Source organism: Strongylocentrotus purpuratus, unplaced genomic scaffold (genome assembly GCF_000002235.5).
Source record: "Strongylocentrotus purpuratus isolate Spur 01 unplaced genomic scaffold, Spur_5.0 spur5_scaffold_8, whole genome shotgun sequence".
Lineage (NCBI taxonomy): Eukaryota > Metazoa > Echinodermata > Echinoidea > Camarodonta > Strongylocentrotidae > Strongylocentrotus > Strongylocentrotus purpuratus.
This window is the reverse complement of record NW_022145614.1, coordinates 19,974,082-20,032,307: the sequence shown is the minus strand read 5'-3', so window position 1 is coordinate 20,032,307 and position 58,226 is coordinate 19,974,082. Positions and strand designations below refer to the sequence as shown.

Below are 58,226 nucleotides of genomic sequence, written 5' to 3'. Positions count from 1 at the left end.
TCTGTCGTGATTTGTCATGACAACAGTCTGAAATTCACTGAGGCAGAAAGTTATTCAGGACAAGTTACTGTTTTTTGTGATCCAGTGACTGCCCTAACCCCCATGCATGTATATGATGTAAATCGTAAAATTCTTTGTACCTAACGGGATATTATATCCCTCTCTCTCGCTCACTCGTCTCTCTTTTTCTCCATCTTCTTCTCCTCTATCATTCTATCGATTCCCTTTCTCTCTGAGTGTCTCTCTAATTTCCTCTGACACTTTTACCCCTATATTTGTTTGTTTTATCAGGCATTTTATTTTTGTTGTTATCTTCTAATTATTTCTTTTAATTTCTGTATCCTGTAATTTCTGTTGTCCTAAATCTTCTTCTCCCTCGAAACATTGACATCTTTCCCTCTATTCATTATTGTCTTCTCTTTTTCCCTTTATTCTACCACTTTTTTAACGTAATTACTTCATTTGATGAATCTTGATTGTAAACTCAATTAAATAACATGAATCATATAGGGAATATTCATCATACTTCATAGCTAGCCCTTTAAGTACACCATGAGTATCAACAAAAAACAAGGTCTAAAGTTAATATAGTTAATGTTATTTGGATTTAGTGATAACTCAAGCCTTGGTTAAACAACATTCCCTCACTTGTTCCCCTGCCTTACCCTTATTCTTACTGGGGTATTAAAGTAAAAACAAACAGTAACCGTAAAACCTCAAAAAAATCCGTTAAAAAGACATTCCTTTTAAGATTGCACAAACCTGAAAGCATAGGCTGCGTATTTTTTTAAGGAATCGAAAAACATTCCCGTCTGCCATAATTCGCTGAATGTACGTCATCTGTCACTGAACCGGAAGATGGAATTTTGTTTTAATAACAAGAATTCCTCGCAATTTATCTCAAAAATTCCATTTCTCTCCCCGGTGAATACCCAACGGGGACAGCCCATCCGAGTCACAAAGACGACGGGCAAATATTATAACGTAATCCCTTCCCCTGTTTTATGTTTAATATGATTTCATGTGTGTGTGTTTTTCCTTTCTCTTCGAACGTTGTCTCGTACCGTCTAAGCGAGGACATTCATTTCGCCTGATATCTGAACTAACAAGAGGAGGGGAAATTATGTCAAAATGGGTTTTGAGGCAAAGGGATTTTAACATTGTAAGATCCAGGGTTCAAAATGTGGTTTAAATGCCGTTAGAGATTTAGAAACAGATCAAGGCTAAGCATGGAATGTCAATTTTCAGCTTCAACATTCCAATGCTTTCAACATCGTCGTATAATAAATATGTTTCAAGGAACTGGAAATTTACCACAATTCAAATCATTCAATAACTCAATTCCTACTGACTCATCTAATGTTGTACTGTAAACTACCTTATTTGAAGTATTTTACAAACAAAATACTTTTACGTCATCACTTCTTTACATTGGTCGTGTACAATCTTGCTTTCCTTCTTTCACTTTGCTCTTTTCCCAAAACGTATACGCGAACCCCGACCCTGTTATGTAACCGATAACACATTTTATCGAGCCTGTTCAGCAATTCAATATCTTTTTTCATCACCTTAAATATTGTCTATCTCCTTATCCTTTTAACGCCTGTAACCGCGGCAGCCTAAATTATATGATAATTGAAATTTATCGACAGACATTTCTGTCTAGACTCTTAAGCGCTTATCAGGCTGTTCTCCTAAACTAGAAAAAAAAGAAAAATTATCGTAAATACCTCCTTTGCCCGATTAGCGTAAGGTGACATCTTTTATTCAGACATAACAACGGTGTGCTGATGTTTGACAAGATGGATCACATTTTATTTACATACAACAGGGTATTTGTTATAGAGTATCCCACTGGCTGAGAGACTATCACGTGACACTTAATGATTATTGTTGTATGTGCACCAGCATATGCATTTGCATTTCATGTCAAACTCGAAATCTATCTCGCCTCATACTGATACTTTGGTTATCAAAATCGGGAATAATATAACGACGGGTATTACTGTCTTCATAGTCTTTATGTTTTGATGTTGTCTTGACCTGGAGCAATTATTCATCACAAATAGCTGTTTTGTTCCAAATAGCGTACGCTGACATTATTGTTCCAACACATCAAACGTATATTTGTTTATATTTGAAATGATGGATCACAAGTGCCTTCTCGCATAAGCGTTTGCATTCCTTTCCAAAGCCATAATCCAACACATCACTCATTTAGAATCCATTTTGAATACCCCAGCCTTGGCATATACCTTAAAGCAAATTGCCTCCCTATCATTTTTTTATGTCATGCTTTCCGTTCTTTATCCCCAAAGAACGTGTTGTTATGCGTGACTCCTATTTCAAAAACATACTTTGCGATAGTATCATTGCATGATCAAGTATCTAGACAATTGCTGTCAGATAGACAAGGCTCTTTCATACATTAATCATTTTTGACATTTGCTTTAATATGGATTGGTAGCTAGTCTTCATACACGCGAAATCGCTTAGATAAATGAGCAATGCAAAGTATGCAGAACAGACCTTGTATTCGTTGACTTTCTGAATAATCATCTCTTTAAATAAGTAGAAATCCAATAAAGCGCTGCTCTGTCTGCGTCAACTCCAAAAAAAACACATAAATAGTGTATGACTGACAGCAAAGTATTGCCCAACACTATCCAAAACACTATTCCGAATTTCAACATCCCAAAAGACCGATATGAGTTTCAAAATGCATACAATTTTTGACAGTATCTCTCTCTCTCTCTGACGTAAAGAGTTTGCATGCAAGGATCTTTAAGGCGCAAATAATTTTCCGTTTAATATTGAATTGCCTAAAGAAATATCAATCAAATTAATGAGCAATCCTCCAATGAGAAATTTGTGACTGAGATCGGGAGACAATTAGGCTAGAGCTGAAGCTAAATCAACTACATTTTAAATGTATTCATGACCAGAATATGAATTGCGTCTGCAATCATTATGGTGCGTGATTCATCGCAGTGTGTAAAAGGGTGCAATAAAGATAACGGTGTGATTGTTTTAAAAGACCTTTAGCTTCTTGGGTAATCAAGCTTCAAGATTCTATAGAGCATTTTTTCGTGTGAAGATGAAATATTTGAATTTTACAAGTCTATCTGCTTCACAAATATCGTCAATTTGGCCGGTGATTATTGCTATAAAGAGGAATCTCCTTCTATGTTTCGTGTTTGCTTATTTGTTTGTTTGATTTTCATTTTCGGAAGGCCCATAAGTAAAAGCTATTCCGAACTTTCTACGAATGTTCGGAAAGATTTTCGTCTGTTTTTTTTTTTGGGGGGGGGAGAAAGTATTTCACCGTTCATAAAAATTCAAGACTTCTGTTTTTGGCCTACGTGTTATCGGTGTCTGTGATATGGTGTAATATTGAAGCCCAAACAAAATTGAGCTTTAAAATGATCATGAAGTGCCTCAAAAAAGTAAAAATCTTTGACTGACCGGTTTACCATACTCATTTTCCCCGATATACTTTAGTGTAATACAAAAAAAAAACTTTTCAAAACTATTTGGCAAACAGTTTTTTACATTTCTAATTCCAATCATAAATATCTTGATAATTTAGACAGGCGATCGGCTTGTTAAAGTCATGGGATTTGTGACTGACCTAAAGGTTTATAATTATGATTGCAGCATGAGCTAAATCTAGGATTCTGTTTAGAATTTGAGGCAAAGATACCGAATCCCTTTAAGTCAGTGGTTTGATTCAGTGAACCTACACGTAACAAGCATAGCTTTAAAGTAGGTTCACTTTTCATTTCCAGATTTTATGATTTACAGAACATTCTTTTATGTCATTATTTAATATGATTCAATATCATTTACTTCCGTATTGCTTTATGAAGTGTTAATGTTTCGCAAAATGTATTATGCTTTGTTAATCTGCAATGAATACGAATAATAGCAACCAATCCAAAAAATCAATCAATCAAGATGATTTTGTATGACTGCCCAAAATAGATCCATTAGTGTACCGTCCTTAAATCCACACTACCTGACATATGGCTGCCCTGTTTGTTTTAGAAAGCAACAGATGGGTACATGTAAATATGTAATTTTAGGCGACAAAACCAGCTGTGCTCTTTTTATAATTGTTTCTTGGTTTATTTTTTTAAGTTGAACCGAGTGACAGCGATCACCTGGCTTTTTAGTGGTGGTGTAGTCACATGTTTACGCTTTTTACCCCCCCCCCCCACTCCACTCTTATCATGACTCTCACCGCTTGTTGTTTTGTAATGTTTGAAACAGGTGAGTTAGCAAAATACGAAGTCGAGGTGGCTGGTGATGATGCGGTTTCACATGAATTACATCAAGAGCTTGTTTTACTACTTTTTGCTTATTCTCAAAGTTACAGGAAGCACAATCTCTGAGTTTCTGACAAGCAAAAATAGATAGTAATATGTCTGAAATATAATATAATAGGTGCTAATTTACTGTTTTTAAATCTCTCATGAACAAGATAAAGACAGAGAGAAATACAAAGATAGTAATAGTTGATCAGATTTTCAAATTGTTTTTATCTAAATATATGAAAGGGGCAGGACAACACCAACAGTAGACAAGTTCTTATTTTGACTACTTGAGTAAAAAAGGGGCATGGGTCAGTCGTTCCCACCCCCGCCCCCGCCATCTGCTAATGGCTTGATGGGCGTGGCCAAGAAAGAGGGTAAAATCGTCGAGGGGAGGACCCTTTCTCGGCGTGATCTTGAGCTGTAGACGGCCTCTTATCAAATCTTGTTTTGAAAATGTTCTTAGGGAGAATTCATATTTGTAGATTAACTGTTATCCTCTTGTAATCATACTCCGCGGGCAAGCATGAATCATGGTCTTTCGAGCCAAAAAAATACAACACAAATCACGCTTTTCTCGGCAGAATCATGACCATGGTTCATGTTTGTGGGTTTGATGTGTGCCGCCCTCTTCCTTAGGCCATACGAAGAGCTAGAGGCGTCGCATGAGAATCATGTCCAGCGACAAACATCCAGTTCGTTAATTAAGATGGCTTATTATCCTCTTCACCACATTACCAAGAGGTGACGTGGACAGTTTATGGTTCATCATGTTTATCGTGATACTGGTAATCCAGCATTTTGCTCGGTTGACTTGGAGGGCTTGAGTTAGGGTTGGATACAGTGCTTGGTACACAGTTGAAGTCAATATGGACACGTGGAAGAATCGTAAAAGACCATGGATCAGTTGATTCCATATCAAGTGTCTTACTAAGCCTGACTGGACCTTTAATGTTAAACAGACCTTTTGTCTGCTGGTTTGTCAGTTTGTTTGTTTGTTTTAACATCAAATCGGAAGTTAAATATTGTTGTATTTGAGGATAAATACAATTTTGTTATTTGTAACCGTATTGGTGATTTGCGACTGTATTCAGTTATTATAAACAAAAATGCGTAAGTGAAATTAAAACGGAGCATCCATGTTTTAAAGCCGTGACCCTATCAATTTGACCTGTTATGAGCGTGGGCGCATCTCCATGAAAAATGTACGTTGACCATCTATTTAATCATGGTAATATCAATCTTCCTTATAACATACTGGCTCATGTTATTGGGGGAGCTCTCCTAAACAAATTATCATTGCCCTAACCTTTTGATGCATTCCATAAAATAGCCATCCATCATCATCGGTGGACCGCGACGCCGTTCCGAGATGCCCTTTTAATTCAATTACTCGATGCGCACTAATTATTACCCCGTCAAGACCATTACGGCACACCGTCTCTATTTCTCGCTTCCGAACACCATAGTCCATCCTTCATCGTCACGTTGGTGCAGAGAAGAGGTGGATCATTGTATCCCAGATGGTTGGATTAAAAGTTTGTACTTTCAATGTGTCTTGGAAAGAACTTTAAATTGAGTTGACCGCCTCTGATCGAATTCAAGGAGCCAATATAATTTTTTTTTAATCAGGACTCTGGTTTGGTCTTTTTTTTTAAAGTACTGGGTGTTGTGAATAATACGAAAGGAAGTAGAGAGTTCATCGGGGGCTTGGGGGAGGCGACGGAGATGTGTCCTCTTTTTCAAATCTTGGATCCGCCGCTGCAAGGAGATGCTTCTGTTAAACGGGTTTTTGTATCTTTCATATTAGAGTTAAAAGAACGACACACTTGGAACCAGTGACAATAAATAGTAACCTCTAATACCAAACATCATCCGATCCCGTACCGAAACGGACGCAGCTGTCCTGTTGATAAAGAAAGATTTTTTTTGGGGGGGGGGGAAACCTCGAGGGCTAAACATGGCGACATTCTGGGTTACTTCCGCCTGCCCACAACCCCTTCGGTCCTCAGCAATATTATTAATAAATTACATTTCCTATATGAAAATAAGATATTCTCGGTAAAGCTCATAAGGAAATTCGGGGAGTCTGACCCCCCCCCCTCCCCACCCCCATGAGAGCTTGGAGAGGGCCGGCGGTTCCTAAATCAGATTTTGTTATGAAAAATTTCGTAACCCCCCCCCCCCCCCATCCCTGACATTGAAAGCTCCTTCCATTTAGGATATGCATAACAAAATCATGTCTGTTAAATATGAAACGGGGCAAACATTATAGTTACGGTCTTTGTTATAATTGTAATTAATAAAAACCTACTCAATTCAACAGACATAATTTCTTGTCAAGTTGGTGTCCATACTCAGCGAGAATGTACTTCGGATACCATTGACTTAATCACGGCGGATGCACTATTTAAAATCTCTCTTGCAAGACATGAAAGCATGAATTCGTTTATTTTTAAAAACCTGGTAATGATTCTGCCCTACATACCTTCATGGTGAACGAAGCGTGACAAAATACGACGAAAAGCAATTTCAATATTCTTGTATCATGTCAATATATGCTTACTTGTTTACGTTTAAGAGTACGGGGAACCCTGCCGACAGTGTCCTTTTTTAATCATTAACTTGTAATTGTGGCGCCAAGGACATGTTCGACATCGTGCATTAAGATGGCAGATGTTAATAACCCGTGAAATATGTTTCATACAGATAAGTCACTTGTAGTTAGAGGGATTTAGGGACAATATTCTACAAAAATGTTGGGAAAAAAAGTGATTCCCCTTTCTTGTGTAAAAAAATAGAAATAATGGAAACATAATTTGGAAAGATGCGAGTGAGTGAGAGAGAGAGAGATGCAGACAGTATGGCAGGGGTGGTAAAATAAGAGGAAAACACTGAATAAATAAAAAGGAGGGAGAAGTAATCCGAAGATAAGAAACAACACGGTAAAAAGTAGAAGAAATGGATAATAGAAATAACTGAAATAATTAAGAGAGAAAAGGGATACAGAAGAATGAATTTAAAAAAGTCTTTCTGTCTCTTAAAGAGATTGTAACAAGGCAAAAGAGAAAGCGAAAGACAGAAAAAGAAAAAAAGTAAGATAAATCCAGATTTTAGTGAGAACAGCAGAGAAGAAGAGCATCACTTCAGCACACAAAAGAGGCCGGTTGCGGTGTTGGAAACCATTACGTCGGTATCAGTAGAGAATGATTGATTTTCCTTGCCCTGAGATATTTGGGAGGAAGGAATGTCTTGGAGCCAGACCTATAACCTTCCTGCCCGTGTCACCCTCCTGCGGCTGATAGAATATCGTTCTCTCAGGGGTGACGATTGTCTCACAATCGTCACACGTACGCCTGCTCGATCGGATCCTGGCCGAGCCCGCCAACATTTCCCGCCCGTTCTTAAACATTTTAGATAGTCATGGGCGATGTGCAAGGGTGTTCAAACATCCATCTCTATACAAATCGTGAAAATTATCATTTTCATGACCCGTCCTGATTTTTTTAATCGCTCCTCCCACCCACACATAATTATGATATGATACATTGTCTGCCCGCAGTATTCATGATCGACTTTTGTCATCGATTATTTTTTTTTTGGCAAAACTTCTAGAGCATCGTTAATTTGATTTCACACTTTTTTTATTCGTCTTATTTCTGATGTATTTCATTGTCTGTCTAGTCGTTTCCAGGTACATGATCATCTTTTATCATCAATCGTTACTCTTCCATCTTTTTAACGGCTTATATAATTCTCGAATATTCCTGTCCTCTCTTTCATTTTCCGCATTTTCTTATCTTACCTTCTACTTTCATTTCATTATTTTCATTACTTTTTCACATTTCTTCTTTTTTCCCCAAATCTTATTTCAGTCTGCTTTTCTGTAATCATTTATTCATTATATTTTTTACCACTCTCATGTGGCAACAACATCGATATTTTTTGTTTCCCCCCCCCCCCCCCCCCACTCCCCGACTAAAATATCCATCCATTGATGATGTGAAGGAATCCCCCACACACCCACACTCACATGCTTAGACCGTTCAGTATTAAGACTAGAAAGCTGTAAAATCAGTCAATGGTGTTAAAACTTTTTGTTTTCGTTCCCTCCCTGCTAAAACATCCACCTAATTATTTGAGGTTCGTTATCATTTTATATAGGGAGGAAGGAGTAATAACCACGCCACCCCCTCACTTCGTTCTGCCTTAAGACGATAAAAAAGTAGGAAGCAAAAAATGTTGTCAATCATTTACCCAATTTAAAACAGCGTTGTGTTTTAGTTTCCCTCCCTTCTCAAACTTCAAACTTTTTGAAGGTTATTGTCATTTTGACGGGAAGTAGAGGGTAAAGAGCCTACACCCTCCCACATCTACCTTCTCCAGTCAGCCTAAAGACAGTAGAACGCGAAAACTGTTGTCTATCACTCTCTAAAGTTGAAACAACGTGGCTATTTTTGTTTCCCGTCCTGCTTAAACATCCACTCATTTGTAGGCGCCGAGCTTTCGTCTCTTCGCCACGCATTAACCCAACTTAAATCGATTATTCCGACTATTTTAATCGCGAAAAGGAGCCATTTTGTGACGATGTGTTGACAGTTGGCTGAGTGATGGGGGTATGAGTAGGATGGGAGCATGATCCTCTCTCTATTGCCTACCACGACGGGAAATACATGAGAATCAGAGACTAACGGTGTTAAATATACGTAGAAGACGTGGATAATGAATCGGGAGGAGGAATAAGGCTCAGTCATGGACCCTTAATCAAAGTCATTACGGTATCCTCAAAGCGAAATGGTGCTAAATATTTCGGTGACTTGTGAGCTGTAGATGCATGAGATGCGTTTACACGCAACTTTAGCATTTGATGTTTGTATATTTTGCTTTTTTTATACAGGGATAATACACTGTACATACACACCTTGTGTGAACAGACGAAAGAGTTAAATAAACATGTCATGTATGAATAGTGGGCGATCACAGTGTGGTAACACACTTTTCCACAATTTGGAGTTGAGGTATTTCAATTATGACGATAGTTGTGTCCATAATTTGAGATGTATTGCCACACAGTCTCAACAGTGTGGAGACGATTTTAAATTTGTTCATTCTGTATCTGGATGTGTCTATACACAGTGTGGTACCTGTTCTGTCTATGTGTGGGTCTACACAGTTTATCTGTGTTCACACCGTCAAGACCAGATTGCTAACATACGTGTGAACTACAATGTGATATACTTTTACAGGGTTGCAACTTTCTTAATAGTATTCTATTTCCAACAGCTCCATGGGTGAAGGAACTTCGAAATTCTAATTTTTGGTTTGTTCATCTAAAATTACATCTCATATTTGCATTAAAGTCACCTCACTCTATCAAATTCAAAAGGAAGAGGTGTTTGAAGATTCTATTTTACATTTCGAGCTTGTAGATTTGACGATTACGTGGTTGAATCCATGTTCAGAAATCCTGATCGGAGCTTAGTTCTTCAGACCCAATTATAGCGGATGCTTGCAGGTATAAACAGAAATGAAAGTTGAAAGTAAAAACTGTCTTAATATTCCCACCCCGCTGGCTTACATTAAAATTGCACTCTCAAACCGGGATTCTGGCTTTCGCCATACTAATATGTCGCTATGTCTCCAAGACATTTACACCAATGAACTAAAAACTGCGACCTAAACTGTAAAGGGACGAATTATTAAAAAGAATATTCTCACCCCTCCCCTTCCCCTCAAGGAAATTACTTTCCTTTATTTTATTCTTTTAATGACAATTAATGACAAAGTACTTAGCTTAATAGGAAATAGGTTTTTATTATTATTTTAACCATTAATATTATTTTGTTTATTTTTATTTAATCATTATCATTAATACATGTATTATTATTATTTATTTATTTATTCAGTTTTATTTAAAAACAGGGTAGTCTTTTCAGTGCCAGAGGCCTGCTTTACAAAAGAGCCCTGTACATACAAAGATTTACAAAAAAAATAGAATACATTGTAGAAAACAAAGACATTATATAAACAACATACCATAAGAGAACTAAAACAACTTAAAAACTAGATCAAAGTGAACATAAGGCATGAAATATTAAACATTTAAGATATTAGTAGTAGTAGTAGTAGTAGTAGTAATAGTGGTAGTACTAGTAGTAGTAGTAGTAGTAGTAGTAGTAGTAGTAGTAGTAGTAGTAGTAGTAGTAGTAGTAGTAGTAGTAGTAATAGTAGTGGTAGAAGTTATCACTCATCAGTGGAAGTGTTATGGTATAATGGTCCCTTCATGAAGGATCTGAGCCCCTGCTTGGCACTAACGTCGTTTTACAATCGACATTAATCTACATTTGCCACTGTCCACCCAGGTGAAAATGAGTACCTGATATGTTTAAAATTAAGCACTACATCTGGGACGTAATCAGGATAATTGAAGGCTTTGAATTTAAGCAGTTGAAAAGGGGAAGATGCTACATTACATTTAATATTAGACTTTATTATCAGCAAGTGACGTAGTGCTAGAGATTCAATCACAATGATGATTTCATTGATGTTTCTATAATTCGTTTTTTTTTTCTTCTTTATCTTTTAATTTTATTTTCACAGCTGAGCTAGTTCTACTACTTTGGGGCATCAGGTTGTGTTATGTGGTGAGAAAAGCGCCCTCAGAGTTCAACGAGAGCAGATTTATTAGTTGGGCAATTTACAACGAAACACTACTGTCTCTCTTCCTGTGTGTCGCAACGTAAGTACCCAACGTTTGGTTAGCCATCTCTCTCTCTCTCTCTCTCTCTCTCTCTCTCTCTCTCTCTCTCTCTCTCTCTCTCAAATCTCTTTATTTCCGTTAGGAGGTCCAGATGAGAAATATCCGCACCATTTCTGAATCGAATTACATAAAGATTTCTTCTTCTTTTTTACAAGAGTCATTGTTTATGAATTTACTAGAAATGGCAGAAAACATTAATTTTCAGTCACCTTGGCTCTTTTAGAAATTAGAACAATAATTCAATTTGAAACATAATTATTGCATGCGTCTTCAAATTAAACTCTTACAAGTGCAAAAAGAAACAAAAAAACTGGAGAGTAGAGATGTTGTCACGTGTAAAGAAATGGCAGAAATCTTTTCACAGTGATAATGAAGCCCCTGTGATGGTTTTGGAACAGTGAAGAAGATATTATATTTCAGAACCGTATGCTTTAAAGACAGATGCTAGTCAAATAAAGCTTATCAGTCTGAAAGTAATATATACAGTAGTAATTGTATTGATTTCGAGAAACGTCAGTAATACACTCTCACCCATGTTACTATTCGCGATTGATAACTTACTGAATGCACATGCAGTAATACGATCTCATATCGTATTCGTTTTTGACGCTACAAAAGATGGGGGGTTTGAAATTGTGGCAGTGGAAACAGGATTATAAAAATGCATATTCAAGCAATGTTTCGGATATATCTCTAGTGACAAACGGGATAGCAACGGACCATAACGATTCCCATTTTACCGTATATACATGCACTCTCTGAGGACAAGCCAACTGTCGCTTGTTACTCGCCCAAGTACTATGAATGACAAGCGGCGAAACCGTTGTCATTTGTAATGTGCTTTAGATTCAAAATCCGTTCCACTTTCATCTCCAGTTGAACGATTTTGATTGGGCGGGGGGAAGAAAATTTTCACCCCTTTTTAGTAATTCTGACGTTACATTAGCGTCCCCATGATGTACTCGATAATGCCTTCGTCTTTAACCAAATTCGGGGTGAATGACTCGCTTTTTTTCTCTAAGGATATCCTCTTCCTCACCCCCCCCCCCCCCTCCCGATTTGATGTTTATCAAGAGATGTACGCAAAGTGAGAACAGGGAATAAAGAGACACGTCAATTAGTTGAAGAGTGTTGAACCGTCTCCAAATATTTTCACGAAAATACGAAGATGTTTGGAAAAGAAGCAGTTTGATGGGGCGCGTGTTTATCCCAACAGGAAAGCTTATTTGTCACATAAGTGGTTCTGGAAATGGTGTAGATTTGAAAGAGAATCTCTACGCCGGAAAAAAACGAAAAATGATAGAGCAGTAGTGTGACGGAAGAGCCTTCTTTTTCATTAGACTTTTGTGAATTTTTGTATCACATTTTGTCATAATTAAAGATGACATTTTTAATATTTTTGTCAAAATTGACAATGTAAATCCAAATGAACCTTGAAATATTTAACGGGAATAGACGTATGTGTAAGCAAAAAAGAACCTTGTTACCCTAGAAATTGTCACAAATCAATAAATGAATATTCATGACCGTAACATCCAACTTCAAACTCACAAGCTGTTAAAAATGACAGAGGATTTTCTCATAAACCTTGAGAATGAACGGGTCAAATGTGTAATAGAAAGCCCCTTTGCCTCAGAGGTTATAGTGAGTCTTTAATGTAATGATTATTCAAGACAAAAAAATATCAAATTCTAAACTCAAAACTTGTTAGTTGACAGGAAAACTCCAGATAATCCAGATAAAACACCATGAGGTAAATTGTATAAGAGCCACTTTGCCTCGGAGGTGTGTGACACAGCTATGTAATGATCATTAATGATGACAAACATATACTTACAAAGCCGGCTCTGACACTGATCACATCTGTCTTGCAGTCTAGTGTAAGGAATCATCAAATGAGGGATTAAGATACCGTCACCACACTTTTCCGTGGGTGTTTTTGTGAGTCGAATTCGAATTCTGATGTGAGGGAACTTCATCCGCATATCTGACTTCCAAATTTCATTCCCGTGTGATACAATTTCAGTAACGGGAAACTGAATGAAATGTGTGAAGAATTATCCAAGGAAATAGAGAGAGGGTACGAATCAAGACAAGGATAAGCATTTCAGGAATTTCTTCAAATTTTCTCCTTTTTTTTGGGGGGGGGGGTATTGCATAAAGTTCACTTTTGTACCGTTGAGTTAAAGTAGAAAGTGCACTTTATATATGATGTAACCATAAGACATAATTTACTTGATGTTAGTTTGAATATAGACTGATAGTGATTTCATTGTGTTTCATATCCAGTTGAAATCACATTTTGTTTAATTACTCATATTTATTATTAGAAATTCCTTTTAAAGTATTTTACTTCCTTTTTGATCCGTCAACAACAAATGGTTTGTTATACACCTCTTTCTTCGCTCTACTTTCTTTCATAGATTCTTCCTCCAAGATTTGGCCAACCCAGATGTCTTATATCTCATTTGGTTCTTCTATAGTCAGCTTACAACTACCGTAGTAGTACTTCTTCTCTTCGGTAGTAAGGTAAGTCAAGTAGCAAGTCGTCGCGGGTACATCTCGGAATTTTTAAATTGGAGTCATATAAGGTGTAACCCCTTGTTTTACACAGTCAACTAGCAACTATCGTAGTCATAGTTCTACTCTTTGGTATAACTATAAGGTAAGTCAACGCATATGTAGACAAAATATCTGAACCCCCCCCCCCCCCCGCATCCAAGAGAAAGAAATTGCTGGAAAATTATTGTAGGCCGTATCTGCCTGACGCGTGGAAAGTCTGCAGGCTCAGTATGTAATGCCCCCCCCCCCACCCCCCCCCCCCCCTGTTTTCATTTCAAAGATATACACATTTGTTGAAGTGCCCTGGAGTGTCTTTGGATGGCTTTCAAATTAGATTCCCGCACAGTCATCGTTGTCATTCTGTCAAATTCTTATGGTATCAAAGCTAATCCACCAAGTAACAAAACTCTAACGGTGACATGTTTAGCTCTAGGAGATTATAAAGGTTTGCCACAGTGATGGTCAATGTCATCAAGACCAGTACTGGCTTTCTTCTATTTGCCGTAAGGGTAAGAAGATCACCTCGAAGCATTATGAAAACCGCAGTGTCTGAGGAAAGTTTACCCACACTATTGTCCAAACATAGAGTTTGTGAACGAATGGTCTCATTAAAGGTATTACAAAGTTTTGGTATAGGGTCATGAATTTGGTTCAAATTAACATATTGGAAGCATATGCGTTCCTACAATATTAATTGATCGTTGTCGCGGTTGAAATCGAGTCTAAAGTTATGAAATTATGAATAATAAACTCTTTATGTTGTATAGCTCCCTCTCAAGGTCAAGATATTAATATAGCTATGAAACAATAATTGTTCTTGACTAAAATCGACCAATTAGCTATTCCCGTTTGGAAATTATATATCACAACTACATATTCTGAGATTTTCATGGTCGCAGCTACCATTGTACGGCCATAGGCGCTATTTGAAATTTATCAAAATTTACCGGGAGCACCGGTAAATTTTTATATTAGCTTTTTCTCGAAAACAGAAGTGTTTTAGGGGCTATTTTTTTAGTGCTTATAATACATCCACAGGGGCATCCAAATATATCAAAATTGTAAAGATTCACAATCCACCCAATTTTCAAAATTTACCAAAACTTTGTATTACCTTTAAGGTATATGGAGATAAAAAGTCAGAAATGGCATACGATGAGAAGACCACCCCGGTGCATAATCCAAACTGCAGTGTCTGAGGGAAATCTGCTGAAAGTATTGTCTAACGTAGATTTTGTGTCAGGATGTACTTATTGAGGTTCATCCGTTCGGTCTCAATTACCAACAACAATATAATTCAGTGCAATACGGAATAGCGTCTTCCAAGTTATAGTAGCCGTTAAAGCATTCAAAGTTGTATCTTAATGGTAATCTTAACATGGATGTTTTGACAGTATTGACATATCATCTGTCAAATCCATATGATTAACAACCACAAGGAACTTCGTTGAAGCCCTGACTATAGTCAACACATTGCCATAAAAAATCAAAGGTTATCGAGTACTGATCATAACACGTTTGTTTTGACCGCAGAGGATATATTTAGGTACGTCCGTATGGTATACGGTTACAACTGCCAGACCACAATGAAAATGACAACAACCTAGAAGAGTGTCTTACAGGAAAGAAGTTGCGGTGGTTAAAGCAATAACTACCCATAATGTTGATCCGCAATGGCGTTACGAGCAAACACTTTGGGGCAGAAAGAAAAAAATATATAATTTATTAAAAAGTGAGAAAAAACTCGGAAAATCATGTAATTTCAGCAAAATTTGTAAATAAACCACGTTTGAATATTCAAATCGTGCAAGGAAACCCGTTTACTTTATAGACTTCATTGTCAGACACTATTGAGTGACTTAATGGTAATTTATCTTTGGTAATAACATACATAAAATGAGCTGAAAATAGTACATGAGCGTTTGTCTACATCAATAACCCATTTCATGTAATGGCCAAAATTAAACTGATTGGATCTTTGCGCAGCACAAAACGTACGACAATTCGGTACAAGGGTCTGAAAATCAGTTTAATTAAACACTGCAATCCCTAAATTTGATTCGACAACTAACGGTAGACATTTTCAAGCACTTTTGTTTTGAGGGGACGTTCTAAATTAGTATAATTTTTCAAATGCCGTTGGAATTTAACCTTTCCATTTGTTTGGCCTGCCGCCTGCAAATGGGACACAGTTCCTCTAAGACGGCAAAAGTAACCAAAGACCCGCCTTGTCAAAAGTCGTCAACCGCAAATCTCCGGAATTGATGAATTTACACTGCAGATGACTTTTCACCTTTCGGCAAGGGATCATGTTAATAATTGATCCTCTAGATGAAGACCTGATATATCGCGACTTTTGTTGTAATGTTTTAAACAGAGCCTTAATTGCCGCAAGGAAAAGATACATATTCATAACCTGAGCTTAGTACGTAATAGCGGATCGCTGCGAATCTTATCTCGTGTGCTCTCGAGGGAAAATCCCCTCTTACCTCACGCATCATCATTCTATACTAGTTTGCTCTGTTCTGCTATCACGTCGGCTGACCCAGAAATTGACCGATTGTAAGATATATTTAATGTTTTTCTCTGATTTAATTGCCTGCCCGGAGAGAGCTGTGTCGTCTATGATACCTTTTCGAACACTGTCGGCTCTAACGAGTCACGACACTTTTATCAAACTGTTATCGCCCGAATAACAAGGTATCTGCACCATTGTCAGATATAGAAGTGATATACCGGAAACGGTCTCTCCTTTCGAAATATTCTGCTTCCGGTACTTTCGAGTCAGGCCTAGAAAAACATTTCTTAGAATTACTTACTGCGGTTCTTGAAAGTTGAGATTTCAGTTGAAGTATTTCCCATTGCTAGTCGACATGTATTATTATGCACACCTAAAGGGTTTGCTGAAGGAATCGGCTGTGAATAAGTTTTGAATTAGGTTTGAAGTTTCAACTTTGTTTCTAGTTTTGTATTATTTTGGTAACTGCTGTGTGAAATAAGGTTTTGTTTTGAAAGTTTCTCACCGATCATGTTTAATCATGTTTAATCCGGACGCTAGATCATGATGGGGAATTTCTCTATGTCGCCTGAATAAAAGACGTTTGAATGTTTTTGATAAAAAAAAAGGATTTCTCATATTCTTGTATCTACGGGGAGAAGGTGGGTAGTGCAATTTCACTTCATGAAAAATATCCTACAAATTATGATAGAAAACAAAGTCAGAGATAATTGATTGATGCTTAGGTTGTGATAGGGTTAAGCAAATGTTTAAGGGTAGGTATAAGACAAGGCTCACGTGTAGTGTTTGGTCTTGGGTTGAAGTTAAGACTTCGGTTCGTTTTAGAAGTTGACCGGGGCGCCTATATCACGGGTGCATGGTTCATTATGATCTGGATATAAGATCTAATGAAGATGGTAAGACATTGAAGAATACCACTTCTTGATTACGTTTGGAAGTTAACGTTTTATTGTTGGTAATTGCTTGTGACTGTCAGCATAACTCAGTCAATATCTTATTATTTTGATGATTCCTTAACCTCACTCTAACCTTTTCTAATGCTTCCAACGCTTCTAGACAGTCTCTTCCACAATGCAATCGCGTGATCAGAACTCTATTTTAGCTTCCAATGCATAGGGACTCTTGTTTGCCGCAAAGTATAATGTACCCTTTATCAGAGCCTCGTGTTTCTCATTAGAAACATTTCGAGAATATAAGTCGCTAAACATGAATTTCTTTGTTAAGTGGAAAATAATGGTTGTTCTGTTTAATGTGCCAATGAACTGACGGATCTATCCCCTCTGCATTCCCGACATGTTATGACTAAACCACACGAAGAAGAGGCAACCTGTTTTTAGCATCTCTAATGCTATTTGGAATGCCGTTGAACCGTTTTGCTTACTCTATGCCGCCAATCGCTTCGAAAACAAACGAGAATTCGACGGAAAGCTGAAGATGTAGGTGAATCTGTACTTGACGGTTTGTATTGGTGTCCGTCTCGTGTTGTTTTAAGACCGGGCATGTTTGGATAATGCAAATATGGGATTCTCGGCTGACTCTCAATCTATGTCGCCGTCACTTCTGTCTCTCTCCCGCTGTGGTTTGGGTCATCTTAAGCAGGAGGTCTTCCGTCGGCATCAGTCCGTACAACGTTGAGCAATTTCTGCTAATCCTGTTTGAATTGTGAGACGTTTGGACGGAAGCAACGTACCACAGAGTGCTTTCCGAGAAATGACGAAAACAAACCAAACACAAAATAGCTTTTAGGCACTCTAGAAGTCGTGAAACTTAATTTGGCTTATCCTTTCTCCGTTTATAAGTTTATGTCCATACTGTGTTTCGAATTCGGATGATTTGTAAGACGGAATATACAATTCTTGCTAGAGTGACAATGTGATATCTTGTTAATTCTAGAACCCTTGGTCGTCTAGAAGCGTACAAATCGCATACACAGCACTGTGTCATGTACCTGAAGCTCAAGTCATGGGGGAAATAAGTTTTCCTTCGAAACAAACATTAAATGTATCGTTCACATTCAGCCATCGAGTATTAAAGTACAGGAGTGGGGCGGAAGATGGCATTAAAGTTCTCTGACGTAAATCATTAAACACTTTCTAGTTACTTTCTTTTCCCGAGTTCTGAGAGAGTTTCGACACAGAGAATCTCACAGCCATGTGAAGCTCCCCTGATATTTCAATCCCCTCCTCACACAGAAGTAGTAATCAATCGCCGCAGGGGTGGAGTTGTTGGTGGTGGAGAAGGAGGGCAGTGTTTAATGCATCTCGAATTGCTCTTGGGGTTTTTGACCTGAATTAATTACCTCTGGAAGCTTAGTCCCACTTTCCTTCCCGCCACTGCAGGATCGTAAGTCGATTTCCAAACGTCTGTCAGTATTAGACTCATCGTCGCGAACCCCCCTCCTCCCCGAAGGAGATGAGGGGAACACAAAATGAGGTCGAGGAGGAGGAGGAGGAGGGGGAGAAGGTGAGAGTGGAAGGGCATACTGTATTAGATGGATTAGGAAATTGAGATAAATGAAAGATGGAAGAACATACGTGCTAGAGATCGAGTGGAACCTTTTAAGAAGAGAATATAGTAGAAGGAGAGGTAATTCCGAGTTCATTGAGGATAATGTAGAAGAACCGACTAACTAAACAGACCGCAATCAACAATGCTTAAGGAAATTGTGCGTCGAATGTGCTATAGAATTAATCACTAGCGAAAGAAGAACACGAAAGTTACTGTAAAAGAAATCGATGAAGAGAATAAAGTGAATGAACGGATGAAAAGCTCAGAAGTATATGAAAAGTGCATTCTGTTTCATCATGACTTGTGAGCAGTATAATATCATCGCTACTCATGATCATGAAATGGGAGGTTAAGAATATACAGAGGAAAAATTTGCCAACATGCCAATTTAAATTTAAATTTTATCCGAGGAAAGCGCTTTAAAAGATGATCTCATTATAATCTAAAACTGTACGCTCAGAAGAATATGAAAAGTGTATTCTGCTTCATCTTGTGAGCAGTGATATCACCGTTAATCTGTTGCATCTACTTTTCGAAGATGCAGTTTCTCTCTAAGTATTCTCTACAAATTATAGCTTAACTATTTTGGTGTACACATCGGCTACTACAGTTACTGTCCATCAGATTACCAAATTGACCAAATTTTCCCCTGCACAAGTAACTCAGTAGCAATGCTCGGGTCAAGACTCGGGTCAAGACTTAATTCCCCGATGATCGCAACTCAGTCAGGTAAGATGGATCACCGCGGCTTATACACCATTATGATATTAAAAACTATGACTGTAGACTGAACTGCCCGAGTGACGTGTACTTTTGTAATGGGTAACGACTTGCATTAAATGATTACGCGCCATTATCGAGTCTTTAGAGGATTGAAACCTAATTCCGTAACGATGTCAAATTGATAGTGACAACAATGTTATCCTCTGCGATAACTTCCTTTAAGGCAAATCAACATTCTAAATGGGGTTCGCGGTGCGAGGAGCGCTGAGTGGGTTTGACAGGCCTGTGGGCTCGGGGAGGCGCATTCGAGGGAATCGGTGGAGCTCGGCGGCGCACTGGGAACTCGTTCAAACGTCCTTCGAGCAATGAACGGCACGTCCTAAGCTGACACATTCACAGTTTGGCGTCGCCACTTTAAGTTGTAAGAGAGAGGGAGAGAATACGGGAAGATCAAATTAAAGAAGGAGAACGGATTAAGAAAGAGAAAGAGGTGACATGGGAAACATGACGGCAAAGACTTTCCAAAGATCAGCCAAAGCCACTTTCTGGCTTGTCCATAACTTTCAAAGGTAATACAAAGTTTTGGTATGGGGTCATGAATTTGGTTCAAATGAACATATTGTTAGCATATGCGATCCTACAAGATTCATTGATCGTTGTCGCGGTTGAAATCGAGTCTGAAGTTATGAAATTGTAAATAATAAAGTCTTTATGTTGTATAGCTCCCTCTCAAGGTCAAGATATTAATTAAGCTATAAAACAATGTTTCTTGACTAAAATCGACCGACTAGCTATTCCCGTTTGGAAATTATATATAACAACTACATATTCTGAGAATTTCATGGTCGCAGCTACCCTTCTACGGTCGTACGCGCTTTTTGAAATATATCAAAATTTACCGGGAGCACCGGTAAATGTTTATATTAAATTTTTCTCGAAAACAGAAGTGTTTTAGGGGCTAAATTTTCTAGTGCTTATAATACATCTACAGGGGCATCCAAATATATCAAAATTGTAAAGAATCACTATCCACCCCATTTTCAAAATTTCCCAAAACTTTGTATTACCTTTAAAATGTGCGAACATCACACTGACGCAGTACGTAAGCCGAACATGTTTTCTCCGGGATGAAAAAAGAATGTACTAGAATTGCCTTGAGTTGACCTTTATAGTGTATTTTCGATCGTGTTGGTAAATCATACTCTTTATTTCCCATGTTTCCTGATTTTGAGTGATGGATTCTCAAGTATTACAGACGCATATTGACAAGACACATCATTAACGATATTGTATTATTTCATTCGCAAGTGTCAGCGATCGAGTACTTAATTGCAAATATGAAGCATGGAAACTTTGTTTAGATTTTTACGCCTTTCAATGCTACTATATCAAGAGATGCGAAATCTTATACCTTTACATTGTGATTCGGGAGAGGGCGCTGTCAATTATATGACGCTTGAGTCCCTCTTCTGAACAAGGCTTTGGATAGCTGAGCCACCAGGATACTCCAGTTGATATTGGATAACCGCAGTTTTCACCACACAAAAAGTAATACATCATTATTTGACATTTCAAAATTAAGCGTCATGTACTTTATTTCATTATACATCGTGTCCGCCGTTATTCCGAATGATGTATCAAAACGCAAACGTCTTCTTTGAAATCTCCTGTCATGTATTGACGATGAATTCTGCACAACCCACACCCTTATTTAAAGTCGATTAAAAAGAAATGACGGATTAGAATATTAGAACGTGCTTCATAATATCAAGCTTTTCCGGAAAATGATGGGGCATTTCTATAAACAAATTTAGGATCCAGATGAAACGAATTGCTGTTGATGTACCGTATTAATTTATCATCGAACTCCGATTGATATCCTATCAGACATAAATTCTATGTCCGATGTGGCCTGACTTCAGACTTTATGGCCCGAATTCACAAAGCAAGGTTTGAGCTCAGACCAAGGTTTGAGCTCAAACCTCCTTTTGTTTCGCCAAACCTCCTTTTGTTCTTTACAAACCAGGTTTGTAAAAAACGCGTAAAACGCGTCATAATGACGTACGAAAACCAAGGTTTGTCGACAAACCTCCTTTGTGAATTCGGGCCAATGTATTTCTTCAAACATTGTTACATGTATCTTTCCGCTTGGTTTGGTGGTAGAGGATTTGAGTGGCCTGGGGTTTTCTGAACTGCGTGTCAAATGTCATATCCCCTATGGTATCGCGAAAGGAATAACAACATCGAATGGAGATTAGAAGTTTCAAAGTTCGATGTCCTTATTCTGTGAACTCATCCCCCCCTATGGTGGCTCGTCAATCTTCCCTACGATCTCACTTATGGACACGGTATCGATGGTCATCATTGATCAGGGAATAACGACCAATTTTCCTTCGACACTTTCGAAGCGATCGCTAAAGACACTGCATTTATACATGGAATCGATTTCCTTTGCTTTCGTCCCGTAAACAACAAGCCAAGTGGGACGTAATTTGAAACATCTCTCTCATCACGTAGATTAGCTAATGGCGGGGTTTACGATGATCAGATATCTCTTTCCCTCTCTCTCAAAAAAAAAAGAAGAAGAAGAAAAGTGGCTCGTTAATTCGGATGCTCCGTCACTGTTTACGTTTATGATTATCCCCCATGACCACGATGTCGACAAGGAGGATGATATCAGGGGATACAAAGACGACCTCGTTGACTAATCATAACACATGAAAACGTTGAATAAACACCCATGGCGCCCTCAATGGTTGGCCTTTATGTATTTTTCATGACACAGTGGCTCCGGCTCCGTTTACTAATTTGACGATGTAGCGATGCCGCTTCTATTTCCTTTGGCAAATAAACAAACGGCGACAATATCTGGTGTATGTTATGAAGAATTAGATGAAAATCCTTCCAGTAACGAAGAAAAGACACGAGATCATGCTTTTGTGAGTCAAGCTTTCTCTGACCTTATCAGCAACATGGACACTTTTATATTTAAGAGTACCGTTTGTATATAGTAACCTTCTGTACGCAAGCCAGTAGGTGAAGGCGAAATATGAAATGATGAAGAAAAAAGAAGATTATCGTATTGAATTTGCCCTTATACACTTTAAATCTTTAATGTTTCACGTCACTGTGACACACCGTGTAACAGCAATGGCGTGTCTAATGAAAAACCACTGCAGTGAATACGTACGTACCACAGTAAGGTGACAAAGTGGATTGGAAATCACTTGATGTGAGGTTACCCTATATAGCGTGTTCACACATTTCAGAATTCGAATGACTCTATATTTTCTTTTCTGTACGGAAACTTTTTGTTTTAGTTATTTTAGTTATTTAAACGCGGAGACACTTGCTTCAGCCAGTTGCTAATCTTCTGCTCTTGGAAATCTGGCAAAAGGTAATACACTCTTAAAAATACGTGGTCAGAAAATGACCACGTCGTGGTCGTTTTTAAAGGTACATGGTTGACTACCAAAACGTGGTCAAAAACGACCACGACGTGGTCATTTTTTTACCACATTTTGGTAGTCAAGCATGCACCTTTAACACGTATTTTTAAGAGTGTAGGAAGAAAGGTTTAAAAAGGTGTGAAATGGTGTTTAATAAGAGAAAGATAACATTTATCAGCTCTATTACTCGTATAGTTCAGACAACACCTCTAACCTTTGTTTTTTCCTAAAATGAGTCCATTCATATTTTACATTTCGATGTGATCTGAATGATTCTAAACTTTCTGAAACTGTTTTTGCGTGTACGTGTGTTTGAAGATTATTTAACGATTATTTTGTTTCTTTACCTCCATTTTGGCGTATATCCTTCACGCGGCTATTAGACCACAGGGTGTTTACTATCTTGTCTAAAGTCAAACAATCGTTGTACTTTTTCTAGGATCCTTCTTCAGTATCCATTAACCTTTTCATCAATGCATTTAAACAATCCCGTAATTCCCAAGGCTCGGTCTAGCAAACTGATTAACACCCCCTGTCTGTAAAGTCCATGGAAACAATTGAATTAAAGGTGGATCGTAAGGGGACAAGTGGACAACTCACAGACTAGACCCCCACCTCCCCCCCCCCCCCCCCCAATTTGTTCTTCAGTATCAATTGCGATTTCTCAACAGTGCATTCAAACGATCCTGTAATTCCCAAGGCTCAGTCTAGCAATCTGATAACTCACCCTGTTTGTAAAGTCCATGGAAACAATTAAATTCAATATAGGGCTTTGGTGGACAGCATACTCACAAACTTGACGTCCCCTTGCCCCCCCCCCCCCTCCCTCCGCCTCGCGAACGAAGAGCAGAATGTAATTTTCTTTGCACACATGCCTTGTATTAATTTCTGCAAATCCCTTCATAAAAAATGGAGGAGACGCAAGCAATAAATTTATTCACCACCCCCCCCCCCCTCCATTTCCATAAAGGAGAGGGGCTACGCCAGTGCCATCCATTGCTGGATACGTGCCGAAGGGGAAGGATTGTACCACACCCTAGTTGTACTCAAAATTCGTATGACATGTACCGTCCCATCCCAAGGTAGTCTATGTAAATTGTTGTAAGGATGTCATGTGATGATGTTTGGCCTGAAGGAAGGAGATGACACTGCAGCTCTCATGAGAATTGATCAGGGATTTGATGTGTAATAAACAGAAAAGTAAATACAGATGCCCCGGAGGTAGTTTTGGTCTTTCTTCGCCTTTGGATTACACACGGGTTCGTGATTTATTCTATTTAGGGGTTCTCCGTAGATGTAGAAACAGGACCAATGAAGACACCACTCATGAATTTATTACTCCGCGGTACTGACAAAAAATAGTTTATAAGCTTGTTTACATTGATCGGGGATTGGACAAACATTGCGAAACAATGTGGAGTGGCGTTGAGGGAATCATCTGTCACCGCATTCGATTGTTTGAGAAGAGTCTCAGGAGAAATAATTATGTTTCCAATTCACTCTCTTAAGATATGGCTTGAGGCGGGATATGTAATTCAAGCATAAATGCCGATCCCATGTGCCAATCATCATAATCATTGAATCAAATTGTTGATTGGAATCTCAATCGTATTTTAGGTTAGAGGCGTATGGAGAACCGATGTGTGTCGGTGCGCTGGGATCATTGGTAAACCAATGAATCGTTTAAGAATAAACTCAAAAGACGTGTGGCATCTGATTGATTATCTTCTAAATTTGTATAGTGGTGGGATATTTACCTCAAAAATATTGTCGTACCCTTGTGTCAAACATCATGTCTCTGAATCAATAAATTAATCGTATTTTGACGCAAATCTTTCCGAAAACATACAAGTTCCTTAGTTGTATCATGACTATAAACAAACCAAATCCAATATATTAATCGTATTTTGGCGCAAATCTTTCCGAAAACACAAAAGTCCCTTAGTTGTTTCATGACTCCAAACTCAGATTCGAAAAAACAATATTGAAAGAAACATTGTACATTGCATAATACTAAGTTCATATCTTACGTAGATTAAAGTTTTAACCCCTTTTCTCTCGTTGTAAATTGTCACTGTGATTTGGTCGAATAAGGCAATCCAATGGATTCCGACTGGACCAATATTATGCATAACCAGAAGTGTATTGCACTTCTGTGAGTGGACGCTATAATACTCCGATCTTGTAAATGGAGGACATACTCATCCATACTTCGTCACATAATGCATCTGCGTTTCGTCTGAAGTATGTTTATAAAAAGAATTTGACACCGTCCAATGAAGTTAAAACGCAATCCCCTTCGGCAGATGATGACAATACTTGACGCGAAACAAAACGGAACCGCGACATAATGGCGGGAAAATTGACACCCTCTTAAGTGGTCAGACCAGATATTCACAATTGTCAGGTGATTGTCATGTGAGCGCAGCCCCTCCGGACTGGTTGCTTGAAATATTACCCGGTGTCGGGTGTCCAAATGGGTCAATCCCATCGCGTTCTTCCTTCTTGACCCTCTTCATAACAGCACTCATCACCATCCATCTCCCCAATCATCATCTTTGTCATCGTTTGGAAGTTCAGTATCCCCAGCGGAGGCACTCTAGAGGTAAATACCCGTATTCGGACCGTACCCCCGCCCGAAAGATAAAGCCATCAGGATACGAATATCGGTCTGTTCGTGAAGGATGATGGGTTCCTTCGAGATGCCATAGTGCCCTAGAGGAGAATTTAATCGCGTTGATGATAGCTTGTGGATATTCTTCGATCCTGGAATGTGATGGATGCTTTTGAGATAAACAGGTTAAGCATAGCACCCTTGAACCCACCTGGTTATCGGTCAAAACACGGTCATCGTCTGTGGGCTGTTGGATGGTGGGATTCAGATTCAACTGTGTGTTTCTTCGTCGTGGAGATACGACCAGGGAAACTCTCCGGAAGTGTAAAACGTGTAAAATTTATACATGGGTTTCTCGATTAGTAATTTATTAACAAATATCCCAAATCATCCAAAGTATAGTTACCGGACCTCCATATGGGAAAATATGGCCGGTGTGTGAAGTTCACAATTTGTTCATCGTAATGATCATGCTAGGATAGCTCCCTCCACGACTATATCCCAAGACAGCTATCCCTATGGAACACCTGCCCATAGATTACAAACGCAGACACAGTTACCCTTCCACAATTCCCCCGGACAACTAGAACAATAACCTCTTAGGTAGTTGTCTGAGTGGTTATTGGGTTACATTTCCATGAGGTGGTCGCCCTCTTTAAAGAGTTAGTTATCCAAATGGGTATAGTTTTCATAGGATGTTTGTTGTCCATCGCAACTAGTGTCCGGGGTAGTTTCCTCTGGAGAATAGTTGTCCTGGATGATCGACAGTCAAGGGATGAGTCAGTCGTCTGGATATACAGATCCATATCGCCCCCCCCCCTAATTTCCCATTAACTTATACCAAGCGATTTGTGCCTACAATATATTAATTTGGGCACTTTTCTAGTCGTCAAGAACCGTTTACTATGTTAAGAAACCAATCTTACCATTTTACAAATTAGTATCTGATTTGTAAAATACCGTTGGTTCGTCACTAAACTTGCCTTCTCCTCTTAATGTAGTGGAACATGAGTGGCTATCAATGAATCCGTTCTTTGAAAATGAAATATTGTAAATGATGTATATTCAATTTCTGGAACTATAAGCCATCACAGAGGGAGACATTGTAAGCTTTAATCATTTCTAGAAAGTAGACTCGGGAGTATGATTAAAAGATATTCCAAAAGGAAGCAAATAAATATGAAGCCTTCTCGTGAATTTTGGCGTCAAAATAACATCTCAAATACGAGCTCACTCTTTTACTAAGAGAACCTCTAGAAGTCTAGAACGAATGACGCATGTGTAGTAGGTCTCATAGGAGCTGTTCCGGTTATGAACTTAATATAATAGAAACCTCTCGGGTTATTTCGTTTAAAGAGACAGCTGAGTTCTAGTAAAAGTGAGAATAATTTGTAGGCTAACTCATTCATTTTGCAACAGTTTGAGATAATGTCTTGGAAGATTTATCCGTATAAGGGTTGGTTTCAAATGACGTCACGTTTGAAAATATGACGAGATGTAGCTGAAAGGTTTGGAACCAAAGATCGGCGCCACATGTTTGTGTGTAGTCCCATATACCTATTTCTGTGGTGCAGTGTATGTGGTTTCTTTACATTATGATCATAATAAAACTATACGGTCTCTGTACAATGCGATCAACCTTTCCCCATTGCTTTCAGTTTCTTCCACAGCCCATCGCATGACCAGTACTCTACGTTTTCGTTGAAACGAAATAGTATGTGTTGATTATGTGATCCTCTTTGTTGAGTCACGTCTGTATTGACCCGGCCTATATATCTCTTTTGTCCAGGTCTACCTTGTATTACACGGTAAAGGGGACAAGACGGATGCTCGTATGAAGACTGGCACCACTGGTCTGAGACAGAGGACGTGGGATGCAACCAATTCACTCTCGTCACAAGGCCTCATGGTGAAACATGAAGAAAAACCGCTCAACCAAGTAGATATTCAAGTGAGTGTCATTAACGCCATTCTGGCTACTAACAGACATACTGTAAATTCTTAAAGTGAACCAGTAACATGACGGTTGATGAAAAAACTGCGTATTTTTGTATGAAATGCTACTTATTCGAGTCCCGCCGCCGCACTAATGTCCTTTGGCAAGACATTGATCTACATTTGCCACACTCCACCCAGGTGAAGTAAATGGGTACCTGGTAGGAATTCATTCCTTGAAATGCTAGAGCGCCGTATGGCAGCCGTGCTAAAGCCAAGGTAATAATCGGGAGCGCCAGGAGGGTCAAATCTGACTGACATGAGCGCTATACAAGAACCCACTATTATTATTATTATTATTATTAAATTCCTTCTACTGTACTAACCTCCTAACATGCAAACAAATTCTCAAACCACAAAGAAATTTATGGTTTTCTTTGAAGTCGTCACTGTGCGACACACTCATTCTCCCAACGAATTTTTGAATTTTCCCAACCGTTTGTTTATGAAAATGAGATATAAAACAGGCTTTTAAAAATCTGTAGACATTTAAATGTTTGGAATTGTATATAAAGCCAATTCATTGCTCTGTGACGTTTAACATTCACCTAAAATTAAAAAAATCATAATGATATATACGGGATTGTTCAGGAATCAATCAGATCAGTTTTTTCAATTTTTATCAATATTAATGGTCTGTTTTCACTCAAACTTTCAGATTATCTTTAAAAGTACGGGCATTGGAGTCACTATCTTAGCACCATTTTTTCTCATCTGAAAAATGTTAACAAGTCCTTTAATAATCATTTTCTAAATAACTGAATTTGGACATGTAGAATCATAAAGTCTCCGTTTTGATAACATGTCAGTCTAAACATATTGCAAGGCAAGGAATTCACACTGCCTATAATCATATTTATGTCGAAAGATAATTTATAATAATAATAACATCTCGAATAGAGGATGACGAATGAATCTTGCCACAAAAAGCTCCAGACTCTTTAGAATCACCCTCATAGTTCTTGATCCACATGATGATTGAGATCGAATGACAATGTAGCCATAACCAAGTTGGCATGCACGTCGCAGCCATTTCCTGTCTCGATCGTCAATTTACTCTTTAATGGGCTTCTGAGAAGGGTTTTGACATAGAATGGGGAAAAGAAAACCTTTGTACTTTACACTGACTCACTGGGGACGTATGGCCCACATCCCACCGACTAGAGCAAACAGGAGTAATTCTATCAGTCGGGCATTCGATACGTGAAAACTGGAGCAGTCATCTCAAAAGATAACAAGTCATTCGCCATCGGGATTTACCTTATTCTAATCTTGTGCTCTTGGGTACATTTTAAACCCTTTTTTTCCTCTGGTATCCATTTATAAACGAGTTTCTCTCTTTTCTGTCTTCGAGAAAACCCATTCGGGGGAAAGAGAGAATAAACAGTTATTCGAGAAAAAAACCTTTCTAATGCAATCGAATCACCGGTTCACTTAGTTTTCTCTTAATCAAGTTTCATCGGTATTTTTAGAGAATCCTGAAATGTGTTTCGAATACGTCACCCCTTCAAATGTTTGCATCGTCTAAATGCGATTATAAAGGGCCATTTTCTTTTTATTAACTTGATATAGTTGAAACGGTAAAGGATTTCAAGCTGAACATAGTTTAAAGGGACTTGGTAACATGGTTTAGATGAGAGAAAATGGTGCTAAGGTAGTGAATTCAATGCTAGATGTACATTTAAAGATAATCTGAAAGTTTGAGTGAAAACAAACCTTTATTAATGTTAAAAATTGGGGGAAACTAATCTGATCGATTTCTTAGTCTCCAAAGTATATTATTACAAATTGATTACAATTTAGGTGAATATAAATCTTCAAAAAGCAATGAATTGGCTCTATAGACCATTCCAGAAATTCAAGTGTTGACAGATTTTTAAAAGCCTGTCTTAAGTCTTATTTTCGTTGAAAAAACGGGTGGGGAAAATTCAAAAATGGTTGGTAGAATCTACTGTTAGATGGTGTTGCACAGTGGCGCCTTCAAAGAAAACCATAAATATTTTGTGGTTTGAAAATGTTGTCAAGATGTTTTGCATGTTAGGGGATTAGTTCAGTAAAAGGAATATAATAAGAAACATTTCATACAAAAATTACGCAGTATTTTCATTAACCTTCAACAATGTTACCGAGTCAATTTAAGATACGTACTCCTATTCCGAGGCTGGTTTCACTTGCCCAGTACACTGGAATGATCAGGTCATCAAATTGCTTGAGATTTTTACGATTTCCAGAGATGGTGATAAGGCTCAAATAAGCCAGCCAAAAGAAATATATTTCTTGACAGAAGGCTCTCGAATACATCTAATTCCATTTATACAGATAGTTTATCATTTTATTCCTTTAATCAACTCCTGAAACATGTGAAATGCCACCATGATGATGAGTTGATGACGTAGGTAGTAATATCAAATCTCTATAAATAAACGCAGATTTTAAAAAATAGCGATATTTCAGGCTGCAAACTCACTATCAAATTGGAAAAATTAAGCGTGAAAGATGCAGGAATACAAACAGAAGCAGATGTAACGAGCTAAAAACAAATATTAAATCAAATGTATATTAGTGTACTTTACCTCTTCGAGTAAAGGTGTTCTTTCTCTGAAATGACATTAACCATTTTTCCATTCTGAGCGCCGACCTAGAATATAGAGATTTCCAGATACGTCTGCATATCGGATTGCATGCTCATCAGTTATCTGTGTGTAATCTCATCTCACATATAAAGTTAACGCACACCTGGCAGGCTTTCTGTTCTTTTAAGGATGACAGCATTTGAATGCATCCCGTCATTTTATTTCGACAGCTAAGACGTTGGTGATTGTCATACAGTATTCCTGTATATGAATAACAAGCTACAACTTTAATATATGTTAAAAGTAAGGCATATTAAATTTTGTTAATGTAGGAATAGGATCTTTCATTAAAATATTACCCTTTCCAGTGAGTATATTTTCTGAACTCTTTAGATGAGGATAATACAGCATGGTATTAATGATATTCTCTGTTTTGTTTTGTTTTTCTTCTTTGTCCACATCCCCTTTTTAACTATTTCTCTCTATCCATTTTCTGTACTCTATCGACTAATTTTCCTGTTCTGTCTATCCCCCTCCCCCCCCCCCGACTCTCTGTCTCTTTCTTCTCTCTTTCTATACCTCCTTTCTTCTTCTGTCTGTCTATCTTTCTCTCTCTCTCTCTCTCTCTCTCTCTCTCTCTCTCTTTCTTTCTTTTTTCCTGTTTTCCTCTCTTCCTCTCTCTCTCTCTCTCTGCCTCTGTCTCTCTATCTCATTCTCCTTCCTTTTCCCATTGTCTTGCTCTCCCTTCCTCTCTCTTCCTCTTCTATCACCCTGTATCTCCTATAGGATGAACTCAAGAGACTCTACACGCAGCTGGAGCTCCTGAAAACCAGGAACATGGTGGTGGGCAACCCTCACCTGACCCGGAAGCTCACCGCCATGGCAGAAGCGGCCCGAGCCACGGAACAAATGTTGATAGATTCCAACGAGCAAGAGCTCAGTTGCGCTTCCAACGGAGTTGCCGAGGTGACCTATACGGTCAACAACGGCAGGACTAGTAGTGCTTCGACCAAGGGGGATTGGATTTGAAGACCATTGCGACGTTGAAAGAAAAATGACTTTACCCGCTCTTTTTTGAGAAGTAAGACTCTTTATCCCGTGTGTATACAAATAAGACTGAGGTTATGAAAGTTTCTACTATAGAATCATAAAAAGGGTAACTCGACATGAGATGAGTCGTAAATGATCAACAAGTTTCTTCGGGTCTGAAAAACAGTAGGCCGACCGACCCGAGTGATAGGCCGAAGTAACACCACAGGGTAAAGCTAACGGCAGGACAACTGGAAGACCAGTTGAGCCACTGGAGCTACGTTTTGTTCTTTATTTCGTCACTCTCTGCAGGTGCGATATTCCACATATCCTTCAAGGAGGCTTTACCTGAAGAGCAACGCATGGAACACAGGACATTAGCGGAACCGGTTCATCACGATTTAACCTAATATGGGTTCTGCATGCTGTTGGAGGAAGGTGGCAAGAGATTGCGGAACAGATTGTCGGTATGGCGAATCTACATGCAGCCTACACGATGCATAGGCGTTCGGCCCCAATTGGATGAGAGGGGCTTATTGTTACGTGCCCCATTCATCTGCGAGAAAAGAGACAATTCATGGCACTAACAAATTAATGTTATCATCAAATGATAACAAATACGAATAAATTATACTATAGATGGTTTACCTCGTTACCGATTAATCGTCAGCAGCTGTTAAAATGGCGGTAGTTTAAATAGTATCTGCAATTTTAAAATTATCGAGGGGGACTGCAGCCCTTCAGCTACCTACCCCTTTTCCCCCACAACCTCGCATGCCTATGCCTACACGGAGCAAACGCATTCTATGATGAAGTTTCACGTCAAATACTCCGCTACAGATTTCTAATAATCATTGAAGCCATAATCGTCCTCTCAGAATATTAAGCTTGAATGTAATCATGGTTATGTTTCTAAATGATATGCAGCTATTGTACAGGTAAAAAGTGTATTGTTTTGTCAGTAAGTCCCGTCCAGCCTAACCCAAAATCATTGAATGAATTGTTGGTCTCTCCCTTTTAGTTATGTTGTAATAGGGCGAACCTTAAATGGAGGACTGTTCCCATGAACATTGCATGGTTTGGATAGGAACGGGTGTTTTGAAGATGGAGGGGCAGGGGAAATGGCAGTGTGAACCAGAGAGGGAGAGAAACAATGTGTATTTGGAGAGGAAACTGCATGAGAGGTGGAGAGAGAAAGAGAGAAAGAGAGAGAGATAGTGGGAGAGAGAGAGAGAGAGCGGGAGAAAGTAGGGGAGAGTGAAAATAAGAGAGAAAGAAAGATCAAGATAGGAGAACGAGGAAGACGAAAGGTAATGGAAAACGTGAAAGAGAAAGGCATTGAAAAAGGAATAATGAAGAGATGGGACAGGATTTAGTCAATGCCGTATTGTCAAGTTAACACAGAGGTATGTTCCTTTGTTGTGATAAAGAGGATGGGGGAAGAGTGAGGAGGGCGTGGCTAGAGAGGGTATGATGGCAAGGGTGCACCACCACCCCCCTTCTAACTTTCTATGGTCCTTTTTTTCTTTCCCTTGTTGGATACGTGTAGGCAAATTTGATCAGATGCCACATTCACCATAGTCGAGCGATGCCATGACATAGAGAGAGAGAGCGAGAGAAGGGGGCGAGGGGAGAGAGAGAGAGAGAGAAAAGGAGATAAAATAGAAATGAAGAGAGGCTAATAGACATCCCATCACCCAAATACTTATTGATAAAAGTTATGTGTTATTTTTCTGCTTTTATACGAATCAACGTGAGGGTTGGATTGCCCTTTAAAGCTCTGTAAGCACCTCAATATTGTATAGATGAGAAAAGAAAATCGCTAATTTGCAAAATGAATCAGAGAAATTGTATGGTAAACAATTCGCGGTGGCTGTTACTGGAATCAAACATTTCAAAAGCTTTGTTTGTAAATGTTATGTTAACTATACTGGTGAACCTGGGCCCTGTTTCATACAACTTGTTATCAATAACGAGTTACAATAACTTCTACTGAAGTCGAGGCATTTGATTGGCTGAGAGTAAATTTGTCATAGAAATTTAGCATTTGTAATTTATGGTAAGTTTAATGAATCGGGGCCCTGTTGGAGGCAAAAAGAAAAGCAGCTTTCTACTCGCTCTTTCTTCAGATGTATTTACCCGTTTAAAGTTTCCTCATAACTTCATGGATTTGAAATCGCAGTCGTCATATTCCACAGGACTTATATTGCAATCGTGAAGGCCAGTTTTAGTACTTTGAAGTTATTCCACAAAAAACAGTTTTGATGATATTGTTTACTTTTTCAATGTCAATGCGTGAATTCAGGAAAATGGTATTCACATTTGCCTGATACTTCCCCAGGGAATTTAGATTCTGGATATGTAGAAGTTGTGTTCATGAATAGAACACAGGCTCACAAAAAGAGTTTTAAAAACTTGATGATCTTGATCGCTTTTCGCAGGCGTTTACGATTTTACTCCGTTTCTTTACTAACAGCAAATCGTATTCCCCAAAAACATACGCTTTTTATACAATGCAACCTTATCCAATAGTTTGTATAGATATGGCAATAATGAATATAATTATGTAAGATTAGATTGTAGGTAATCGTGTACGTGTTGTTGTGAAATTAGCGCGAGATATGCGAACAAAAAATTGACAGAGTTATTATTTTTCAAATAAATAATGTGATGTTATTGAAGTCAATCCAGTAGAAAGTATACGCTGCTTTTTGTTGGGGGATACATACAGTACGTGTGGTTTTCTCCGACAGATCTGCTTCTGCTTGTTATGTTATTATGCAATGGGTATTGTTTTAGCTTTATTAGTTAAAATTACTTCATCTTTTGTTCATACTTTCTTTCTTTCAACTTTCAATGAAAATCAAGTATCAAACTGTGCCTGAATAAGCACAGATTATAGTATCGAATATTTCGCTACGTGCAGAGAAAAAAAATCAAATGTTTGGTTCATAATTATCATTTAGTTTGTAAAAAAATATTTATATTTGTTATGATTGTGTTTGATCAGGAGTGCAGACTTCAAATGCTACGTAGATTTCTCCGCCACGATGCGTGTCTTTGATGCGAGATGATTTTATATTTATCATTTATTGTTGTTGGCTTTAAACCGTATGTTTATTTTTTTATAGAAAGCAATTTTAAAGGAATGTATAGTATAGTGCAATTAATGGATGACAGTTTATCAATTTCAAATACGATCGCAAGCACTTTCGAAATATCATCTCAAGGGTAAGTTTAATACCCTATAGTATTGATAGAAATCATGGTCGGATAACATAATTATGTCATTGTGATATTTGCACATTTAAGAAAAAGGGTTATTGAAAATGCTTTTGATTTTTGGAAAGTCTCTGCGATCGTGGTACGAAAGAATCTAAAGAATGTTATGTAAGAATGTTGGAGGATTCAACAAACTGTTGCAAAAATAGAGAAATAATCATAATTAATATCGTTTTCAAAATTATATTATCATTTAAGTGCATTTCCTATTGAAATGTGGGAACATTCCTATAGCTTATTATTTAATTCTATCATAGTTTAGCCAATGTAATTATCAGAACAGTTGATTTTGGAGGGTTTTTTATATTGCTTCTTGCTAGTTTTCTGAACCTCTAACTACAATTCAGAAATCTGAAGACCCTTTATTATACATGTCAGCAAATTTTTATCTCAGGATGCTAAAACAGTTTTTAATGGGACGTCAGAAAATTCGGTAAGCAGCCCCATCCACCATTCTAACTCAAATTCATCTTAAGGACGGCTCTTTGTGTAAGAGACGATTTGGGGTTAAAGCTTTGTGAGCGTAACGCATATAATTTGTAGTATCTGCTGCTGTGTGAGGAATTTTCTAACGATTTAAAGGTAATCTAAGACGTGTAAAGGAGTGAAGTTTTCGTGTCACTCAAAAGAATGTATTAACTTGTCGACCGGTTCATCCGTTTCCTTTTTAACGTATATGAAAACCCGACTATTTCATTTAGACTCTCCTTAATCGCTAAAGCGTCTATGGCTCTACATGAATATAAAAATGAAACAACAAGTTAAATAAGGGCTCGAAATTCGCTTAAAAACATAATCTAAGCGCCAAAAAAAAGTGTATATGCCCCCTATACATAATACTCCATTTGTCTATGCCCCCCCCCCCCACACACACACACACACAAATCAAGTAAATGGAGACTTCACGCTCAAAAGGAAGTAAGCTCCATGCGCTGTGATTGCGCAATGGCAATAAAGATCTAGTTTAATTTTTTTTGTGGTTTGTTGTATGAAGATAAATCTAAGCTTGCTGCAAAAATAGACATAAGATGGTATTTTATTTAGAAAAACCGAAGAACACAATATAGAAAAAACCTCTATCGCTCTCCCCAATGTAACCATCTGCATCCAATATTCTCCTTGTCATGTTTTCACATTATAGTGTTCCCCTCTTTTTGTGAACTGCTTAAATTAACTTTCTAAAAAAAAATCTGAAATAATGAATTAATTTGAATTGTTGATTTTTATGTATCGAGTTTATGCAGTATAAACGTGTAATTGTGCAAACATACAAATTGATATGTTTCTGTAAAAAGAAAACATAAAATGCAACGTAAAGAGTCAATCGAGGATCGATTATATTGTACTTTCGAAAACTTTGATAATACTTTAGATTAGTATTTTACCTAAAGTGAACAAGTCTAGTTTCTTTCATTTTTAAGAGGCTCTTGTATATACCTGTTTTGTTACAAAGATATAATTAAAGAAAAAATTCTGTACTTCCGAAACTAGTATCTACCAGTAGAGAGAAATGTTTGATTGTCAAACCTTGTAACATATTGTACAAAAATGTGAATAATGTTATCATTCGTAATAAATCCATGAAATAATAAGCATTTGGTCTGACGTCATTTGTTAGTTTGTTTTATTGTTTTCTTTGCTTGTGTGTCCGTTTAGTCTATACATGGAAAGTTAATTTTTTAATCGTTATCGTTAAATGAATTATAATTGGAATTGGAATTACTTACATTCTTTGATATGTTCTATGGCTATAATTGGGAAATCTATTTTCATTCTCAGCATAAAGAGGTATTCGATTTAATAAAGATAGACCTTGTTTTTAGTTAATTACCTCTATTCATCAAACATTTACGAAACTTCCATGAAGTTTTAATGAATTTATTGAGCAAAAATTAAAAAAACATACGCCCTGACCCAATCAAATAAAGAAAAAAATTGGAAAAGGGGAAAGGAAAAGTGAAAATAACACCCACCCCTAATCAATAGTCTTGTAGTCTTGTCCATTCGCATTCCATCCACCTAGTAAGTTCCCCCCCCCCCCCCCCTCCCCCCCCCCCCCATTTGTATAAAGTCCCCTCATTATCTGGACTGATAGTGCGCGACCGGTGATATATACCAAAAGTTCGTGCAAGAATGAAAATCATCTTTTAATTAGCAATGTTTAGATCAGACTAATGATTTGTACTCATTTTCAGTTCAATATGATCCGAAACTAGTGCAAGGATTCGACAAAGCAATGAATAAATATATAAATGTTTATAAAAATATGGATGTTTCTTCCAAGAAAAAATAGTAGTTAGCAGTTATAGATTTTGGCATATATACGATTCGGTTTCGATTATTGATTTTATTACGTGTGGGTACAGATCTACTAATGTACTGTTTCTTTCTTATTACCATTATTATGGTAGTTGTTTTATTTTCTATATTCGTCGAGGAATTCGCAGATTCTGTTTCAACTAATGTCCTTCAAAGCTCCTTTAAAGTTATTCAATTCATTTGTTATAATTATGTATGATAGCTTTCGTTGGGGTTGAATCTACCTTGCAAAAATCATCTCTTGCTATTTCGGGCAAGCCTCTGGGCCCGTATTTAATTCGATACTTAAGTACAAAACTTAAGTATTTTACTTAGATTTTGGCTAACGTAAGTAAAAGTCTTAAAAGCGATTTGAATACGATATAAATAAATTACTTAGCTTAGCCATTTACTTAGTAAATTTCTTACTTAAGCTAAGTATTGAATTGAATACCGACCCAGGTGCGTGAAAAGTGTTTGGGTCGTGAAAAGGAGACTTTATTTTAAAAAGTGTGCATTATTACATTCGTTAACTGGTCTATTTAAACAGTTGATTTTTTTAAAGGTTTATAAATAAGCACCATTGTTAATCCGTAAGACATGATTAGGTGCTGTAGAGGTGTTACGTCAAATAAAGCTCATGGAGGGATCATGTGGAGCCCGTTAAACAGTGTTTACCAGACCCGTCTTTTATCTCCTTTTCTAGTCCCTACACTGTTAGAAAAAATTAAACAAGTTGTTTAAAATTTTAAACAACCCCGAGTTAACCGGTGAATCGCTCAACGTTGTTTAAAAATTAAACAAATTAAGGTTGTTTACATTTTGAACACTTAGTTGTTTAAAAATTAGGAAACCTTTTAAACAACAGTTATTTAGTAATTAAATTGCACAACTCGGTTGTTTAAAGCAAGTTGTTTAAATTTTAAACAATAATGTTTAAATTACTAAGCAACTGTTGTTTATTCAGTATTACTGCACAACTGGGTTGTTTAAAAGGAGTTGCTTAAATTTTAAACAGAACTGTTTAATGGTTATTATCTGGTTGTTTGAATTTGTGAAATGACCTACTGGAACCACTCCTGCAATAATCACAACGATTTATACACTGCAACATGCAGAGCTTGTTGCCAATTTACGTCAACATTTGTTCATCATATTCATGGCAGTGACAGACAACATTATTATTTGTCTCTATAACTTCACCTAAAACCCATCGGCGAAGCCGAGAAGAACCAAGTCGTCGCCTTGCCCTTGTTCCGCCATTTTCGTCTGCACTGCACTGCACTAGCACTTGCACTGCACACACTAGCACTGCATGCTTGCATGCATGTATTATGTACGTACTTTGTGCATATCGCATGTGTGTGCGCAAATAGCAATCGCGTATCGAAAAAATATCAACGACGCCCCCGGGACTTTTTAAACAACTCTGTTTAATTAAATATTTTTGTCTTTTAATACATAGTTGTTTAAGTCAATCGAGCACTGATTTTTCGATTTTGAACAACGTTGTTTACTTTTTTAAACAACATTCTTTTAAACAGTGATAGTTTAAACACCGTTCTAACAGTGTATAGTAACCGAAAAGTCCACTCTCAAACGATAAACTTGAGTTCTGGTTTTAAAAAATAATTCATTCTCACAGAATCAAACGAAACTTAAACTGAATGTTCAAGATTACAAATAAATGTCATTTGCCAAACGATTTTGGTAGCAAATGTATACTGGTTGAGTAATAAGCATAAAAAGATAAGGAAATCGAGGTTAGTAACCCCGAAAACATTTGTGTTTTCCCACATACATTTTTCCGTGTACAGTGCTTGTTACTATACCAAGACTGGGCCAAATTTATTTTGATTTTGATGACTCCAGAACCTTGCAGTACACAACAATACTTACATGCTAGATGATCAACTTTTTTTTCTGATCCATTCCACACCTTTTCTTTCACAATGCAATCTCATGACCAGAACTCAACTTTATCTTTAACTAACCATGATGGTCAATATTTGGGGGAGGAAGTCACAAAGAGAGAGAAATACCCATGTCGTATTCATTTATACATGTTTACCCGTCATGGTGTTTTATTGATCAATTATGAGCGAGGCTACTTTTTAAAGATTACCCGCATGCACAAAAAACATTTAAAATATTACAGTCAGTGGCGATATGGGCATAGGCCTCGTGTGACCTGAAATGCGAGAGAAATGTTGAAAGGTGAAAGTTTCTAGCAAAACGATTTGAACTGTGTGCTATCATATTTCCAACAGAAAGTAAAAAGAATAAAACAAGACCTTGAGAATTGACGCAAGTTTGCATTGATCTAAATCGAAGAAGCCGATACTTTTTCGGGATTTCCCCCGCATTCAGAAATAAAAGGAAGTTAGAGCAGTCAAGAGCACCGGAAGTACGTGAGGTGGGGGGGGGGTTGTGCCAAGCCCTGCTCCAAACTTCTTCCACAAATCCATAACTACTGTTTGACTCTCGTATTTGTCGGGAATTTAAAAAAAAAAATGTTTTTGCACTTGGAAGAAATTTGCACCCGGGTCCCCTAGGACGACTCTGAGTGCAACAAACCTTTCGTAATCATCTATGACCAATCAGTATACAGCTACAATCTGGAATCTAACAGCTTATATTTAGGGTTGGGGCTTCAGTTGGGGTTTTAGGATACGTTTAGGTTTGGGGTTAGATTTAGCTTTTATGTCTTGATCCTAGGTTGAACATGTAAATTTGGTTGATATTGTATATTGGCCACGGACAAATAATCGGCGGATCATGCGTTGCACAATCGTTAATCCATTATTGTAATGGGTCGAATTTGAAAGTAGTGTGTATCTTGTGTAGGTGGAGATGGGGATTTAGGAGAAAATAATGAAATAATGCAACGATATTATTGAGTTTCTTGTTCTATCATCGCAATTACAACATAGGATTCTTAGTTGCATAAACTAAATATAGGCCGAATTTATGACGTCGAAAGGGGGAAAATAAAAGACAAGAGCGAGTCCAAGGCATAACTATCGTCATTTGGTGACATATTCGTTACATGTGGTGTAATGTATAAGCTCTAGTAGGGCAATTAACTAAAAGCAATAGCCATATATGAAGAGTTTAATTCCAAAAGGAGCTAAATCCATTTTTGTAACTTCAGAGAAAAAAGGATTTGTTTATCGGATTTTGTACAGGCGTTTATGGAAAAGTGATATTAGAAGGTGCATTTTTTCCACAATTGCTCCAAAAATTTAAGTAAATACTTTTGTTGAAAGACGGGTACTGATATCACTAACTCAATTTTCATCAAAAGTGGATTAAGCTCCTTTTGGAATTAAACTCTTCATAAAATGAATATTCTGAATTTTCAGGCAGCGTATTCTGCGAAATAGCTTACACAATCAATAAAACATGCCTTCAATATTATGCTCAAGGACAGCTTTCTTTAAATATACATGGATCTGTCATGAGCTGAAGTGCTATGTCAAACTTGATGGAGGGCCTTCAACTTCCGATCGGACGCTGCTTATACCTCAAGGTGAACTTTAGAAAGTAGTTCTCTGTCAGTATTGCATCCCAAAAGAAAACAGCCTCATCCCCAAAGCGCATTTGAGATTGAAATATTAACTCTTTGATCAAAATCAAACGTCCTTAGACATTGGGTATTGATTTCGTATTGAAGTGCTTCAACTTGAATGGACATACCAGGGGGAAAGGAGAGAGAGATATATAGACAGAGAGACAGAGAGAGAGAAACATAGACAGAGAGGATGAGGGAGTGTTCTCTTTTGGGATTGTTGATGAGGAGGTTCCTCCAAAGCGACCCCGTTCGTATCTATTCCTCGGATGATTGACACCTCACAGGATATATAATCTGTTTGACTGATGTATTTCTGTCAGTCGTTTCCCTTAAAATCCCCGCATTAATCAGCACCCCCTCCCCTTCGCAAAATATCCCCTCCTTTTGACAAACCATTGACGCACCTGAATCATGTATACAAAGACCTTTTTTTAGGTGAAAAAAAAAATATTCAAGGACTCCTAACACCTAAAGAAAAGGCGTAGGTATGCTGAAAGATGAGATGTATTTCTGACTATTGATCTACAATATTCCTTACGAAAATGTACAAGAGATACATAAATGAAGACATTAATGATTTAATGCCTTTTAGCTTGATATGGGCGCAGCCATTTTTTGATAATGTGATGTACAAGGCGAGATTGTACATGTATCATGCACCTAGCTCTAGCTGGAAAGAATTGTTAATTCTCTAACAAGACTTTTTCTTTTCAATGAAGGAAACTCATAGCTGAGAAGGTAAGAAATATCTTTGATGAAAAATACACGCGTGGGAGGGAGGCATCTATAAATTTGAATATATCTATATACTTTAAAAAACTACGTTGCATAGTCCGTCGCGTTATCAAGAAAATCGCGATTCCTGGGTCGTGCTGAGAAACTGTACATTATGATAAGAATATCTTGCTTTATGTCCTTCTCATACACTTTGGTAGGAAATCTTGTAGATTAACGGGCAAGAATTAAATAAATTTAACTGAATATCTTAACTTATTTCTTGGGATGAATTTTCCTTTAAAGGATAACAACACACGTAAAGTTTTAAGCACATAGGCCTACTTATGTAAATACAAATCGAAAGCTGATACTTAAATGCGTAAAAGTAAATTTCAAAAACAGCTTTAATCCTAGACAAACCGATTAAAATCAAGATGACGTTGTCCAACATGTCTCTCCTTTTTCCTTCCTTTTTTAATATCTTTTTTGTCTTTCTGATCTACCGTAGATATCAAACAACCCAGTATCAGATGTACTGAAGGTCCAATGGAGGCCAGTCTCCAATTTCAGTGAATTAAATAAGCCTAAAATAAATAAGATAATCGCAGGCGATTGGCAACTTGGCTTCCGTCGGTTAAGCGTCTCAGATGACGACTGGTTGTATTTAATTTAAACGCCTAATCTGATACAAATCTCGCCGTTCATGAGGGAGGAACATCCTGTACCGGTGTTTAATTCCAAGCCATATTAGGTGGGATGATGGCTTCTTCCGCTCATCATCTGCTGGAAGGGTTTAACCGCTGCATGCTCAATCACAAACTGCAAGTGAAATTGAAGGAACTGTTTTGTCAAAACTGCAATGATGATGTAACTGTAGTTGTGTTCGGACCGATTGATTAGTAGCAGGCGCGTACGCAGGGTAAGAGGACACTGTTTTTGTTTTTGTTTTGTGGTCCCAAAAAAATCGCAACGACTCAGGTATAAAGGGGGGGGGGGTAAGAGACACTTTTTTTGGGGGGGGGGGGGTCTCGGAATTTGAAAGTTTGACATTTTGCTCCGTTGGGGGGGGGGGGGGTAAGGTAAACTTTTTTAGGTCAGCCATTGGTATAAAATTACCAAGGGGGGGGGGGGGGGGTTTGCTCAAAAATACACACATAAAAATACCAAAGGGGGGGTTTAACCCCCCCCCCCCCTGTGTACGCGCCTGATTAGAAGTCAATGACTGGACGGGTACCGAATTTATGGCTGTATTGTATTTCACTATGTTTCCCTTTGTAAGGGGTGAAGCACATTCAGCAGTATGAAAGAAAAGAAACATAGTGCTTCTTTTAATCTACTTGAAACTCTGATAAACATAATAGAAAACATAAAAGGAAAGACTAGACAGATTATATCATTATATATCGGGATAACCGATTAGTTGCTTGATTTGTAACTATGAAGTAGAGGGGTGTAAACTTCGACGACAGAAGAACAAATTGACACATGGAAGGAGAAAAACAGGCATAGCTAGAATATTTTCAAGTACCCCTTTTTCATTAAAATATCACCCGCACTCAACCCTCCTCCGAAAATAAAGATTACTCTGTACCCTTCCTACAAATCTTACCATGTTGACTCCTTCCCTGAAGTTGATTTATGGTTTGCGTATTACGGGGAAATCAAAAAGTCTAAAGTTGCTCCTCTAAATGATTATTGAACATTAAAACAAAATAATGTTGATTCTAATTTTTTGTATCAGAAGAATGGAAAGATCAATTCAGACTTGGAGCAGTCGTTGGAAGTTTAAATAATCACTTTGGGGACTTGCAAAATGCAGAATGCTAGTGATACAGCAAGAGTAAATGCAAACGATTCTTTAAATGAAATCTTTAGGCCACATCAAAATGAAAACACCGTGATGGGTTCCTTCTATGGCTTCTCTCTTTCACCCCCAGAGGGCGCTCGAGATGCGCAAGGGTTGACGTCAGCAGATAACATTCTGTATGTTGCATCATCAAGGAAAGTCAATGACCAAAAAAGCCTTCAATGATGAATAATTATGCAATGAAATGTATGCGATTATTTTATTGTATTTCATTAGTCTCAGGACAGTGAACCGCCGATACATTCTTCATATAGTCTACTCTGAAACATTTCATTGTATAGTTTTGTTCTCATAACAAAGTCACTGATAAGAGGAAAATACGGGATGGGTCTTTATTTTCCTCTCTCCTCCTCCCCCTCTCATTTTCTTCGTTGTTTCTCTCTTTCTGTCTTCTTCTTTTTCTTCTTATGACAAATCATTTCCCACAATCTCCTTGTTAATTATGTTGTCGCCCAATTCGGTCCGGCCACCCCCCCCCCCCCCCCCCCCCATCACACACACACACCTTCGAAATTTTCTAGCGTCACCCCTTCTCTTGACAAAGCATGACAACTGACCAACGTCAATGGATTCGTTAACGTTGGCCCACAATCATAATGACGATAGTCCCCCCCCCCCCCCCCAAAAAAAAAAAAAAAATCAATCATAGAGCTGTTACATTTCCCTATCAATGAATAGGTAAAGAAAAACTGCTGTACTTCCATCCTTGACTAGGCTTTGAATAAACTTTCACTGGATCATTGATACGGGTGATGACTCGAGGTGCAATGCTAATTTGACAATGACGTCATTATCAGGGGTCTAATCCCATCACGGTACCCATGGAGTCTGTCCTCTGAGTCTCATCTTGCTTCAATTGCAACCAGGGGCGGTAAAGCGTCTTTAAAGTGGGGATGCATCAGAAACAAAAGGCACTTATTGTTTTAAAAAGGGGCACCTTCAAATGGTACCTCAAAACGAATTTTTTTTTCTTTCTTCAGACATTATTATATACCTGTTACATTAAAGTAATACTTTATCCGGGATGATTTCCAATATTTTCCCTTTACGTGTTCCTAAATACTGCTTGAGCGTAATTCTTTGCAATTATTGTGATTGTCTGAAGATTACTTTGCGAGGGAGCAAAGCTAGCGAGCAAAATGTTAAGATTGATCTCATTATTTAGATGAATTCGTCGACCCTGATGGCGTTTTAAGCACGACCTGATAATGAAATAATTAATAAGACTTTTAATAAGTTTCCTATGAGATACTATAAATGTAAGCGAGAGAAGCGGACAATCGGGGGGTTCAAACATAAAAATGCTCTCAGCCGCTTTTGATTAAGGGCACATCTTAAGGAGACTATGAGAAATCTACTGTTTCGGGAGAGATGATTAGTGTTAAAAACGCTTGTCAAAGCATTGTACGGTAATCAATGTCACTTTTAAACATGCTTTCCATCGAGTTGGTAGAAATGAAATATGGGACACTGATACGAAGGGAAAAGGGGCACTTATAAAAAAAAAAGGGGGGGGGGAAGAGCACTTTTTAGAAGTGAAAAGGGTACGTGTCAGAGTAGAGTTCAAAAGTGGCACTTTTCCTACATGAAATGGGACACACATTAAAGATGAAAAGGGGCACTTATTTGAAGGGGAATAATGCAAAGTAATACAAAGTAAAATGGACACCTATCAGATTTTGATAAGGACACTCATCAGAGATAAAAAGGGGCAATAATAGGGAGTGAAAAATGGGCGTTTATCATAAAGAAAATGAGGCACTTGTCATAGTAAAAGTGGTACCTATCAGAAGTAAATCAGAGATGAAATGGGGCACTTATGAGAAATGGGAAGAAAGGGGCACATATTAGAAAAAATGTCTCCACCCCTCTCTGGCTCTGTCTCGGTATGCCCGTCTGTTTTCTATCTCTCTCTCTCTCTCTCTCTCCTCCTCCTCCTCCTCCTCCTCCTCCTCCTTCTCCTTCTCCTCCTCCTCCTCCTTCTCCTTCTCCTCCTCCTCCTCCTCCTCCTTCTCCTTCTCCTTCTCCTCCTCCTCTCTCACTCTCCTTCCTCTCTCCATCCCCCATCTCACGTTAGCCCACTTCGTTAGCATCTGCGATTGAATTTTGCGCTTTTAGCGAAATGTGAGCCGAAAGTGTGAGTACATGAAGCATTATCGTTTCCTGATCAACACCGGGGAGTTTTACTTACGAAACGGAATCCGCTTGCTTGGCACCCGTATTGCCTCACCAATCACATCAAGAAGTTAAACAAATCCCAGGGAACGATTCAACTTCTTAGGAGTGTTTTAAATAAGTAAGAGGACACTGATTCTTATCCCGAATGCTGCCCCATGTGTCGTATTTTCCTCCAAGTGTGCATTACATGAGCACATTCTAGACGGGTAGGGACAATAAGGATAAAACTATACACCCATTGGATGGATGTTTAAAAGTATAGTTGCGTGGTTGCATGCAATATATGGCTGTACAATTTCCTGCGTTCATATTGGATAAAATTAAACATCAATTCGATGGATGTATAGTTGAATGTTTATAGGTATATATAATTGTGGCACTTTGACCCGCACGCTGGAAACTATACATGCTTTCACATATGCGCCGATGGATGTATAGTTGTATAGTTGCATAGTTGTATAGTTGTATGGTTTCATCGTTTCCTGCGTTCTGATTGGTTAAAACTATATACCCATTCGATGGCTGTATGGTTGTAAAGTTGTACGAATAATGGCCCGTCATAATCTCTCCCCCTCCGACACCCTTCTGTGGTCATGACTCATGACAAAATTGCGGCCCCATATTTGGACGTAAGGTGTCAAAGGATACTGCTTAGGTAAAATCTCTATAATTATTTATGAAATGAAACTTTGAAATCACTTAAAATGTGTGCGTTAATTCCATGCATTCCAAGAAAGTGTTACCCACTATTTCCGTATTGTTTGACGTTTTCCATTTGTTTTTACCTTTTGTTATTATGGTGCAGTGATTTTGTGATTATTCTTATCATGATGTGTGTACGAATTATTTGATTAATAAAAAAAATAAAGATATTTTTATTAAATAAGTATTTTTTTTAAATCCATGCATCCCGATATAGGGAAACAAACTATAAGTACATAAACAGATAGATAGATAGATAGATAGATAGATAGATAGGTCTAAATAGATAAATAAATAATTGATTAATAAATTAATAAATAAAAAACAAAATAGATCAATAAATAAATAAACAGTAATCAATAAATGAATACATTTATTATAAACAAATAAATAATAAAAATATATAAAGATACGCATTTCAAATTACATTTGTGAAATGAATTTTCAACGTGGATTTAATTTCAGCTTACAGCCGCGCAATCATTTGCTGTGAAACAACTTCATTTCACAAGCTATCAAAACATTTGATAAAAAGGAGATGAAAAATAAAAAGGTTGCCCAATATTAAAATGTGGCATGTATGTAAAAAGAAGAAAAAAGAAAAACATAGGAAATGTAAAAGGGTGAGCAAAGTGGGAGAGATGGAGCTAGGGGACAAAGCTAGAGGAAGGGGCAGATGGGAACCACATATCAAGGACATTTGAATTAGCAGCTGTAAGTTGTCATGGCTTTTCATAGATTTGTGTTTATTTCAAGCTTTTTAAATGGAAATTAATACAAACAGAAAATTAAAATGATATCTAACATGCATTTCGCTTTCAGTTGGACAGTTTAATGTCGCTTAGAATTTTGACGAGTGTCTGCCGAAAGCGTTATCTCTTTTATCATTTATTTTTGTCTCAGATATCTGAAAGAAGTTATGAAATGTTGTTAATGTAAGATCAGATTTCTCGAGGTACTTCAAAGTGTGACGAGTGTAGCCGACGGCTTGCTTTAATCGGATGTTTATTCGTACATTTGAAAGGCGTTTCTAATTTTCTTTATTTTGTATAAGTGCTTTTGATTTTTACAAGGCAGACATACCGTTGTTGTTTTTATGTAGTCTCGATCAGTTGAGACAGGGCGTAATGTGGGTCGACACATTGACGGGTAATGGCGTCATTGGGGGGGGGGGGAGGGGGGTACTGGTCTTCCTTGGAGGGTGATCAAACGCGATTAAATATTGTCATTGATTAGGAAATGGAAGGAGGTTGTAGCAGCTCTTTTAAGCCACTCCCCCCCCCCCCCCCTCGTCCCTTCCCTCTCCTATTTCTCTTTCCATTTTCGATGATTTCATTGGGAAGCCCCATCATGTAGCTACGCCACTCAGTGTCTTGAAGGATAGACAGATTCAACGTTCTTTAATAATCACAGTATTCTGGAATAGACTAGAAATTCCTCTTTAATACATTTAAAGAATGCGTTAATACGTAGGTCTACATGCATGGTACAGAATATTCTGGGATGAATGTAATGAATTAAATGTTCAATCCTAGTTCTGGAAACACAGAGGTCTGCATTTATTTTGATAAAGTAAACTTTTAAAGATAAACATTTCTACTAATGCTTTCCCATTGATTGTCACTTCTGTTGATGTCTTCTTGCATGACAAGGCTTTAACAGAACAATACTGGAGCACAGAGTATCATAGCTGAAAAAAGTTGAGTATACATGCTAAATATAAACAGATAGCTTAATGGGACGAGAAGGGTTTTTTTTTCAAAATCAAATTTCGTTTCTATCTATATTCAATTCCAGGATGTAATTTGTTTAGATGGGTATCTTGCAGGCAAAATATGACCTTTGTGGTTAATAAAACAAATCTGATGCCAACTGCTGTTTACAGCCATCAAGACGAGTTACCCTTTTTCTTTATCTTACTCCTCTTCCCCATAAATGCTTTTACCCTGTGAAAGCTGTGATTGCTCCGCAAACTTACTTTTTTGGAAAACAAATACCATACTGATGTTGACAACCGGAGACGGACCTGTCACAGAGAAACGTTACATTTAGCTTTAAATAATATAGTCTTATAGTTGTCAATTGTATGAGCACCAACTTTCCATTATTTGCAAACTTATTGAAACTGATATCACTATTATATTCATATACCCATGAGCCTAATTGTACTGTACTGCAAGATCGGTTCTAGAAGATTTTTGTATTTTTTGGTTGGGGCGGAGGGGGGGGGGGGCTTTGGTGTGCTTGGAAGTTTCTGCATTTATGTTCTACATTTGCCTCGAGAATATTATTGGATGAGAGCTTGTACATTATATTTCGCTGGCAGGCAAAATCTAAACATTTTGAACGTTGATCATTCACTCGGGCAAGCGACGTCAAACCACAGTGAGATTTTGCACGTAGTCCGTATAGTCTGCAAGTACAGACTTTTTTTTTTTTTTTTTTCTTTTTCGTTCAGTACATCAGTCGTTCGACACATTATAGCCCTTGAATATAACTTATATAACTCCATATTATGTGATAACATGACAAGAGTCGAGTCAAGAGAGAGAGAGAGAGAGAGAGAGAGAGAGAGAGAGAGAGAGGGAGAGTTTTTTTTAGATCAATACACGTGTAATGTTTCAATTGCCGAAGGCATACTTTCATAACATCGGAAATGTAACAATGCAGTTTATTCAAACATTAATTCCTTTCAATAGAAGTATTATGTTTCATGTCTAGTATTTCAAAGCTGATGTTCTTTTATAAGTATACTGCCCAGGCGCGTACGCAGGGGGGGGGGGTTTTTGGGGTTAAACCCCCCCCCCTTTGGTATTTTTATGTGTGTAAACCCCCCTAAAAAATCCCTAAAACTCCCCCCCCCCCCCATGGCTGACCTAAGAAAGGTGACCTTACCCCCCTCCCCCAACGGAGCAGAATGTCAATTTTTCAAATTTTGAGTAAAAAAAAAAAAAAAAGTGTCCTCTTACCCCCCCCCCCCCCCCGCTTATTCAGCGGTCGGTTGAGTCGTTGCGATTTTTTTGAGACCAAAAAAAAGTGTCCGCTTACCCCCCCCCCCCCCCCCCCCCCCCCCCCCCCCCCACCACTGAGCGACTTTTTGGCCGGCGCGATTTTCAAATTTTCCTGAGTCGTTGCGAAATTTTGGACCCGATTTTAAACCCCCCCCCCCCTTGAAAAAATCCTGCGTACGCCACTGATACTGCCTGTCGCAGGGTTTATCTTTCTCCCTATGCCTGATATCTCCTGCCCGGCCCGGCGATTGACCAAGTGAGTAAACATTTTAAAGTGATTTTAACCCCTTTTGGATAATTTTCTTCGCACAGTGTTGTGTCGAATATTCCACCGACCACCTTTTCTTCACTTAGATTGAATTTCGGGAGAAAAGAAAATGTATATGGAAAAAATGGGGGGGGGGGAATAAGGAGCTCCATTTTATGTCAATATTCGCCTCACTGATGCTCATTGGCGTATGGGGGCATTATGTCCCATTGAGCTTCAGACCACATGAAACTCATTAATCGTGCACTCGGTCAAGCATCACTAATAGCGATTCTCGGAAAGCCTTGGGCTCAAACACCCCCTCCTTCCCCAGAAAGAGTAAAATCTGCAAGCCCCCCCCCCCCAAAAAAAATGAGCATACATTTGACACGCAGCGAAAGGAATTAATACTATTTTATAAGAGTGCAGCGAAGAAATAAAATAAACAAAAAACTAAACAAAACAAAACAAAGCAAACAAATACGCCAAAAAAAAAAAAAAAATTATGATGAATCCTACGAGGTCTCGGCCTCCATTGGCGGATCCAGGGGGCAGGGTCGGGGGAAAAACAGGTAAAATCACGTTAATTTTACCTTTATTTGTTAAATAAAAAAGAAGACGGGCCCCCTCCCCTAGTGCTTAAGGGGGAGGGGTGCGATTTTCAGATGTTAGGGGGCAAAACAAAAATAGTGCTCGCTACCCCCCCCCCCCCCCCCGCGTGACTTCAAATCACCTACGCTTTTTTTTTGCCCCCCCCCCCTCAAAAAAAAAAAAAAAAAAAAAAAAAAATTGTTGCTTCAAGATGTGAAATATTAGTCTGAAAGCCTGCACCCAAAAGTGTCACCACTGGGCTTAAATGAAGCCCATAAGATTTGATTAAACTAAACGAGAGGTGAGCTGGGCTGGTAAGCTTTTTTATGTGTGTAAAATAGGGTCCATGATCCGCTACTCTGAATATATTTTAGGGGTGGAATCATTTTACCTCACAAATATTAACCCATTCAGTGATTCTAAACGTCTATTATTGACTTTTAAAATGTACAATAACTGTAAGAGATACTGTAATGATTCCATTTTCCTAACAGCCATTGTGAGACCTAATTAGGTAGTGTCTTATACTGGGTCAATTATAAAACCAATATTTATTGCTGACACAAGTCCGGACGGTTTCGTTACTTTGGTAATGTATTGAACAGCATTGACAAATAACTGCACTGCCAGCTGGCGACCAAGAAAGATAGGGGGAGCCAAAATTAAAATTTCGATCTGAATACAAAATCTTTACCTCTAAAATGTTCCTTTTTTTCGGGGGTAGATATATAATATTATTTTATTGAGATCAAAAGTTTACCTTTCGTGATTGGATTTTCCTAATTTGGCTCGCGCAGGTCGGAGCTACAAAGGGGAACTCCCGACCTTGCGCATGCGCACACGAATGTCGATTTAAACTCGACTCGTACTCATTATTACGAACACATGTGCATGGAGCTTGAAGAAGAAGGATTCAAGAGATGGCAGGGTTGGACGCTTTAAAGTCGTATGGAAGTGACAGTAGCTCAGAAGGTGACGATGATCCGGACGATGCTCTTCAAAGAAAGGAGCAAGGACATGATAAAATCAGTAAGTATTTGTTGGCATGATCATATGAGTGCAGTGTCAGTGAGCAGTGCAATGTTGAGTGGTCCCAATCCCCATGATCTCATGGCCATAACGTAACGTTACCATACTCAGTGCAGTGCACGCACGTGTAGTGCCGAGCCGTGACCGCTGCACGCAGCTGAGCTGACTGAGCTCAGCATGCTGAACACTGCTGATCATAAAATGTATCTAGAGCTGTCAACCCTCCCGCATTTGGAGGGAGACTCCTGCCACCACCCCCAGCCTCCTGCTTCATTTGATGTAGAATCCCATAGTTTATGAAAAAACCTCCCGCCTAATTAACCACAATTTTATCTTTTTCTAAAAGGGGGAGGGGGGTGTGCATGCTGGGTGTTGAGTTAAAAATTAAAAAATAGCAATTTTTATTTTTGTGCTCGCTACCCCTCTCCCCCCCCCCCCCCCTCCTACTACAGTCAAACCTAGTCTCAAAATGTTTTTTATGATATTATTCGAGGGAGCCTTAAACGGCTCCCATAGGGTCCCACGGAGAGGTAGGTAAACAACATCTGAAATGTGTCCAAAATTACACTTTCCCGCACATGTCCAATATTGGACAGTGGCTTTGATAAATGTTACGGGACTTTTCCTTGTCATTACCTCCGGAATATCACAATCGGAAGTAAAAATAACATAATAGGAGCAAATTTCTTACTAGACCGATACAGCTTAGCTCCCTTTTCACGTGTAGCGTGTGACTTTACGATCGCTACACAATGGTGTTGACCTCTGACTTGGACTTCCGTAATTGTGCTGCTTCAGTATAATGCCCTGTATGAGTGTTATTCAGCGCATTATCTGCAGCACATTTAAGAATGGATATGAAACTGCTAAAAAAATGGATACGAAAGTACACTAACGCCTGAAACATGTACTAAAGGAACCTGTCTACAAAGACCACTTTTTGTGTTTCCTACATGCAAAATTGACAACTTTTTAAACAATAGTGAATAGTGTGCCACAAACTCAGAAGTATGTACTGTGTACTTAAACGCATTATTCTGGTCATGTTTTCAAGAGGAACATTTTTTGTTGGAGGTTTCATGAAGCTAGTACTGGATTTACTTTTTGTTTGCAGTTTCTATGCAAAGCTAAAACCCAATGAGAGAAAATTGATTATACTGGAGCTTGAGGCTGTTTCTACTCAGGTGTAAATTCAATTTGATTCAACTCAAAACGGTACTTACTTAAAGACCGTCAATACTACTGGGCCAGAGGGGATTAGACCACATAGCGAGATCACTGACCTATCTCATTAACTCAGCTCTCAACCAACATAAGAAAAAGAGGATCATGGGGGACCAACAGGCACCAATTGGGGAAGTTTTCTATATAGAGGGAGCAAGTAGCTACAAGTAGGACAGTGGGGCTTTAAACAAAAGATTGATGCGTCACAATGTAATGTTAAGATTGTGCATGATTTACGATCAAAATGGGTACAGAAAATGCTAGAGGACTACATATTTAGCTGCTTTACTATGATCTGGGTAATTTATGTTGGAGCGCCAGAAGCATCGAGGTGTGATGGACATTTATGCCATATAAGAAGCAAGGTTATTGTCATTTTTATTGATATTTTAATTATATCTTTTAGAAACCAAACTGCAGAAATCATTGCCTGCGAAACAGACCAGCGCTCTGCCCCTGCCAGGTGAAATCCTTTCAATGTTCAGCAGTCCGTCCTCAGAGATGAACAACCCCACAGAACATCATGGAAGGATTCGTAGCTTTGCTCATACTCCCGGCAACTGGGCTACCTTTGTATACATACCAGGTGAGTCAAGTTCCAAATAAAAGAATTTCAACCTCACTGTGTCATTACTGCAATTCTGCACAAACCTTTGAACAAATCCAATAAAGCAGTATTTTTCTAGCGAAACAGAGGTGATGGATTTAAGGCCCTTTCATTACCATGTCTGATAAATTTGAGGTACAATCATAGGCTTTTAATTTGAGTAGTTCATTCAATGTGGGCTAAAAGCGATGATTTTGCAGTATTTGCTCTCTGGATTTTGTTTTCATTGTTTTACTGTACCTCTAGTAAGATCGGTAAGATTTGGCATGATAGTAAATGGGCTCAAAACAGGGATCCATAGCAAAGTGCTCTTCCAAGCACGTCATGGTCTTCCATAACATATTCCAAACAAGAGGCAACAGAATAGCTTGATATTTTTGCTGACTCAAAGCAAAGGAAAGAGAATTTCATTAAAAGACCAGATCAGACTCCCTAGTAAAGTCAAGCCTGTCTTATTGCAAATCATTAATCAGTACCTCCACATTTTCCCCTCCATTTCCAGCTGACACTCCCAGCCTCGCCAGCCTCACGGAGACTCTGATGACCTGCTTACCTCAGGATTTGACCTTTCACCCTAGCGATGACCTCCACCTCAGCCTGTCCCGCACGGTGTGTCTCCAGTTTCACTGGATTGACCCCTTCACACAGTCATTCCGGGAGAGGGTCAGCGGTATGAGGTCATTCCAGTGTCACATAGAACAGGTGGATGTTTACGCCAATGACGAAGGAACGAGGTAAGATTTTGGATTGGGCAGTAGAAAGTTAAGTAGGACCTACACTTTTTAGGATTACACCATGTAATTCTTTCAATTCTTTTCAAAGTCGAACTTAAATCTAAGTAGGACTTAAACATTATGGATAGCCATTTGTAGACTGCAAATAAAATATATTCAAAAGCAAAAATGCAAGTATTTTAGACTTTTCATAAGTTCCACATCAGAACATGAAATCTCCTTGATAATAGAAAATATGAATGATTTGAATCAACATGTTATGCCATTTAACATGACTTAAAAAAATATTTTCAAAGATGCTAACGGCTTTCCATAATTGTTAAGTCCAACTTAGAGATAAGTTCAACTTAGGATCTTTGTGAAACACCCCCCTGGAAGGGGCTGGTGAGCTCCGCTAAGAGTTCTTTGGTTCTCGACGTTCCGATCAGTAGAATGACTAGGAGAGTGACTCCAATATTGCAGAGGAGAGGCTATACATTGCCTATCTCTCTCTGATGGCTGCCTTCCAGAAACGCCTGTGAATTTTAATCATGGCAGCATTCACATTTTGCTCACGTCAAAATCGGCAGACTTGCGTAGCCGGGTAATGTTGGAGCGCCTCGAGGACCTTGCAAGATCGATACGTGCGCTATATAAGAATCCAATAGTATTATTATTATTATTTGGCACTTGAAGGGTAATCCAATCCCTGTAATAAGTAAATTTATATGATACTTGTCGCAAGAAAATAAGATAAGCAAACTGGCAATTGTTTTAAATAAATCGGACCAATAGTTATAAAGGTTTTGAAACACGAGATCACTTTGTCTTTGCAAATCTCAAATTGGCAGTTTAGTCAGTGGATTGTGAGATGTCATTGCTGATAACTCTCTGTCTGTCGTGTACAAAAATATCATTGATCTCTGTTTTTCTCCTAAGTGCCTTTTCCCTGTGTGCACTCCATAATATATTTTATTTTATTCTAGGACATTTTTGGGTCTAAAGATAGGAGCCGGCCATGATACTCTGTGTGACCTGGTGCAGCTGACCGATGAATCCCTGGAAGAGTTCTCACTGCCAGTATTCTATAAGGTTTGTATTGAATTATTTTGATAGGCAACCCAACTGGTGCCAGTTTGAACTATTCTCATGTTGTGCTCCATGTGTTTTCCACACTGCCTTAATTTTTCATTCATTTGGACAGTCTGCACGCACTATACAAACGTGTGCAGGAACTCTAACCTCTTAACAACCAAATCAGATACAATATATATTTTCTATCTACTTTAATGATATGACAACTGACTGAAAAAAAGCTTGTTTCGCAAACTATGTGAGAGCTTTATTTTAATAGCAGTTGCAGCATATGAAGTATGGTTGATAAACAATGTACGGTTACTTACGTATATACAGAAATTCTGTGGTTTCCGCAGTGCTTATAAAATTGGACTGTGGAGCCATGTCAGAAAGCACTGTAGGATTTTATCAGGTCATCTTCATGCTAATAAATGACACAGAAACAAAACAAACAATGCTTTAGTCACCATTGTTTGTATACAGATGTCAAGCATTCTGATAGTTGTGCCAATGAAGTCAAATCTGACCATTTTACAAGTAGTTTAAACCTTAGGGAACTTTTTTTTGTTAAATGTATGTAACTTTGGACTCTTGTGTGAAAGTTGTTAAAATTAAACTTTAGAAAGTATACTGCATATTCAGTGATATGTGACTATATCCTCTACCGGTATGTTGTTTTATATATAGGATCCATCATTCCATGTTAGTTTTGGCTGGTGTGTAGGTGACGTGTCGTCTAGAATCGGTCCCAGAGTGCTGCAAGACCTACAGGTAAGCACTGTCTGTTATCACATGGTTTTCAGCAATAACATGTGGTTTGAGCTTCTACCAAACTTAAGCTACGGTCACAAAAGTTCGTACGAACGATGAGTTTCGTACAAATCTCCCTGTTTTCCATGGTCTTCCCCAATTTCCATGGTCTTAAAATTGTTCGTACGGCGTTCGTACGGCGTTCATAATGGCATTTGTGACCGAGGCTTTTAAGACACATATTAAAAGGGTTCTAACTCGGAGTTTTACACCATTCTGGTATGAACCTGATGCTATCTGTCACTGGAGGGGCTATCCCTTTTATTGACTGACGGATCTTATGTAATGCACTGCACCATAAAGGAAGCTCGTCATCTTGAATTCCCCCTACCAAAGACTCTCTTAGAGACTGGGTGGTATGCTATATTTTACTCATGAGCTTACATAAATTTATTTGATAATGTGTAATAATTTCATTGTAGCACGTTGTTATTCATACATTTATGTATCGGGTTGTACAGTTTTTTTGACTTTGTGTAAATTATTTCTACCACTGTGATGTATCTGTTTGTATTTTTATTTGTAATTGATATCCAATCATAACGTTGGTTGCAATACCGAAATAACGATGATAACTGAATGCTATTGATTTCTTGGTGGGTCATCCAATTTCACTGTGTGCAAGACATGTACACCCTTAAATGGTATTTCTACCAGGTCGCGTGTCAGCAAATTATGGTATGTTGAATATGGGAACTGCTGACCGTTTGTCATTTACAGTTATCTGCCAAGTTTTCATCTACTCCTGTGGAATTTGTAAAGCCAACTTATTTCTCCTCTTGCTGACTACTGCTCATAGATCACTGGAGTGAAGAGACAAGGCCCTATGTGAAAAATTGCTTTGGCTTGAGAAAGTTCACTTGAGTGGATGAAACTTGCCTGCTAATTCTTACATGCAAGATGGGTAGAAGCTTGAACTACATATACATGTAATGGTGACGACTACCCTAACCAAACTAAAGATTTCTGCTTTTCAATTGAATTTGAAAAATAGCATTATTGAATTGATTTATCAGGTTTTCTTCTGAAGGTACACTACTTATTCAAAGTGAATCTTCTAAGATTAAGGAGGTACAGAATTATAAGCTGAATTCCATCATATTTTGTGTTACCTTTAAGGACAACTTAAAAGCAAACTTCAGGTAGTTGGCTAAATCAAATTTACTTTTGTTTTATAACAGGAAAAGTTGAACAACCATCTGGGTGAACTTTCAATCGAGGTGCAAGAAATCCTCTGCAAGAGCGGATGCAAGAAGTTTGTCTTTCCTCTAAGATGACATCACTATGTGGCTTCCACTCGACTGGTTTTTGTCAAAGAAAGATGACACCTCCTGCTCTGCTTTGTCTCCACAGGACAGCCAAAGTTCATGGTGATTATTCTCGACGGGTCTTTGCAAGTCAATGGGGAGCACAGAGTCTCCACAGGACAGACGTCCAAAGTTGTTGGTGATGAACACGTTGGTCTGTATTCTACTAATGCAGTTATACCCAACCCTGGGTCGAAGGTCACATCAGGTTTAAATTTCTGTAGAATATGGGCGTTTGTGTTTGTCACAGGGTAGGGCCAGAGCTCTACCTAATGACAGGTTTAATAGAAGGCTTTTTTGACAAGAGAGAACAAATGTGACATAAACACAAGTAATCAATGTTCTATCAATGTCAGCTCTAGGTACTTTAGCAGAGATGCCAACCCCTAAAGGATGGTTGTCAGGAACATTTACCACATTTTTCAGGAACAAATGGGGGTCTTTCCGGAACACAAGACAACGCAGCATATTGTTCGCGCAAAAAGGCACACAAAGGCCCAATCACCATGATCTCTCTTATATTAATGCATTTTGAACCTAAAAAAACACCTTGTTCAAGCGTCGAACGATAGATTTGATGTTGATGAAGTGATATGTATGGAAACAAGAAATAAGGCGACTTCTCACTAGAATATACATTTAAATAAGCTTTTAGAGCTCCAAGCTCTATTGATAATTTCAAATCAAATTATAATCAATACCTGGGTAACATTATGTTATTGAGTGAGTGAAAGTGAAATTGAACAAGAATTCTTTGTTTGATGCAAGTGACATAACATCTGATGCCTTGAGTGGTTTGATTGGTTTTTCTTTCATGGCTTTCTGCCCTCTAGTTTAAACTGCCCCATCTGTCTCTACAGTATTTCATTTTCATTATGCAATTCCTTGCCTCTCTTATGTGATGCTCCAATTTGGGTCAGGGTTTTTACACTCCCTCACCCTTGCTATACTTCTGAGTGTCGGATCATACAGTGGGTCACGCATAACTAAGTCAACTTACCTTACCTGTGAAATAGGGGGTGTCTACATCGATAGTCGCGCCCGCTAGCTGCACATTGCGCATTGCTTTGTTGATCAACAAACATTGTTGTATCTTTCTAAATTACAATTACCTTGCTACAACAACTATAATGTTACACCTGGGCTTTGCACCCTGATACCAATCCTTCGACTACTGGCATATTATCATTAGCATCTGAATTTACTGCATTGACTATTGGCAGCTCTTTCCCTGTTGGTAATTTCATGTATCCTGGCTATTATTCTGCCGAGAGTCAAAGTCTGCCTCTAATTTCACTTACCGGTACCATACACTGGCTGCCTGATTTGGTTTGTACCAATTATGACTGTTGGATTAACCCCGTAGAAAAGTGTCCTACCTTCCCACAATTATAGCACTTTTTGTCTGTGCTCACTCTCTTATTTTTATTTATTTATTTATTATAGTTTTATTTCAACAGGGTGGTCTCATTTCAAGTCCATTTCTGGACCTGCTCTCCCAGAGAGCCCTTCACTTAAAAACATGAATTCAATACATATATACAAAGGTAAAAATATACACAGCATATACAATAATTCAACTCAAATTAATATCAATAAGGAAAAGGGAGAAGAAAAAAAAAATTAAATATAGGTAACATAAAAACACATATTAACAATTATAAGAAAAAATTCAACAATCAAATTAAGAAAACAACATGAAATGTGATTAATAAAGGTCGAATTAAAGTGAAAATATGTTAACAAGAGAAAAACTTTGCAAACACTTACAGTTTTTAATATTACAGGGGATTTTTCTGATTATACCCCTCTGTAGCTCTTATGACATGTTCAGGTCTAGCCTTTGGATGGGTTTGCTCTTGGAGGGAGCCCTTTAGGTTATCTTCAGGCCTGCAAATTGTGCCTGTTTGTCTATAATTATGTGCAACATTTAAACACTGTTGAAATA

At 38.1% G+C, this 58,226-nt stretch overlaps 2 protein-coding genes across 2 annotated transcripts; both read left to right on the top strand.

Moving 5' to 3' along the window:
* Positions 1-10,772: 10,772 nt before the first annotated feature.
* On the top strand, positions 10,773-31,983 carry LOC105442632 (probable G-protein coupled receptor 158). Its single transcript, XM_030976024.1, has 4 exons — positions 10,773-11,052; positions 13,497-13,602; positions 27,237-27,398; positions 30,802-31,983. The coding sequence occupies exons 3-4, from the start codon at positions 27,282-27,284 to the stop codon at positions 31,042-31,044; spliced, it is 360 nt and encodes a 119-aa protein (XP_030831884.1). The 5' UTR covers positions 10,773-11,052; positions 13,497-13,602; positions 27,237-27,281; the 3' UTR covers positions 31,045-31,983.
* Positions 31,984-50,387: 18,404 nt separating this feature from the next.
* LOC755250 (U6 snRNA phosphodiesterase-like) lies at positions 50,388-57,371 on the top strand. Its single transcript, XM_030976186.1, has 6 exons — positions 50,388-50,540; positions 52,171-52,350; positions 52,874-53,105; positions 54,071-54,176; positions 54,849-54,932; positions 56,153-57,371. The coding sequence occupies exons 1-6, from the start codon at positions 50,432-50,434 to the stop codon at positions 56,246-56,248; spliced, it is 807 nt and encodes a 268-aa protein (XP_030832046.1). The 5' UTR covers positions 50,388-50,431; the 3' UTR covers positions 56,249-57,371.
* The last annotated feature ends 855 nt before the right edge of the window (positions 57,372-58,226 follow it).

What these genes read in the sequence shown, in the direction of transcription:
- LOC755250 (XM_030976186.1), top strand. Translation starts at nt 50,432, where the DNA reads ATGGCAGGGTTGGACGCTTTAAAGTCGTATGGAAGTGACAGTAGCTCA. An exon ending in GCCAATGACGAAGGAACGAG is followed by an intron (nt 53,106 to 54,070) that starts GTAAGATTTTGG and finishes ATTTTATTCTAG; the next exon opens with GACATTTTTGGGTCTAAAGA. An exon ending in GAGTGCTGCAAGACCTACAG is followed by an intron (nt 54,933 to 56,152) that starts GTAAGCACTGTC and finishes GTTTTATAACAG; the next exon opens with GAAAAGTTGAACAACCATCT.
- LOC105442632 (XM_030976024.1), top strand. Translation starts at nt 27,282, where the DNA reads ATGAAGACTGGCACCACTGGTCTGAGACAGAGGACGTGGGATGCAACC. An exon ending in TCAACCAAGTAGATATTCAA is followed by an intron (nt 27,399 to 30,801) that starts GTGAGTGTCATT and finishes TATCTCCTATAG; the next exon opens with GATGAACTCAAGAGACTCTA.